Below are 72,089 nucleotides of genomic sequence, written 5' to 3' on the forward strand. Positions count from 1 at the left end.
AGAAGGGGCAGTTGAAAATACCATGGATATCAAGACATCGGCCAAGACGCCTAGGAGGGTTTTTGACCCCTAGGTGCTGAGACGCTTTTTTAACATGCACGATTTTGGCCGCTTTATTGCCTAGGTGCTGCCACCTTATGCGTAAGATTTCTGTCTAGGCACTAAAGCAATCATTTTTTGACATTTTGTACCTAGTTGTTGTTGTTGCTGTTATTATTATTAATATTATTTTATTTATTTATTTTAACATCATTAGGTGGAGAATTATTCCGAATAATGCTAAGAATTTTGTTTTTCAATTCGTACTCTTTGGTGTTTGGAAAAATTCGATGTAGAAGAGTAATTTAGTAATTACTCGAACAGTTAAATAACTATGTGTACCACTGGTACAGAATTCCATGAGAAGTCATAAATGTCTGAAAAAGTGCAGCAAAATATTCTTTCGTCACATTATCACTGCAAAGAACCTTAACCATAATCCCAAACTAGGTAAGCATTTCAGCAACATAACCATAGAAAATATTAAATAATTTGAACACGATTTCATTAGATAAAGCTAGGTGACCTTGGGATAATTGTCCAGTAACGTAAAAATATCAAAAACCTAAGGTGGATAAAATAAGACATGATCCCCAAATATAATGGACTAAAGAAAAAAGTTGACTAGATCCATTATTAAGGCGTGGGAGATAGCTCACACGGTGAGCTTCTAAATTGATAGGCTTCACAAGGTATAGTAGAAATAGAGCAAAAACCTTCATTTAGAAATTTTGTATTATCTAGTGTAGGTCCGTAGGATGTCCTAAATTACAATGAATTTGATGTGGGTTGGAGATGCCTGAATAAGCCACAGTCCCCCAAATTCTCAGTCTCTACCAAACATCTGCTTCATCAAAAGATCTTCAAATAGGCAATAGCTAGGGAAAAAGTTGGTAGAACAATTGAAAGTAGTAATAAATTTATGAACAAATAATAAGTTAAATTCTCAGTCAGGTGAATATAGAATTGATGATAATGATTAGGAGGGGGTAAGGGTGACAGTTCTTGTGCCTGTGACGTTGGCATGGGACCCATTGGCAAGGGTGACAATGCATGAAGATGGATGGAAAGAAGAGAAGGCACTGAAACTACCTGTCATACGGTTAGATATTCCTGAATCAATAACCAAAGGGCAGGTTGTGGATGAAAGACATGCAGTAGTGGCATTACCTGTTTGGACAAAAGTAGGCATGGGTGACTGTGAGTCTGTGACTGAGCTGCCTGAAACTGTGTAATCGTGGGTAGTCTGCCTTTGACATCTCAACTGTCCAATGCAGTAATTTAGCAATCTATGACAGATGGATTTCCATGCAACTTCAAACAGAAATGCTGAATGTGTCCAGGTTTTCCACAAGGATGGCAGGTTTTGGTTTGCCTTGAATTCTCAGTACTAGCATTCTTTCTTGTTCCTTGTCCTACTGAAGAACCATGACTGGGTTTAAATGTTTCAACTTGCAAGAGCAGACTTATCTTCTGGTGTTGTATCATGAGAGTAATTAAAAGAACTCTTTTTGAAATAAAAGACTAACTTATCTATCCTACTTTAAAGAAAAGGCTCCTAAGGACTCAAGAACTCAACTAACAAATCAACGAAGACTTTTAGATGAGACTGGACTCCAAGAATTAAATTCCAGCAGATACTTCGGGCTGAAATTGACCAAATTACCCCGTTTAGGGTTAGGCCAGCCCTAGATGCACCACCTTGGTGAGGCCTTGAGGCAGGGGGTCACTCTGATTCACATCCCAGCTCAACCCTAACCCTCCCTAGGCCCAACCGCAGGCTTCTCTTTTCATCATAGGGTAAGTCTAGGTATCTCTAACTATCACATGATTCTTTGTTATAACCCTAACGTCATCGATCCAATTTTATCCCCAGCCCATCTACGTCTTGTTAACTGAACTTCTGCCAAAACCATGACCATCCCAAATTTCACCCTCAAAATAAAATCTTTAATTCTCTGGTTTTTCTTTTTTAATTTGCTAGTTCATGTTAGGACAGGATCTTGAAGTGACATTAATTTTAGGGAAATAATTGCACATCTCAAAACCCTAAAATCTCTAGATTACATCATATGGTAGTTAGAAACCGTAACCAAAATAATGGTCTTCAGAGGGATTGAGGATCATGCAGAAGCAATGAAGATGTTTGAATGGATGTAAGCCCAAAACCTAAAACTAGTAACTAAGTATGTTTCAGAAAATTCTCATTAGTCTTCTTCTGATTTCTAAACTGAGGACGTATGGTAGTTCTGTGCTTAGGTTGATCATCAGAATATATACTGTCACTAGCATATTCTTTCTTTTATCTTCCATGTTAATCTCTGGTTGGATGGTGCCCCGTGATCTGATCTCTTCCCATGCCTGCACAGCTGGGTCCTAAGTTCATGAAGGAGAAGGGAGTGAAGCATGTCACTTTTTCAACTGCAGATGGAGCATTGGAAGCAGCTCCTGCGGTGAGACTTCTCTTGGATGTGCTCTATTTATGTGTTATCCTGTGATGTTATTCATTATTATGCTGCTTTTTATTTAATCATTTCGTACTAGTAGTCTAGGAACCATCTCGAAGACTTTGCAGTCACTTTTTGACATTTTGTACCTAGTTGTTGTTTTAGTTATTTATTTACTTATTTGTTTATTTTAATATCATTAGGTGGAGAATTATTCCGAATAATACTAAGAATGTTGTCTTTCAATTCAGATTCTGACATAATTATTGGTATCATTCGAAAAAATTTGACGTGGACAAATAATTCAGTAATTACTCGAACAATTAAATAACTATGTGTACTATATAGGTAAGATAAGTCGAGGTTTGAACTTTAAAATATCAGAATTGAGTATTTTATACAGTTAAGTGATTTCTGGAGACATGTTTTATGTTGGAGATGTGTATCGAATGGAGCAAAAAGACCCCTTTTTTTTGGGTATGAATGGAGCTAATACACTTGGTCATGGTAAACATAGTCATGAAAATATAAATTTAGTATAAAAACAATGAAAATAAGTAGTATATAATGTCGGTAAAGATCCCAAGCACTGAAAAGTACTGAGATTTTTTTTGTTTTGGGGGGGGGGGGTTAAAAGGGGGGGGGAAGGGAAGCCAAAGCCTTATTGAAAGTGGCTTTTCCAAACGTTCAGATCACAAACTCAGAATCGACTCGTCTTCTCAATACACTCATTCAATCGACTTTTCTTCTCGATCTACTCATTCAATGGAGCAGCTGCAACCCTTGCGATAGTAGCCCTCAGCCCTTACGATAGCAGCTGCATCTTTTTTTTACTTGCTTCCTCCAAGACCTGTGATAGCAGCAGCAACAGCTCTGTTCTACATTTGTATGAGAAAACTAAGACTCAACAGCTCCTCTTTCCTCTGTTTTGTACTCAACAACCCAAGGTATTGTTTAAGACTTTCGGTCTTCTTCCCCCCCTTCCCCTTTTTTTTTTTTTTTTTGGGGGGGGGGGTTAGGCTGGTGTTCTTTTCTACTTCCTTCTTCAAGTATTGTAATTTTAAACAATTATTCTTCTTTAATTCAAATATACACACTTTCTTCGTCTTCCTTTATGGCAAATCCAAGTAATACTTTTTCCTCTTTTCTTCTACTTCTTTATTGTCAATGTATTATTCTTGTTCTTCTTTATTGTTAATCTATTATACTCTCTCTCTCTCTCTCTCTCTCTTTCAGATTATGTTATGTTATTTTTTTTCCCATTGTGTTTTGTATTCTTAATTTTGTATATGGATTACTGTATACTGATTTTATTTATTTATTTTTGGTTACACCTCCAAGTGCTAACTACTTCGATTTTCCTTTCAATTGTTGTAGACTTAATAGTTGCAAGTACCAATGGGAGGATTGTGTTGTTAATTGCTATTGTATATGTGTGCTATTATGATATGAACTTATTATATTTGTCTTTTTATGATAATCTTTCATAATTATGGTTCTTTAAAATTTATTTAGATTATAATAAAACTATATCAATTTTTAGTATACTATCTGTGCCACACAAAGTAGTTGTATTAAAAACATGTATACAAAAAACACCTTGGTTGCCATATTGCCACCTTCTCCAACCTCTTTGGTTGCCTTATCACCTTGACAACTATGGAGAGTACTCCCCCCCAAAAAAAAAAAAATGGAAATACATGGAAATTTAACATGTGACCAGTCTAGCCATGTTTTAGATTTTCATTTTATCAAATTGCCTTACTTCCCTTCCAAGTGGCAAATCTTGGTGCTAGGCTGTAGAAACCCTCTAGGCATACTGTGTAAGGGATAATGGATGCAAAACCATGAACAGAGAAGAACGCAAGGAAAGCACATACGGGGAATTTAACATGATTTGGCAAAACCCTGCCTACGTCCACCATAGAGAAAAAGAGTTCCACTATTTCAGAAAACCTCACACCACTCTCACACCCACAAAGTATAACCCTTTGCTTGCTCCCAATCATTATCCTCAGAATGGGTTCTCTACAGGGATTGATGCCTATAGGTTATCCCACATAGACTATTTATAGGGAAACTTAAAACTCTAATCCCAATGTAATTATAGTTTTACCCAAACCCTGTTTCAATTACAAATACAATCAAAACTATAATTACATCGACCCATATAATTCAAGACACCCAAACCCTACATACTGTTTATACTTTATAGAGAAATCTTTGCCATTTTAACTATGATCGAATATTCCCCAGAGGGTGTGAAAGGGAAAAATGGTAATGAATTCAAGGCCAAAATTACATAAAAAAATTCACCCCAAGTTAAAAAGATAGTTCACCCTTTCCCTTCAGTTATCCAATTCCACACCCTAGGTAGAAGGTGATTCAATTTGGCAATACACAAGTTTGTGCATGCCTTCTTTTCGCTTCATGTTTTCTAATCCAAGAGAACGATTTGCATGATTTTTCGTTCATTTGTTATTCTTTTGGTCCTACATGGGGATAGCAGACGCTATTTTGGACCTTGTGAGTAGTGGAACAACACTGTGTGAAAATAATCTGAAAGAAATTGAAGGGGGAGTTGTTTTAGAAAGCCAGGTATATTCTTCTAATCCTTGGAACCCATGTAGTGGTAGAATCAAGCCTACAAGAAAGCAACTGAAATCTAGTATTGTATATGTTCATATTTAGTGTTGTAACAATTCACATTCACAACTAAAATGCGTACGGCTGTTCTCCAGGCTGTTCTTATTGCGAGCAAGAAATCGTCAGTTCACTGTGGGTAGCTTTTGCCACTCAAGATAATTTATTTTTCTCCATTTCAATTTTCTGTGTTTACTTATGCTTTTAATGGCAGGTAGGTGCTAACATGAGGGGAACTAGTGAAGAGGAAGTGGCTAAGAGAATTGTAAACCAGACATCATTAACTGGGTTGCGGGTGAGGTTTCAGAATTCAAGATACTAAACATGCTCCACCCCCTCCTTTCACCCCTTACCCTTCGGTCGTTCACACTTACATTCTTGGGCTAGTCTGTTTGTCCTACTTGGAGGGCAGCATTAATTATTCAGGAGATGCTTCTTTATGTGCTTTTGAATCTACTCTTATGACAAAATTGAGGACAAAAACTAATTAAGAATTGTCTAGATGTCCTTTGTCTATTATTACGAATCCATCAACTCTATGCTAAAATGAGCAAGTGCTTATTTGGGAAGCAGAAGTTGAATACTTGGGGCACCTTGTCTCAGCTCGTGGGCTAGAAATGGACCAAGAAAAAATAAAGGCAATCTTAGAGTGGCCCATTCCAAGGACCATCAAGGAAATCAGGGGTTTTTTAGTGCTGACTAGATATTATCGCCGGTTTGTGAAGTCCTATGCACAAGTGGCCGCTTCATTAACCGATTTACTAAAAAAGGGGGAGTTTTAATTGGAACCCAACAGCGGAGCAGGCATTTCAAACTCTCAAGAACCGACTAACTCAAGCTCCTGTTTTGGCACTACCAGACTTTTCCAAGGATTTTACGGTGGAGACAGATGCCTCGGGTGTGAGTGTTGGAGCCGTGCTTACCCAAGAAGGACACCCCATCGCCTTCTACAGCAAAAAGCTCTCCCCTAGGTTGCAAGCTATGCCAACTTACAATAAAGAAATGCTGGCCATCACCCTTGCTGTAGCACGATGGCGCCAGTACCTTCTCGGTCAACGATTCTATATTCTTATAGAATCAACGGGGTTTAAAGGAACTTCAATCCTAAATTATTCAGACTCCTGAGCAATAGATCTGGCTTGTCAAGTTATTAGGGTTCGATTTTGAAATCCGTTACAAACCAGGAAGGGAAAATCAAGCAGCCGATTCTCTCTCTCGAGTTCTTGAAGCCTCACTTGCCGTTCTTCTCACAGTGGCCCCATCTCCTTCATTTTTAGAAGGATTAAAGAAGGAGGTTGCTGCCTCAGTTGAGCTTCAAGAAATTATTTCGGTGATCTCCGGTGGGACTACCTGCTCTTCCGAATATAAGTTTCAAGATGGCTGTTTGCAAAATAAAATAACCGCAAGCGCACAGTATCGTGTAGCTAACGGGTCGATCTCAGGGAGATATGCCACCTAGAATTCAACTTCTTAATAGTAATGCGAGAGTGGGGTGATTCAATTTTTGTTAACTAGTTACTTAAACTAAACCAACGATCCTAATCCATACATCTAATGCAATCGAATTGAAACGAAAAAAATAAAGCAAACATAACTAATGCATAAATAAAAGACAGGAAAAAAAATGCAGATGCAACACCACCCATTTCCAGAAACAGAGGCACGACTGTAGGCTTGCTCCGGTTATGTGGTCCGAGATAATGAATGAATAGGCAGAAAGTAAATAACAGAAAGTAAATAACAAAGCAATAAAAGGAAAATGAAGCCTTAACCAAAGAGAGGCACGACTGTAGGCATCTCTGATCAAGGATCCAGGGGAAGGGAGAACAATAAATAATGCTGAAAGTAAATCCTAAATTAAGAATATGGAAGGGTAGATAGAAGCGGGAATGGAGGGGGGAGAGAAGACTATTGAAGAATCTTACTTACTTGCATCTTCTAAACAAAACTTGAATAAACAATTCGAATCTCAACCAACCCTAACAACCAGATCTAGAATAAACTAGATCTGCAATTGCTAGACCCAGAGAGAAAGCGAATCCTCTTGAAACTTGAACTTGAACTTGAACTTGAAATTGCATTGATAAAACTAAAGGAATTACATTTGCATAAAATAAAAATTACATTCAATCTTCCTAAACATTCAATCTAAAAACTAGAACTAGAACCCACAAATTAATCAAAGAACTAGAGAAAACTAGAGCAAACTAAAGAGAATAGAAAGTGCAAGACTAAAGTAAAACTAAAGAGAAAATCAAGTGTGTTAGACCTAAGAGGGAGGTAATATTTATAGAAGAATGAGAATAATTTACAAACAAGGAAAAATAATGATAATAATAATAATAAGAGAAAAATAGAAAGAGAAAAAACAAATAAAGAAGGAGCAAAAAAAATTCGTTAGAAAGAAAGAGAGAAAGAGAGAGAGAGAGAGAGAGAGAGAGAGAGAGTAAGTGGAGAAATAAAATAAAATAAAATAAAAACTTGCTTTTGAAGTTCACGTGGAGACAAGGTGGAAGAAAGAAAGAAAAGTGGAAGAAGGAAAGAGAAAGAAAATAAAATAAAACAAGAAATATATATATATATATATTTTGTTAACAAAAATATAGGTGGGTTGGTTATTAAGGAAATAAGAAAGTAAATAAAATAGAAAGTGGGAAGAAAGAGAAATAAATAAAATCTAACAAAATAAAATATTCTAAAAAAATAGAAAATCCTAGTCTTTGACTACTTGTGGGCCCCATATAATTCTCAATTACAATAAACAAAAATAAAATAAAAATCCTAATCTAATTTTACAAGATATTCTGGAGTTTGCCCATAATTACATCTCTAGCCCATCATGCTCCAAATCAGGCCCACTTTCGCACTTGAGAATTTGAACGGACCTCTTGATGTGTAAAACCGCATGTTTAATACCCAAAACTCCAGATATTCGCTAAAGTCCTAGAAATTCATAAAATCTGCAAAAACAACATAAAACCCAAGGTAGCTCCACTCAAAGTGTTAAAAATGCATGATTTATGCCCTAAGATTTCACACATAAATGTGCTCATCAATGGCCTCTTGTACCACAACCATAGGTTAGTATTGCCATCTGATTCTCATTTCAAATCTTATTTTTTTACAGCAATTCCATGACTCTTTAATTGGCGGCCATTCGGGACATCTGCGAACCTTAAAGAGAATTAGTTCCAACGTTACTTGGAAGGCCATCCACTGAGATGTCAACACATATGTCCGTGCATGCTTAGTTTGCCAACAAAACAAGGTTCAAAACACCTCCCCTGCTAGTTTGTTGCAACCCCTGCTAATTCCCCAACAAGTTTGGGAGGATATTTCAGAAAATTCCCAAGAAAATTCTCATTAGTCTTCTTTTGATTTCTAAATTGAGGATGTATGGTAGTTCTGTGCTTAGGCTGATCATCAGAATATAGACTGTCACTAACATATTTTTTTTCCTAACTACTTGAGCAGGGGAATGAAGATTTGATCATAGTTCATGATGCACTTGAGTTTGGGGAATGCCGTTTATCTGTTGCAGTGAGTAGCTTAATTGCTATTGTGGTTTACAAAAAGTGGCACTGAGTCCTACCTATGGCAATCTAGTTTCTACTGTGCAAGTCTAATATATATATTTTTAATTATTATTATTATTTTTTTTTTGTTGGGAAATGAATTTAAGTCTGTTAGTTGTTTCATCAATTTTCAGATTCCTAAGTACGGAATTTTTGAGAATATAAATTCATTGAGCGAGCTAGCCCAAATGCCTCAATGAACTCATGAGAAGCCTTTGCGAGTTGTTACGGGTTTTACTTATGTATGTTAAACTGATGGCTCTATTATTGTTTTAAATTATCTAGTTGTTGTATTTTGATTTTTAAATACACTTGCTTATTAATCTCTGGTTAGATGGTGCTCTATGATCTGATCTTTTCCCATGCCTGCTGGGTCCTAAGTTCATGAAGGAGAAGGGAGTGAAGCTTGTCACCTTTTCAAGTGCAGATGGAGCATTGGAAGCAGCGCCTGCGGTGAGACTTCTCTTGGCTTTGCTCTATTTATGTGTTATCCTGTGATGTTCTTTATTATTATGCTGCCTTTTATTTACTCATTTCATACTAGTAGTCTAGGAACCATCTCGAAGAGTTTTCATGCAGTTTTCAATTAAAAAGGTTGCAGCATTTAGTCTCCTTTTAATTTCGCTCAATAGTAGTTTTTTTTTGTCCTTTCTTTTTATATTGTTAAAATATTAAAGATCTTTTAAATATTCTGCCTTTTAGCATTTGTACCCAAAAAAAAAACTATAGTTCCTTGCTTGACCATCATAAGGACTTGCATTCTGCCTTGGTTGCTCTTTCAAGGTAGACTTCCATCTACATTATTCTGATTAGCGAGTTTTCCAGGAAAATTTTATAGTCTCCCAAGTAGGGGGTTTCTTAGACTGGCACAAATATTTGGTACACGGCATATGGGTGGGGCTGAAATTTTATTGATAGGTAGACACTGGGGTTCTATAATAGTCAAGTTATAGAGAAAGCAGGGTTTCCTAGGTGGCAAAATAAAGTTGTAGAAATCAAGTGAACAACTTAATTTTTTCTTAACAGAAGGGGCAGTTGAAAATACCATGGTTATCAAGGCATTGGCCAAGACATCTAGGCGGGTTTTGACCCCTAGGTGCTGAGACGCTTTTTTAACATGCAAGATTTTGGCTGCTTTATTGCCTAGGTGCTGCCACCTTGTGTGTATGTTGCTGCTCAGGCGTTGAATCAGTCACTTTTTGACATTTTGTGTCTAGTTGTTTTATTATTTATTTATTTATTTATTTATTTTAACATCGTTAGGTGGAGAATTATTCCGAATAATGCTAAGAATTTTGTTTTACAATTCGGACTTTGACATAATTATTGGTATCATTTGGAAAAATTCGATGTAGAAGAATAATTCAGCAATTACTCGAACAATTAAACAACTATGTGTACCATATAGGTAAAGGTAAGTCAAGGTTTGAACTTTAAAGTATCAGAATTGAGTATCGCATACGATTAAGCGATTTATGGAGACATGTTCTACTTGTGCCACACAAAGTACTTGTATTAAAAAAATGTATACGAAAAAGCCTTGGTTGCCATATTGTCACCTTCCCCAACCTCTTTGGTCGCCTTATCAGCTTTACAACCATGGAGAATACCCCAAAAAAATGGAAATACATGGAAATTTAACATCTGACCAGTCTAGCTATGCTTAGATATTCATTTTATCAAATTTCCTTACCACCCTTCCAAGTGGCAAATCTTGGTGCCAGGCTGTAGAAACCCTCTAGGCATAACTGTTTATAGAGAAATATTTGCCATTTTAACTATGATCAGAATATTTCAAGAGAGTGTTAAAGGGAAACATAATAATGAATTCAAGGCCTAAGTTACATAAAAAATTCACCCCAAGATAAAAAGATGGGTCACCCTTTCCCTTAAGTTATCCAATTCCACACCCCAAGGAGAGGGTGATTCAATTTGGCAATACGCAAGTTTGTGCATGCCTCCTTTTCACTTCATGTTTTCTTACCCAAGAGAACGATTTTCATGACTTATTGTTCATTTGTGATTCTTTTTGTACGAGATGGGGATAGCAGATGCTATTTTGGATCTTGTGAGCAGTGGAACAACACTGCGTGAAAATAATCTGAAAGAAATTGAAGGTGGAGTTGTTTTAGAAAGCCAGGTATATTCTTCTAATCCTTGGAACCCATGTAGTGGTAGAGTCAAGCATACAAGAAAGCAACTGAAATCTAGTATATATTGTATATATATTCATTTTTAGTGTTGTAACAATTCACACTCACGACTAGAATGTGTACGGCTGTTCTCCAGACTGTTCTTATTGCGAGCAAGAAATCTCTGACCCAGCGTAATGGTGTTTTAGACATTACTCATGAGGTGCTTGAAAGACTGGAGGCTCATTTGAGAGCAGCTGGTCAGTTCACTGTGGGTAGCTTTTGCCACTCAAGATAATTTAATTTTCTCCATTGCAATTTTCTCTGTTTTCTTATTGCTTTTAATGGCAGGTAGTTGCTTACATGAGGGGAACTAGTGAAGAGGAAGTGGCTAAGAGTATTGTAAACCAGACATCATTAACTGGGTTGCAGGTGAGGTTTCAGAATTGAAGATACTAAACATGCTCCACCCCCTCCTTTCTAACCTTACCCTTCAGTCGTTCACACTTACATTTTTGGTTTAGTCTGTTTGTCCTACTTGGAGGGCAGCATTAATTATTCAAGGGATGCTTCTTTATGTGCTTTTGAATCTACTTGTATGACAAAATTGAGGACAAAAACTAAGAATTGTGTAGATGGCCTTTGTCTATTATGACTTTGTTTCTCTGATGTAATACATATATGCAGGGACCTACTATAAGTCCAGTCTTCTGTAAACGTGATGGTAAAATTGTTGTAGACTATTATGCGATCGTCATTTGTGTTCCAAAGAAGGAACTCTACAAAGCCGTTCAGCAAATGAGAGCTGTAAGAGAGACTCATTTTCCTTTCAATGTATCTACTAACCATTTTTGTAGCTGTTTGTTAACCTGGATCACATAATGCAGGGAACAATATTAGTCCTTATGTCTTGTGTCATACATCAGTAATTGTGTGTCCGTGTGGTACTCGTCAGTTTAAGTTTCACATTCTTGTCTCCTTTTGAAAGAATTTTTCAAGCTTTCTTGATTCAGTTGCGTCCCCTGGCCTCACTTGTGCAGGTTGGAGGCAGTGGAGTTTTGGTTTCTCCTTTGACTTATATTTTTGACGAAGAACCTCCAAGGTGGCGTGCACTTCTTACAAAGCTTGGGCTTTGATCTCTGGGAGATGTGCAACTGCTGTAGATGCACATTCTGTTTTGGTTTTAGTGCTTAATGTTTCCAGTTGAATGCTTCGGAGGATGACCAACACTCCTCCATTAGAGACATTTTATTTATCCCATTTGTTCGGGATTGGACATTGCTACTATTGGTAGCCAGAGATTTTATACTTCTCTGCATCATATCTCTTGCTCTTAATTTCTTTTGTTTCAGAAAGGGTTTTCTTCGGGTGGGTGGGGGGCGTGAGGGGTCCGATTGGTTAAGGTTGGAGGGGACGGTTGTCTACCTTGTGCTTACTAGAGGGCTTTCATTATTGCAAAATGTGTTTGAATCTGCTTTGTTTGGTACTAGGGCTTAGCTTGAAACTTGTGATCCAAACACAAACTGTAACATTAGTTTGTCTATCATATACATAATGGGTTTTGATTTTTGGATTGAATGGCAGATGCAGTAATTCCCTGTAGCCGATTCAAGGGTTTTGATGGTGATCTTGTAAGTGTTGTGGGTAAGGTTTCCATGGCGGCATATCTCCATGTACCTGTAGACAGGTTTCCCATTTTGGAAGCTCTGAAAGAGCATTCATGCTGACCATAGAAATGGCCTCACAGGCTGGCTGTATTTTTAATTTTTCCTCGTTGAGGCATGACTTGCCACCGTTCAAGATGAGCTAACCAGAGCCTTGTTGGATACTTTGGTCAAGTGATCCCCTCATTTGTTGAACAATCATGGGTACCGTTGGGCTTTGTTCTGTCAAAAGCACATCCAAACTGTACAAAGTAATTTATATTTTTCGTAAGCCAGAGTATACAAATTAATGCCATTACTGGATTTTGACCTTAATTTTTGTAGCTTCGTTTTGACATCCTCAGCTAAACCTAGGGATCGAAAAATACTCTCTATCAGGTAAATCTTGTTTCTTTGATCAAGTTCGATCAATGATATTCTTTTTGTTTTCTTTTTCGTTTCGTTTGTTCAACGATAAACCCTAATTTCTACTGTTGCATTTGGTTTTTGAGATATTGGGGGTTTTTGGGTTTTTGTTCGTAGTGTATCATTGAGATATTGACTCCCCATCAGTTTTTGCAGATTTTTTTTGTGGTTTTTAGCTTTTAGCTTTAGCTTCAAGGATTGACAACAATGTTGGATGTATGATGGTCCTATTAGGAGTTGCAGTCCTGACTGTTGTTGTAGGGCAGGTTATAAGGATGAAGAGAAGGCGAGCAGAAGAGGTGAGAATTAAGAGTGCTTGGGGATGGGAGAAGACTTCTGATGATATATTCATCTGCAAGAGAGCCTGTACTTCGAAGAGAATGCTGAAGAAGGTTGAAGGATTCTCTAAAGACACGAGTCCTGATACGTGCATTACCTTCTGTGGTGTATCACAGATCGATGCTTACAATGATGCTTGCAAGTGCATGGTATTATGTAGCTAATGGGTTGATTAAGGAGATATGCCATTTTAGAGTTATCAACCTCTTAATGATAACGCGAGAGTATATAAATATAAAATTTTTAACTTTTTAACTAATTAATTAAATTAATTTAGTAGATCTAAATGAGTGGTCACAACACATATATTTAATGCGATCGAGTTGAGAATAAAAATAAAATAGACAACTTAACCATTCATCATCTAAAAAAATTGCATAAATAAAAAATAGGAATAAAAAAATGCGAACAATAAATAAATAAAAAATAAAAGGAAGTGATTCGAATGTTAGCCCTAGATTGAGGGAAAGGGAATATAATTAGGATGACTTTGATCGTAAATATTTTGCCGGAGCTTAATATCGGAAGAACGGATATTAAAAAAAGAGTTTTTTACGTTTGAGTTCCTTTAGTGGACCATAAATTAATGTTGGGTCCCGTTAGTGCAATATATTACATACAGGTCTCAAGCAAACTAACGTTGTTGTTAGGAGTCCGGATCAGCTCCCCCGACGGTTTCTGACCACACAAAGCAGTGGGGCCCACGGTGAAAAATACTTTTTGGAAAAATACAAAATTTTTTTTTAAAATTTTACCTGTGGGCCCCACGTTTTGTGTGGTCAGGAACCCGTCGAGGAGCACTCTATGCTACCCCGACGGGGTGAGGATCCAGATTCTGTTGTTAGTTGCTATTAAGTATATTCAAATGTCAAATATGGCGGGACCAAAGTGCTCTCACGTTATTTAATATATTGTGTTATTATATTTTTTTATAAATATTTTTGAAATAGTAAAATTATCTAAATATCCTTAGGTGGTAATGGAAGAATCCCCTGCACGGCTGCACCCATCTTCTTCTATCTCTTGCTGGAAATCACCACACCCCTTTTCTTACTGAAGAGTGAAGAGTCTGAAGACTACCACCCCATTCCTGCCGCCGGAGACTCCACGCCTACCACTGACTTTTCCCCCTGCCAGAATTCACCCACTGACAAACCTACAATTGATGGAGATGGGAAACCGAGTAGAATGTTCAAACTGAAAAGGATTGATTGATTGGCCAGTATGGTTTTGTAATAAAATCACAAGATTTTCTTTATTTGCCTATTCCCATCTATATAAGCTTCCCTGCAATTTTCTGTTTGACTTGCGTCGTTCTTGCTGATAGTCTTGTAGAAGAGGACAAAAGAGATAACTAAAATGAGAAAGTTGGAAGGCCAGATTAAGAGAGAATGAGGCAAGTCAATTGTACCTTTCAATCAAAGTGCGTTGATTTGAAAATCTCTTCTGGGCAATTTGTCAAACACCACACCTGCTCCAACACGTTTCTTCGAAAGTTCAGCCGAAACCCCAAGGACCCAAAGATTACTGAAACATTGATGGAGATTTTTTGATGACTGAGCTTCTTCGTCCTTTCCAACTACTAAAAAGAAGAGCTTCCTCTCTGGGTTTCATGGTTCAAGTTCAGAATTCATGCCGTCAACCCTCCTGTGATTATCATTTGGGTTGATTTCAAAAAATCAAAATCGGTTGTGGCTGTTCTTTGCCCCTTGTCTGGGGCATTGACACCTTCAACTCTCTCTAGATCTTTCTTTCCATATGTTTGAATTCTTCCTATGTACCCAATTTCTTCTCTCTCTAATAACGATGGAAGTTCATGTATTAGACTTGGATGACTTTAGATGAACGGTACAAAATTCCTTCACGCGTGATAGAAAAAGCTCTCTTCTGTTTTATTTGCTTCTTTTTCCAATCAAATTATGCAAATGCCGTGTAAAAAACTTTTGTTATTTCAAAAGTGGGTACCATGTAATTTAGGCTATGACAGTGCGTGGATTCTAATTTCACTTCAATAATAGTGGATATCATATAAAAAACTCAGAGATTTTATTAATGTGGTACCCATACCATTGGAGAACACAATAATTTGATAAGACAAAGCGCTTAAAGCATCTCGTCCAATTAAACGAACATCTCTCAATGTATCAAATAGCATCACTCAAATGGTTTATGATCCAGTGTTACCATTTTTCACTTAGAATTAGTTTACACGACTCTTGATGGATCTTATAATTTTGAGGTTCAACATGACTTGGATGTCTCACAATGATTAGAAACTTTTTTTCTTCTTGGATCCAATGTATGTTCGTAATTCAATTAAAAGATGTAAATACGTTTTCAATAATATATGTGGCAACGTGAAAATCTCAATTATCAATTTAATCTTGGAGAATGTTGGATTGTGTTATTCCCAGATTGACATTGAGAGGGGGGCTGAATCAGTGTCTTCAAAAATTGACTTCAATGTGAAGCTTCTTTAATCTCGAAATAAGATTAATTAGAACATTCTCGTAGCTATCAACTGCACAAGGACACGTCCACCACACACCACAATGTGGCTGGGTCTACCAGACAGTGAACCACCACTCTGCAATCAAGACACTCCAATATGTGCAACAAAGAAAAAATAAACCAAAAACGCAATGCACCAGAGTTTACGTGGTTCGGCCAAATTGCCTACATCCACGGAGTAATACCCTACCTAGGGTTTCGTATATTACTCAATACACTCCTAGATATTTTGACCGCTACAACAGTCCAGGAACACCAATCCCTGCTATAGTCTAAAATGCAATTCAGACAAGGGCACCAACCCCAACCCCCTAGACAAGCTCCAACTTGCTAGGTCACAATGTAAACCAATAATTCAAGTTCCCCAAATTACATTCATGATCTAGGTTCTTCATCATTAACCATAACCTAGAAAATAATAGACAATAACTTGTGAATACGGGTTACCTCAACTTGTGTAAGATGCATGGTAACAATACTTGTTTCTCTTGGGTTATGGGCCCACCACCCTTCCGCTGCACTTTTCAGACAGGCTAACAACAACCCTTTATCTTTCTTGAAAGTAAGTAACTACAACCATGTTCCCTTCTTTTCTTCTGCTGCTTCTTCTTCCTTCTCTTTCACTTTCTTTCTTGTTCAGCAAAACAAAAGACTTCTTATTCCCAAGCTTCAGATCTCCAAAGCCAACCAACGTCTTCTGGTTCGACCTCCATGCTCTTCCCAAGCTCCTCAAAATGTCCTCTTCTTCTGCTGGAGTTTGCTCTCCTTTTATAGATTAATTAAACTCAGAGTTTGAATCAAACTCAGAGTTCCTATCTGACTTAACCAAGGAGTGTTTTGACGTACAAATCGGACTAACTTAGAGATCTCCAATGAACAATCTCACCGTTGGATTTGAAAATCAAGAAGTCGTGAAGCTCTCCTCCAAAAATCGGCTCAATCGGACATTGGATGACCATCCGATGAAGAGGTTGATCAAAACTGGACTCAGAGTTTGAATCAAACTCAGAGTTCCTATTTGACTTAAACAAGGAGTGTTTTGACGTACAAATCGGACTAACTTAGAGATCTCCAATGAACAATCCCACCGTTGGATTTGAATATCAAAAAGTCATGATGCTCTCCTCCAAAAATCGGCTCAATCGGACACTGAATGACCATCCGATGAAGAGGTTGATCAAAACTGGACAGAGACCCTCAAAAACGGAATTCTTGAGTTTTCTTTATTTGAATTGGATTCTTTCTCTCGGAACCTTTTTGTGTGTTGCTATACCATATCAAAGCCCACTTAAGTTGCCAACAATGACAACACCTTCATTTTAGGCCAATGGAACAACAGATTGTTTTAAGTCTATTTGACTAAGTGGACCATTGGACCATTTGCATTATTCATTTGGTAGTTGGCCTTAAGGGCGAAGCCATAATTTAATATCGAGAAGGGTCAAGTATTGATATTTCACACTAAACAAAACATCTTTCTTCTCATAAAGAATCTTTCCAATCGGAGGGCTAAGCACTAACTTCACATATACGAAGAAGGTTGGAGGAAAATTTTCATAAAATGCGAAAGGGAGATACTTCAAAAAATTGCTCTACCTTTGACTGGGCTTTTGTAGTCCCATAAACCCACCCCACCCTAAGAAAGAATAAAAAGGAGAGACATGCGATTATGTATCGCATCCAAGGTTTAAAGTGATACTAGTCGATACGTATCTGTATTTGATCCAACCGATACGATACATCTCGAAACACCTTTCCATTAAATTACACTAAAATACATTAGCCAGACCGATACAAAATTCGATACAGGACGTTATGTCTCTTAAAATCACCTGACCGATGCGATACTCGATACTGATACTTTAAACCTTGATCGCATCAGTTGTATCGTATCAAATAATGGGATTCTTTAAAGTTTGCCTTCACTCCACTTGAATATTGTTGTGTGGGAGCCGGAGTCAATTTGGGAAATCTAGTTCTACTTGGAAAAAAAATAATAATAATAAAACTTTTGGAATCTTTGTTATTTATTCTGTATTTTTTATTGCCATGGTGCTGTCGGCAGCAGAAGTTTTTTGACTTTTTTGTCAATTTTCGTTTTTTATGGGGAAGAAGGTTCTAAGAAATTGCCTTGCTCATTTTATTTTGTTGATTTAGCAGCGGAGAAAGTAGCAGTAACGGGTTATATAAGGTACAAATTTGGTTGATCTTACATCGCTTCTCGTTTTCAATTCCCTTATCGGGGTAATTGATAGAAGATGAAGTAATTAAGTAGTTTGGCTGAGTAGTGGTCGATTGGTACCTTGTACAAGCATTTCTGTAGAAGGTCAGATGGAAATCATAAGCTTGGCCATCGTTCTGAATCCTCTGGTGATGTTGCTATTTCTTTTTTCATTAGTAGAAATAGCCACGGCAGTTCCACCAATAGCCTTGCCGGATTGTGACAGCAAATGTGGAGATGTAGACATACCCTACCCTTTTGGCCTCAGGGAAGGTTGCTTCAGTAGCGATATTCAGTACAAAGTCACATGTGATGCCCGGAGTGGTACCCTCAAACCCTACTTTGGAAATTTTACAGAGGTTCTTGAGATATCATTATTGGAAGCTCATTTAGTTCTGCGTTTCCCAGATGTTTCTTATGAATGCTTCAATAATACAGGAAACAAAACAGAATCGTTCTTAGTAGGATATTACTTCGAAGATTCACCGTTCAGGGTCTCAGTCACCCGCAATAAGCTCATAGGCATAGGTTGCAACACTGTTGCCATCCTAAATTCAAATTTTGGGTTTGATAGCGGAAATTTCAGTAGTGGGTGCATATCAATGTGTGATAAGTTGGATAGTGTGACCAACGGGTCTTGTTCTGGAATTGGTTGTTGCCAGACCTCAATTCCATTGGGTCTGAATGATATTGATGTGACTTTTGGAGTTTCTAGCAAAAAATCGAATCCAAAGTTCAACCCTTGCAGCTTTGCCTTCATAGGTGATTATGAATCCTTCACCTTTGACTCATCACATCTTTCAAGAAAGGAATTTAACAGTCCAGATATCCCAACTGTGGTGGACTGGGCGATTGGCAATGAAACATGCGGGCCAAACAGCTATCCCTCTAACTCAACCAATGCCCCTGGCTACAAATGTACCTGCAACGATGGTTTTGAAGGCAACCCTTATCTCCTTGATCAAGGATGCCAAGGTAAGGAGTATCTTATCTTTTCTTGAGTCCTTAGTTTGTTGTTGTCAGTCATGCATCTAGACTTCGTTACATTCGTTATAGTAGCTAACAACTTTTCGTCATTCTTGTAATGTGGTAATGCTTTGATGAAGATATAAATGAGTGTGAATCCACTAATAACTGCGATAGGAATGCTATATGCAATAATACCTACGTGGTTCTGGCTGTATTAAAGACACGAAACACATGCTAGTGATAAAAATTGTTGCAGGTAATTTTATTTATTGATAATAAATTTGCTATTTTCTTGCACAGTTCTTTTATGAAGTCCTCGTTAGGAAAGAGTATTTTTATCAGATAAGCTCAGCATATAGGCCACCCAACTGTTTGACTTACTAATTTATCTCGGATTCATTTTTCAATCTACTATGACTTGAATTGGAAAATGTAAGCGATTCAAATCGTGAAATACCAAAGGAGGAAAGAGAGCCAATCAAAAGACCTGTTATTGCATTCAATCCCAATCCAAAATGGGTACTTGTTTATAAATCCTCAAATGTTGAAGGATTACTTATACATATATATATATATATATATATATATATATATATATATATATATATATATATATATATATATATATATATATATATATCTAAATTTGACTTTATGCATGTAGGTACCGGTGCAGGTTTCATGGGTTTATTTACCTTTGTTTGGGTTTTGTATTGGGCAATTCAAAGAAAACGTAGACAAAGAGAAAAATTCTTCAATCAAAATGGAGGTCTGTTATTGCAGCAACAAATTGCTTCAAAGAAAGGGGAAAAATATATTGCCAAAATTTTCTCTAGTAAAGCATTAAAGAAGGCAACTAATAACTTCCATGACAGTCAAATAATTGGCGGAGGTGGGTTTGGTAGAGTTTACAAGGGTACCTTATCAAGTGGGAAAGTAGTTGCCATTAAGAAATCCAAAATTGTGGACAAAGGTCAGATTATACAGTTTATAAATGAGGTTGATATCCTCTCTCAAATCAATCATAGGCATGTGGTGAAGCTTTTGGGTTGTTGCTTAGAGATTGAGGTTCCATTATTAGTTTATGAATTCATTTCTAATGGAACCCTCTCTGAACATATCCATAGGAAGAATCAAACACCTAGTCTTTCATGGGGAAATCGTTTGAGAATTGTTGCAGAAACGGCCGATGCTCTAGCGTATTTGCACTCTTCTCATGCAATACCTATCATTCATAGAGATGTCAAGTCTTCAAATATATTATTGGATGATAAATATAGGGCTAAGGTATCTGATTTTGGAGCTTCGAGATTGGTTCCTTTGGATGAAACTCAAAAGATGACACAAATTCAAGGGACTCATGGATACTTAGACCCAGAATGTATTCCTACAGGCCAGCTAACTGATAAAAGTGATGTTTATAGTTTTGAAGTTGTTCTGTTGGAGCTTTTGACTGGAAAGAAACCACTTTTATTTGAAGAATCTGGGAAGTGTACAACACTAGTGTCATATTTTTTATCTTCAATGAAAGATGGGAATCTTTTTAATATTATTGATGACATAATATTAATTGATGGGAAGAGAGAACAATTATTGGCAGTCGCTGAACTTGCAAGAGACTGCCTAAAGGATAAAAGGGAAGAGAGGCCAACAATGAAGGAAGTTGCAAAAGAGCTTGATTCTTTGAAGATGTTCTACGAACAATCTTCGACACGACATAATCAAGAGACTGAACCTTTTCTAGGTGAACCATCAACAAATTCTACTGATGCAACTTTTGAAATAGAGATGAGTTATAGTGTAATTGATGATGATCTTAGCTTAGTGGCAAGGTAATCTTTTATTGACATGGTATTATACTCTATGTTTATGGATTTTCAATATCAATTTATTCGTGAATTTCTACTATGTGCAGGTGAGAGAAAGGCAAGTGCTAGTGAAATTCACCGAAGTTGTGTCATGCTTGATGGATTATTTCCGGAGGCTAGATCTATGTTGTTGTATGATAACATAACATTTCTCAATCAAATCTTAGGAGTTAGTTCATTTGGTAAAAACCAACACTTCAAAATTAAGTTGTTATAATTTTTTGTTTGATTATTTTAGATTAAATCACAATCAGATTGAAGTGTGAATATGACTATGATAATCAAATTTGTTCTAAACCTCAAATTATATATCTCTATTCAAAGTGAAAAGAAAATTGGCTTCGTTGAAACTGTCATGCTTCCCTATTTCCTCAACATCTCCATGAGTCTCTCCTTTGCTTCCTTTTATACTATACAACTTTCTCTGTTCCTAAACAAACTTTCCTTCCCCTCCTCCTCCTTTTCTTTGTAGTTAGTTCAAAGGTGGAAACATATGAACTCCTCATCAAATTGGTTGGGTCAACTATGTCTACATATGCCGGGTCCATTTCTCTCTCCCTCGTGGTGTGCTTGATAATATCAGGAAGGATTTATCTAATTTTTATTGGGTGGGCCCAATGGGGTGGGCCCAATGAAGGAATGAAATCCATTGGATTTCATGGACAAGATTGTGTAAATCTAAGGAACAAGGTGGGTTGAGCTTTTGAGACCCTCATTTGCATAATCAAGCTTTACTTGTAAAGGGGGGGGGGGGGGGAGGCTTTGGGAAATTCTTAATAGTTATTGGACCAATTTCATTAAGTCAATTTATTTCCCAACTCGGCCTCATTACTAGAATAGCCAATGTGTTCAATACTTTTTTTTTTGGGGCCAAATGTGTTCAATACTCAGACTTGGGAAAGCAAGTGGGTACTGATTTGCTCGGCCTTGGGATGAATAACTAGTGTCGTGAGTCCGAAGGATGTTATTTTTGAGTCTAATTGTCTCCGGTTGGTAAATCTCAGTGTTTGCAATCAATTACGTTTACTACCCCTGGAAAAAAATAATTACAGAGCCCCTTACTATTAAGAATTAAAAGCTATAAATGGACAGCTCTGCTAAAGCAGTAAAGAGACATTTGTAATTTAACTTTTTTTAGGGGTAATAGATGTAATTGGCTACAAACACAAGGGGTCGATATGTAATATGCTCATGAGGTGGTGGCTGTTGTGGAAGATTGTAAGGCTTTTCTTTACTATTCTTCGTGTTGCTCTGTTTCATATGTTCTAGAGAATCCAATGGCATTGTTGATTCTTTAGCTAGGTAGACCTTGTCTTTTGGCAAGTAAGATAGATTGGCCTTCTGTCACTCTGTGGCTTGTTGATGCTTGTGATTGTGTTCTCTTGCCATTCTTTCCAATAGATTTGCTTTCAACCGGAAAAAAAGAAAAAAGAAATTGTGATCATTTGTGGGCACCTCCTAATGTTAAGTCATTGATCCACCCCTATCCATAAGATTTAGTTTTCCTTTTTCTGTTTATTAAAATTAGAACATAGATCATGGAAACTAGATTCATTCAATGCAATTGTAGAGCTTAGAATTTATTGAATTGTGGATGTATTGTAGAGCCCACATCGGGAAAAAGGGAGAACTAGTTTCTATAGTAGAACTTCCTAATAAGTTCATCATACAAAATGCTGCCAATAATAATTATAAAACCCCAAAGATATTTTTGAAACAATCTATTAACTATTGCGCTGAAGACAACGGGATTACTTCATGATATTTAAGGTTCTAATTGGATGCGTGATTAGTTTTCTTCTATGGCATGTACGTTCTGGTAGCATATTCCTTCTTGATATGGTACATTACGCCTCCATGCAAGGCTGGATGTTTTTTGACATTTGTCCCACTCAATCTTTCTCTCTTACAAGTTGAGATCAAGGAATATGATTGCCACACATTCCTAAGTTCAGATTCACATGTTTACCACCCACCTGTGCCCATCAATGTTAGGGGAGCACGATCCTCTACCCCGACATATAGAGGATCCCAACTCTTTCTTAAAGGCATAATGTCACAAGTCCAAAGGGAATTTTTCTCTTTCTATTCACCCACTTCTAGTGATGAACTCAAACGCAATAACAATGTGTGCTATCTGTTCTGTGATTTGATCTTTCAAGAACTAATAGCAGCTAGCAATGAGAGCTCATGTCTCATTGGAGTGGGCTCTCTTTCTCTCTGCTTTTGAAAAACCAAGAAAGCTTCAAAGAGCTAAAAAAAGTTGGATTGGGTAGTTGGGTGAGAGAGAGGTTGAAGAGAAAGACACCCCCATCTACCATAGCTAACACCTCACTAGGCTCAAGAAGATTGCAATGTTACCTTTTATAATATTAGAGCAGGAGCCAGAGTACAACTTGGCCAATGGACTATAGAGAAGGACCAACACTTTCGGAAACACCAGAGAAATTTCACCATGAGTGGCATTGGAAAAGCAATTGACGTAAAGGAGCATGATTTTGAGCTCTTGACCTTTGGATCAAGGAGGAGGATGTGCTTTGGCTATGAGCTTGGATGGTGGACTAAGATGATTCTGTCATACTCAGCAAACCTCGTACATGGGTTCCTTTAGAACTTGCCAGGTGATATGCAACCCAAGACTTGGACATGAATGATGTTTATGGTTTCTCTACACTTAAAAAGATACCTCTTGTCACCATGGTTGAACCTCGACTTTCATGATTCCATCTCATCTCTATGGTAGTTGATATTATTTCAATTCCTATAAACTCCTGCCCATGTAAATTTAGACAACCATTGATATAAATGTTCACGCGCTATCTTTATACAATAAGGTAGTTAGTGTCATAAATTTCACCACCTTCATCCCTTCACCAACTTGGCTTCTGTGTGGGTTGATCGCAACGATGTTCTTAGTGCTGCAGTCATAGTTTGGTTATGATCTTTCATCGACAGCAGGGCCACAGGCCTTATGAGTTCTATTCGCTTTTCTTATAACAAAAACAGAGTGACATTTTCCCTTGATTTTGGGCGTATGAATATGTTGTTATTAATTTTGAGCACTTATAGATTGCCTTATCACTCTTTCCTGTAGCAAAATTGATCCTCAATAGTATCGGCCCCATCTGGATCTGTTGGTCTAGTGTACTTTTATGCTTCTATATTCTCTTAAGGTACGAGAATGTTCAAATAGACACTTCGTCTTGTTGATGTTTAATTTTGAACCAAATAAATCAGAAGGGAGATGTGATGTTCATGTGGTTAATAGATACTTTATATTTTGTTTCAATAAGAGATCACCAACTCCCTTGATGGGTACAAAAATAAATATTCATAGGTGGCAATGTCTTTGAATAGGCTCACATTTCGAAATAGAATGTGATTGGCCTAACATTATGGCATTTGGTTACTCCATACTGGCAACAAACAAATAGACTTCATAATCTCTTTCAAGATAAAAGGCTGAAGCTTAAGTTTGTTCTAGATACGTTATTGAACATGGACAGTATGTCAAATTACCCAGTTCAATTCTCTCAGCTAACTTCATGTTCTTCTATCATCTTCACAAATATATTTATGGGCAATAGATCACATCATCAAAATAAAGGAACGATTCTCATAGGAATATAATTTTTTTGATGCTCTTATTTGATTCTTAATATGAAAGTTGCAGAAGTAGACACACAAAACCTACGCACAACAATGAATGCACAAGCACTGAAAAGCTATATATGCAGCTCACTGTATTATTTAATCAAAAATTATTCTGGTTTGGGCATCACATAAACAGGGGGGGGGGATGTTAATTGGAGCGAGGAAGCAAAACAAATTTAAAAAAGCGATAGACTAAAAGAAAGAACTAGATATTGGGCAAGGAATGTGGTGGACTGGGAAGTTTCAGATCTTCGAAGCTTGCCCCATACCAAAGTCAATCCCAAAATCACCCCAACTGTTTGAGAAATCACTTCTATAGCAACAAAGGAAGAAAAATGAAATTACTTTTGCAAGAAGGGATCAAAAGATAAAGCTTGCCACTAGCCAAGGAATATGATGCATAGAGAATTTTCAGATAAAAGAAGTTAGCCCTGCACTAACAACAACATCAGGCACCCCCCACCCCCCAGTATTTGGGAAATTACTTTTTAACATCCTGGGGAGAGAGTGGGGTTGGGGCGGGTTTAGGCGTGGTTTCGAATCATTAACTTATTATGGAGAGCGCAAAATCCTCTGCCTTCACTAGATACAAAGGACATCCTTAAATGACCAAGCAGATGGCAGACAAGCAAACACAACAAAACCACGCAACACCAGTTAGTCAACTTAGACATTCGCATAACCAGTCATAATGTACCTCTAGTGCGTTGTCTGAGAAATCATAATATATCACAGCATTACATCCCAATTTTTGGAGATGCTCTTTCCCAACATGAACCTGTGACTAGGTCACAATGGAGCAACCTCAATGTTCCGCTGAGGTTTCCAACCTTACAATTTTTTCATCTTAAATACCACAAAATACCTACTGCAAATTAAACCCAGCTTTCCCCACCAAATCATGACAACAGTTGTTCCACCACATGCCTAAAACGTAGAGTAGAGAGACAATATTGCAGTGGACCTCACTAAGTAAAAATTCAGAGTGACTAGCAAAACATGGAGATTCCTCTAGTTGTAGAAATCAAGTGAAGAGCTAATTTTTTTCTCTTAAAGGAAGGGGCGTTGAAAATACCATTGTTATCAAGGCATCAGCCAAGACGCCTAGGCGGGTTTTTGACCCCTAGGTGCTATGATGCTTTTTTAACATGTAAGATTTTGGCCTCTTATTGCCTAGGTGCTGCCACCTTGTGCGTAATATTGCTACCAAGGGGCTAAAGCAGTCACTTTTTGACATTTTGTGCCTAGTTGCTGTTATTTATTTATTTTAACATCATTAGGTGGAGAATTATTCCAAATAATGCTAAGAATTTTGTTTTCCAATTCGGACTCTGACATAATAATTGGTATCATTCGGAAAAATTCGATGTAAAAGAATAATTCAGTAATTACTCAAACAATTGAATAATTATGTGTACCATATAGGTAAAGGTAAGTCAAGGTTTGAACTTTAAAATATCAGAATTGAGTATCGTATATGGTTAAGTGATTTATGGAGACATGTTGTTTTATGTAGGAGATGCGTCTCCATTGGGGTGGGAGGAAGTTACCAAAGCCTAATTGAAAGTGGCTTTTCCAAAAGTCTCCAAAAGTCCAGATCACAAACTCAGAATCAAGTCTTCTTCTCAGTACACCCATTCAATCACAATTTGATCAAAGGACGAAAGAATTGATGAACTTCCATCGTGATTAGAGGGAGAGGAAATTTATTAAGTAGATACAAAGAATTCAAACGTATAGAATGATCTAGAGAGAGTTGAAGGTGTCAATGCCCCATTTAGGGGGCGAAAAACTGCCACCACTGATTTTGACTTTTGGAATCAACCCAAAAGATAATAACCACAGGAGGGTTGATGGCATGAATTCTGAACTTGAACCATGAAAGCAAGAGAGAGAGAGAAAGCTCTTCTTAAGGTTATGGGATTGGTACCCGTCAATTTGGTTTTGGATCAGAACGAAAGAAAAATCAGCCTAGGATCTTAGAATTTGAATCTGTTGAACAATGAAAGCGATAAAGAAAGCTCTTCTTATGGTCATGGGATTGGTACCCATCAATTTCGTTCGTAACTCAATTAAAAGTGGTGAGTCAAGTCAATAGGTGCCCTTCAAATATCATATTATTTTATTTGATAATGTGCTTAGAGATGTAAATACGTTTTCCGATATTAAATCTCAATTATAAATTTAATCTTTGAGAAGGATGGATTGTTTTGAGTCTATTTGATTAAGTGGACCATTGGACCATTTGCATTGTTCATTTGGTGGTTGGCCTTAAGGTCGAAGTTAGGATTTAACATCGAGAAGGGCCAAGTATTAATATTTCAACACAAAATAAAATTACTTTTCTTCTCATAAATAATTTCTCCAACCGGAGGGCTATACACTAATTTCATGTGTAGGAAGAAGGTTGGAAAAATGCTGAAGGGAGAAACTTCAAAAAATTGCTCTGCCTTTGACTGGGCTTTTGTGGTCCCATAAACCCACTCCCTTTAGAAAGAATAAAAACAAAATCATCATCCCCCACCACCCAAAAAAAAAAAAAAAAAAAAAAAAAAAAAACCAAGAGAAAAAGGAGAAAAAACTAAAAGACTTGATGGAATGCCAAGTGATGATATGAAAGGTCTTTTGGTAGTTAGTACAAGTTATTCAACATTTTATTTTCCAACAATTATGGAAGGCCATGTGATGATAATAAAAGCTCAATAGCGCTTATTCACATCTTTCAAGATATGAAAGTTCCATTGCAATTATCTAGAAATTTTTGAATAATAAGAAAATGGCATGAGCTTGGAAAGTTTTTTAGGGGGAAGAAGGTTCAAAGAAATTGCCTTGCTCATTTATTTTTTGTTGATTTAGCAGCGGAGAAAGTAGTAGTAACGGGTTATATAAGGTACAAATTTGGTTGATCTTACATCGCTTCTGTTTTCAATTCCTTTATCGGGGTAATTGATAGAAGATGAAGTAATTAAGTAGTTTGGCTGAATAGTGGTCGATTGGTACCTTGTACAAGCATTTCGTGGAGAAGGTCAGATGGAAATCATAAGCTTGGCCATCGTTTCAAATCCTTTGGTGATGTTGCTATTTCTTTTTTCATTAGTAGAAATAGCCACGGCAGTTCCACCACCACTAGCCTCGCCGGGTTGCCGCAGCAAATGTGGAGATGTAGAGATACCCTACCCTTTTGGCCTCGGGGAAGGTTGCTTCAGTAATCCTTACTACAATATCACATGTGATGCCCCGGAATGGTAAACCCTACTATTATGGCATAGAGGTTCTTAACATATCATTATTGGAAGCTCATTTCATTCTCAGTTACCCATATGCTACTTATGAATGCTTCGATAGTACAGAAATCTAACGGAATCATCCTATACCATATATGGCGGAGACAGGTTCACCGTTCGTGTTCTCAACCACCCGCAATAAGCTCATAGGCATAGGTTGCAACACGGTTGCCTTGTTAAATTCAACTTTTGGTGATGTCGTAAATGTCACTAGTGGGTGCATATCAATGTGTGATAAGTTGGATAGTGTCATCAATGGGTCTTGTTCTGGAATTGGTTGTTGCTAGACCTCAATACCTTTGGGTATTAAAGAATTTTATGTGACTCTTGACCGTCAAGTTAGCAACAGTTGGAATTCAAAGTTCAACCCTTGCAGCTTTGCTTTCATAGGTGATTATGAATCATTCACCTTTAACTCATTATATCTTTCAAAAAAGGCGTTTGATAGATTAGAGATCCCAATTGTGTTGGACTGGGCGATTGACAATAAGACATGCGGGCCAAACAGCTATATCTCTACTTCAACCAATGCCCCTGGCTACAATTGTACCTGCAAGGATGGTTTTGAAGGCAACCCTTATCTCCTTGATCAAGGATGCCAAGGTAAGGAGTATCTTATCTTTTCTTGAGTCCTTAGTTTGTTGTTGTCAGTCGTGCATCTAGACTTCGTTACACTAGCTAACAGCTTTTTGTCATTCTTGTGATGTGGTATGGTTTTGATGAAGATATAAATGAGTGTGAAAATGCTTACATTAATCACTGCCATAAGAATGCCATATGCAATAATACCTATGGGAGCTATACTTGCCATTGTCGAGAAGGCTACCGTGGCGATGGTTTCTCGTATTTCCATCACGATGGTAGGATATTTGGTGGCTGTACTAAAGACATGAGACGCACTCTGGTGATAAAAATTTTTGCAGGTAATTTTATTTATTGATATTTGCTATTTTCTTTCACAGATCCTTTATGAAATCTTCCTTTGCAAAGGAATATTTTTATTGGATAAGCTTAGCATGTAGGCCACCCAACTGTTTGACTTACTAATTTATCAAGTAAACTTGGATATATTTTTCAATCTACTATGACTTGAATTGCAAAATGTAAGAGATTCAAATCGTAAAATACCAAGGAGGAAAGACAACAAATCAAAAGACCTGTTATTGCATTCAATCCCAGTCCAAAATGGGAAAATAATAGTTTATAAATCCTCATTTGATAAAGAATAATTATATATAAAATATATATATATATAAAATATATATATATATATATATATATATATATATATATATATATAAAAATATATATATATATATATATATATATATATATATATATATATATATCTGAATTTGACTTTATGCATGTAGGTACCGGTTCAGGTTTCCTGGGTTTGTCTGCCTTTGTTTGGGTTTTGTATTGGGCAATTCAAAGAAAACGTAGACAAAGAGAAAAATTCTTCAATCAAAATGGAGGTCAATTATTGCAGCAACAAATGGCTTCAAAGAAAGGGGAAAAAGATATTGCAAAAATTTTCTCTAGTAAAGCATTAAAGAAGGCAACTAATAACTTCCATGAGAGTCAAATAATTGGGGAAGGTGGTTTTGGTAGAGTTTATAAGGGTACCTTATCAAGTGGCAAAGTAGTTGCCATTAAGAAATCCAAAATTGTGGATAAAGGCCAGATTATACAGTTTATAAATGAGGTCGATATCCTCTCACAAATCAATCATAGGCATGTGGTGAAGCTTTTGGGTTGTTGCTTAGAGGTTGACGTTCCATTATTGGTTTATGAATTCATTTCTAATGGAACCCTCTCTGAACATATCCATAGGAAGAATCAAACACCTAGTCTTTCATGGGGTAATCGTTTAAGAATTGCTACAGAAACGGCCGATGCTCTAGCTTATTTGCACTCTTCTCATGCAGTACCTATCTTTCATAGAGATGTCAAGTCTACAAATATATTACTGGATGATAAATATAGGGCTAAAGTATCTGATTTTGGAGCTTCGAGATTGGTTCCTTTGGATGAAACTCAAAAGATGACACAGATTCAAGGGACTCATGGATACTTAGACCCAGAATGTCTTTCTACAGGCCAACTAACTGATAAAAGTGATGTTTATAGTTTTGGAGTTGTTCTGTTGGAGCTTTTGACTGGAAAGAAACCACTTTTATTTGAAGAATCTGGGGAGTGTACAACACTGGTGTCATATTTTTTATCTTCAATGAAAGATGGGAAACTTTTTAATATTATTGATGACAAAACATTAATTGATGGGAAGAAAGAACCATTATTGGCTATCGCTGAACTTACAAGAGACTGCCTAAAGGATAAAAGGGAAGATAGGCCAACAATGAAGGAAGTTGCAAAAGAGCTTGATTCTTTGAAGATGTTCTATGAACAATCTTCGACACAACATAATCAAGAGACTGAACCTTTTCTGGGTGAACCATGTACAAGTTCTACTGATGCAACTTTTGAAATAGAGATGAGTTATATTGTAACTAATGATGATCTTAGCTCAGTGGCAAGGTAATCTTTTATTGACATGGCATTATACTCTATGTTTATGGGTTTTCAATATCAATTTATTCTTGGATTTCTTCTATGTGCAGGTGAGAGAAAGGCAAGTGCTAGTGAAATTCACCGAAGGTGTGTCCTGCTTGATGGATTATTTTCGGAGGCTTGATCTATGTTGTTGTACGATTGAACATAACATTTCTCTATCATATCTTAAAGAGTTAGCTCATTTGGTAAAGACCAACACTTCATAATTAAGTTGTTATAGTTTTTAATTTTGATTATTTTAGATAAAATCACAATCAGATTGAAGTGTGAATATGACTATGATAATCAAATTTGTTCTAATCCTCAAATTATATATCCCTATTCAAAGTGAAATGAAAATTGGCTTCGCTGTTTCTTCGTTGAAACTGTCATGCTTCCCTATTTCCTCAACATCTCCATGAGTCCCTCCTTTGCTTCTTTTTATACCATAAAACTTTCTCCGTTCCAAAGCAAACTTTCCTTCTCCTCCTCCTTTTCTTCGTAGTTAGTTCAAAGGTGGAAACATATGAACTCCTTATCAAATTGGTTGTGTCAACTATATCTACATATGCCGGGTCCATTTCTCTCTCCCTTGTGATGTGCTTGATAAAATTAGGAAGGATTGATCTAATTTTATTGGGTGGGCCCAATGAAGGCATGAAATACATTGGATCCCATGGACAAGATTGTGTAAATCTACGGAACAAGGTGGGTTGAGCTTTTGAGAGCCTCATTTGCATAATCAAGCTTTACTTGTAAAGGAGGGGCTGGAGGCTTTGGGAAAATCGTAATAGTTATTGGACCAATTTCATTAAGTCAATTTATTTCCCAACTAGGCCTCATTACCAGAATAAGCAATGTGTTCAATACTTTTTCTTTTGGCCAAATGTGTTCAATACTCAGACTTGGGAAAGCAAGTGGGTACCGATTTGCTCGGCCTTGGGATGATAGTAACTAGTGTCATGAGTCCCAAGGATGTTATTTTTGAGTATGATTGTCTTCGATTGGTAAATCTCAGCATTTGCAATCAATTATATCTACTACCCCTAGAAAAAAAAATCAATTACAGAGCCCCTTACTATTAAGAATTAAAAGCTATAAGTGGACAACTCTGCTGAAGCAGTTAAGGGACATTTGTAATTGATTTTTTTCCAAGGGTAATAGATGTAATTGATTGCAAACATAGGGGGTCTATATGTAATATGCCCCTGAGGTGGTGACTGTTGTGGAATATTGTAAGGCTTTTCTTTAGTATTCTTCGTGTTGCTCAGTTTCATATGTTTCTAGAGAATCCAATGGCATTGTTGATTCTTTATCTAGGTAGACCTTGTCCTTTCGCAAGTAAGACAGATTGGCCTTCTATCACTCTGTGGCTTGTTGATGCTTGTGATTGTGTTCTCTTGCCATTATTTCCAATAGATTTGCTTTCAACCGGAAAAAGAAAAAAGAAATTGTAATAATTTTTCGGCACCTCCCGATGTTAAGTCATTGATCCACCCCTATTCATAAGATTTAGTTTTTCTTTTTCTGTTTTATTAAAATTAGAATATAGATCATCAAAACTTGATTCACTCAATGCAATTGCAGAGCTTAGAATCTATTTGAATTGTGGATTTATTGTAGAACCCACATCGGGAAAAAGGGAGAACTAGTTTCTATAGTTGAACTTCCTAATAAGTTCATCGCATGTAAATGTTGCCAATAATAATTATAAAATCCAAAAGATATTTTTGAAACAATCTATTTACTATCGCGCAGAAGACAACGGGATTACTTCATGATATTTAAGGTTCTAATTGGATGCGTGATTAATTTTCTTCTATGGTACATTCTGGTAGCATATTTCTTCTTGATATGGTACACTATGCCCCCATGCAAGGCGGGATATTTTTTGACATTTGTCCCACTCAATCTTTTTCTCTTACAAGTTGAGATCCAGACATATGATTGCCACACATTCCTAAGTTCAGATCCACATGTTTATGGGTGAGACCCACCTCTGCCCATCAATATTAGGGGAGCACAATCCTCTACCCCGACGTATAGAAGATCCCAACTCTTCTTAAAGGCATAATGTTATAAGTCCAATGGGAATTTTTCTCTTTCGATTCACCCACTTCTAGTGATGAACTTATACGCAATAACAATGTGTGCTATTTGTTCTTTGATTGGATCTTTCAAGAACTAATAGCAGCTAGCAATGAGAGCTCGTGTCTCCGTGGAGTGGGATTTCTTTCTCTCTGCTTCTAAAAAACCAAGAAAGCTTCAAAGAGCTACAAAAAAGTTGGATTGGATAGTTGAGAGAGAGAGAGAGGTTGAAGAGAAAGACATCCCCATCTACCACAGCTAACACCTCACCAAGCTCAAGAAGATTGCAATGTTACCTTTTATAATATTAGAGTAGGAGCTAGAGCACAAGTTAGCCAATGGACTATAGGGAAGGACCAACACTTTCAGAAACACTAGAGAAATTCCACCATGAGGGGCATTGGAAAAGCAATTGATGTAAAGGAACATGATTTTGAGCTCTTGACCTTTGGATCATGGAGGAGGATGTGCTTTGGCTATGAGCTTGGACGGTGGACTAAGATGTGTGAAATCTAGCCCAAACCTAGCTAGGACACCCTATTTGTTTTGGGTGAAGATAGACTTGTTTGATGTTGGACATTGATTTCAGTGTTACTATCTTTGAAAGCTTTAGGAAGTCATGTCAGACCTTTCACTTATGGTAGACCCAATGTCCCGAAGTGAAGGAAGATGTCTCTATGGGCCCTCTCTGTAGAAGACATGGTGTTTGACCTGAAACCCATGGATATTGTTGATGGTGCTCCATACTTGGAAGCATTGTCAGTGGTTGTTTTGAATCTGCAGCCTGAAGAAGGCAAGCTTAGTTGGTGGACCTAATGCACTCCCAGACATTATTTGAAGGTAATTCTCTGACCTAGACTTGTTGATTGACTTGTAGGAGAAAACCCAAGTGAATTCGAGTTGATATCGGCCCCCAATTCCCTCCCCCAAGTTGTTGTCCTTGCTTGGTCGATTGGGCCAGTCTACCAGTCAGCCGACCAAAGGATTATAAGCCCGAGAAAATCTGGTTTTTTGGTCATTTTGGGTTCTATTTATGTAGATCTTCGGGGCTTTAACCCTATTCTTCTGTTGGGACTCTCTTGGTACATGGGAAGGCTCCTCTTAGGCTCCTCCTTTGCTTGGGTGATGATCTTCTACAAGGATCATTGTTCCTCTTCTCTTATTCCATCTTCAAGGTAAGTATTTTGCTGTTCTCTCTCTATTCTACTCTCACCTCTTCTCTTTCTTGCTGTTGAAACCATGAAGACGGTGCTGCAACCTTGCAAACACCACTTCATGTGTTTTCCCCTTTCTTTTGCTTAAACCCCTCTCAACCATTGATGCTTCCCCATTTCAATTCTTGTCTATACATTACCATGATTTTCTTTTTCTCAACTTGATTTCTTCACATAAACTGATTTCTATTGCATGCTAAGTTTGATTTTAGGTTAGTATATGATTCTAATCTATTGCATATCAATTCCCCTAGCTGATTCCCAAATGTTCCTTGCATTTGCATATAGTTTCATTGATGCCTATGATTCTTGCATATAGAACCTAGGGTCTCAATTTTGGGATTCCTAATCAGACCATTGGATTGTGTTAATTACTTGCTAGATAGTGTTCTTCTACTGTTCCTAACAATCCCCCCAAGTTTCAGATCGATCCAAGCCCTGGAAGATCAGTTTTGGGCCAAAAATCACTATTCAGCCACCCATCGTTCATTTGGTCGATCGCTTGGTCGATTGAGTCAGTCTACCAGTCACCAACCAACCGAGTACAACAACCTTGTATTTGCTTGATTTTCTCCATTTGAACTCCGATTTGATTGATTCATTCTCTGATGTGCACATATGTTTGTCTAGGGTACAAGTACTAAGTTGGGGACTATTCTAAGTGATCTTTGAGATTAGTTTCGATTCGATTAAGGTAAGGACGGTTATTACCATAATTACATAGATTATGTGAATTCTGCCTCTATGTTAGAAAATTAGTAGATTTACATTCCTTGTTATATTTTAAACATCATATGACTGCTGTATGTACTTCCGCACAATAGTACCATGTTATATATCATTTTGGTTATCATGATTATTTATTTTGTTAATTACATATATGATTGATCGTGTTACATTATATCTCTTTTCGTATAATGAAATGTCATTTATGTATGATATGATGGGATTGAGAATGTGATTGAATATGTATGATTTGGGATTGGGAAATGTCCTACTGACATTTTTGTCCTTGGACATCGGAGGGAATAGTATGGGTTGTTCTCCGAAGAGGCCCATCGACGCTTTCTCGGATTATTGGATGACATACATAGGACTTGTCTAGATGTGTTGGCTAGGATGTCCTTGTTGTATCAGACCCAAATCGGAAGGGCATTGAGACCAAACGACTTAGTAGTAGTGTGATTTGATGGGCGCTCAAGACCGGTGAGTTATATCCGTGAGAGGACATAAATCACATTGCGGATACCCGAAAGGGGACATTCATTGGTAGGGTTGCAAATAGCTAGACTTGGGCTCACGGGTGCTCGAGACCAGTGAGTTATATCCTTGAGAGGACGTGAGAGCTTCCCGTCTACTATATGTGGATGACCAATAGGGTTGGTGAGTCCAGTGAGTTATATCCGTTGACTTTAGTGTGAAGGATACCGGAAAGGATCTCGGGATGGGAGGAAAGGGCGTATCTGGATCTGACACGATACGAATGAGTAGATGACTTGCATTGGGTTAGGCTTTACCGTGACATGCGCCAATACTTATACCAATGGTGATGTGAGAGAGTGGTGACTGAAACCCGCTGCATGGATTGTCCGAGATGGATGCAAGACCCAATTCCCACCAGTACTGAGTGACTGAGACTTACCCAAAGAAGTATGGTGCTATGACTTAAAACATGTCTACCATAGAGACTAGCATATGTAGAGTTAGAATCATATTTGCATCATCTGTTTCATATCATCTCGCATCATGCTATGCTTTGTATCATGTATCTGTGTTATTATGGAATAACTGCCTTGCTGAGTTCTTTTGAACTCACTCCTTTTTGCAACATATTTTGTTAGACTTATCTGTAGGTACTACTATTGTTGACTATGATGGTCAACACTATGAAGACCAAGTTGATGACTCATACACTACTGATCATGGTGACTGCGTCGGTGAAGACTATCAATACAAGATGGATACTTGTCAAGAGCGGATTCGTCCTTGTCTAGTTTCATATGTTTATGTTAATGAGGAAACATTGTATAAGTTAGAAGAAACTGTAACTTAGTTGCTTACCTTTTTCTTTCCCTTTTTTTGAGAACTGGTTGTAACCTTTACTTCATTTCGATCTACCTTCCGCTGTTGTTGTAGAATGGGTTTCCCCCTACATTTCGTACTTTGATTATTTATCCTATTGGCATCATTTCCGTACTCGATGTTCTTTTGTGATCCTTCCGTGATCATTTCTTGACTTTTATTATTAACTTACTTGAAAACAATGATTTGTTCTTTGCTTTTAATTATATTATTGTGCTAAGTGGATATGATCGTTCTTAAACTGGATCGTTGGGACCGTAGATCACTTCCCTGGGTAATCCAGATAGGGTACCCCCTAGGTGGATTTTGCAGGATGTGACAAGATGATTTAGTCATACTTGGTGAACCTCGTACATGGGTTCCTTTAGAACTTGCCGGGTGATATGCAACCCAGGACTTGGACATGAATGATGTTTATAGTCTCTCTCTAAAATTAAAAAGATACCTCTTGTCACCATGGTTGAACCTCGACTTTCATGATTTCATCTCATCTCTATGGTAGTTGATGTTATTTCAATTCCTATAAACTCCTACCCATGTAAATTTAGACAACCACTGATATAAATGTTCACGCACTATCTATATACAATAAGGTAGTTAGTGTCATAAACTTCACCACCTTCATCCCTTCACCAACTTGGCTTCGTGGTGGGTTGATCGCAACAATGTTCTTGGTGCTGCAGTCATAGTTTGGTTATGATCTTTCATCACCTCGTGAGTCTAGATTGATAATTTTCCCACACCAAATTTCACTGTTCAATTAGGATTTGAGAACTACGTAATAGAACCAATGGATGAGGAGACGATTGACTATAGTCACTGAGAACAAAAGTGAAGACGAACTCTTTGACCTTCTCCTTGGTTTTCAACTTTCTTCATATCCATCATCTTCTCAATGAAGGAGATGGAACACTACATCGGCACTTCAAGCCATTTTAGACATATATTAGTTTTTATTGGCTTCCTTTAATCAGAATCAGATTGCTCCTCCAAACACATACGTCTATAAGCCTCTGTTTCACATTGCAGAGCCACCTCAAACAACATTCTCAATTAGAATACACCCACATCTGCAGTACCAAATTAAAGTTTTCTTATACCTTTGTAAGCTCACAATGATAGGTGATTTCCTTCTGCATCTGTCATATGGGGCTGCAATTAGGGTAAGGTTGGGTTCCAGCTTTTAAACACCCTAACCTTGATCCTAAGTACAGTAGCATTCCCCTAAGCCTAACTAGGCCAACACAAAATCAAGCACTCAACCCTAACCACTCATGCTCTGATCCAAGACCACCCTCAATCAACCTTGACCCATCCTTAGGCCATTTTTTTTTTGTCCAAAACTTGTTCAAGCTTAAGATAGGCCAATGTGGGTTTAGGCCATAAGGCCAAACTTATACTCCTAATATCAACAGTGTGCGTTAGATCAATGTAAAACTCTTGCAGGTTTCACGTCGCACGACTAAGCAAACCAACAAGAACTCTGTAAAGGCTAGCAGCAAAATTTAAAAAAATAATTTTAAACCCACCTCAGTAGCTACAAAATAAGAGGGAGCAGAAAGTTATAATACTACCAATAAAAACTAGTGTGATCAAACTTCATAAAATTCTCTGGTGAGTAGCCCCCAATGTGTCTTTATTGTAACAAAGGCACTTTATATATAGGGAAATTGGGGATGGGGATATTACATATGCTGCCAGTAAGGGTTGAACCCACAACCTCTCCACTAACCCTCCATTGTCTTGTTTTTCTAAAAGAAAGAGAATTCATTCTCGAGGGAGTGTCTGCCTTGGTCCTATCCACCCTGGGACCTTGCATTATCATTGCCCCTGTGGCTGCCCTTGCATGACCGTAATGAAGGTTTGTTGAATGAAAGCCATGGGAAAAGATCTTTTTAGTACTACTGATTTGATTGAGTTATGAATTATTTATGTTGGGCATTTCAGGAAATCTCTGAGATATCTAATGCCAAGCGACTTATAATGGAAACTTCCTTGTCCTTCTCTTTGTCGACGATGATGGGAAAAAGTAAGTGTCAACAATAAATGGGGGTCTGGGAAGGGGACGGAAGGTTTTGTGTCTCAAGAGGGCTGCTGTCCTACAAGGAAGTGCAGATTTGTGCACAAAGGTGTGAACTTGCAGTGATGATGGATTACAGGCAGGGCAACAGAGCCTTGAAGCAGGGAATTAGGGGTAGGGACGGAGGAGAGATGAGTTCTACTCATTCTTCTTATAACAAAAACAAAGTGACATTTTCCCTCGATTTTTGGTTTTATGAATATGTGCTTATTAATTTTGAGCACTTATAGATTGCCTTATTACTCTTTCCTTTAGCAATAGTATCGGCCTCATCTGGATTTGTTGGTCCAGTGTACTTTTATGCCCGTACATTCTCTTAAGGTATGAGAATGTTCAAATAGACACTTTGTCTTGTTGCTGTTTAATTTTGAACCAAATAAATCGAAAGGGAGATGCGATGTTCATGAGGTTAGTAGATACTTTATATTTTGTTTCAATAAGAGATCACCAACTCCCATGATGGGTACAAAAATAAATATTCGTAGGTGGCAATGTCCTCTCATTTCGAGATAGAATGTGATTGGCTCAACAGTATGGCATTTCGTTACTCCATACTGGCAACAAACAAATAGACTAGCTCTGTTCATAATCTCTTTCTAGATAAAAGGCTGAAGCTTAAGTTTGTTTTAGATATGTTATTGAACATGGACAGTATGTCAAATTACCCAGTTCTCTCAGCTAATTTCATGTTCTTCCATCATCTTCAAGAATATATTTCTGGGGAATAGATCACATCATTCAAATAAAGCAACGATTCTCATAGGAATATAATTTTTTGATGCTCCTCTTTGATTCTTAATATGAAAGTTGCAGAAGTAGACACACAAAATCTAAGCACAACAATGGATGTACAAGCGCTGAAAAGCTATGCAGCTCATTGTATTATTTAATCAAGAACCTATTCTGGTTTGGGCATCACATAAAAGGGGGGGGGGGGATGTAGGAGTGAGGAAGCAAAACAAATTTAAAAAAGCGATAGACTAAGGCTCTTTTTGGTATCAATTATCATTCTCAATTATGACATTTTTTTCATTATTTTAAAAAGTTTGGCATCTATTATCAGTTTTATTTTTGTTTAAAATAAGAAAAACCTCTAACATCCATAATAGATTTTTTGTCTATTATGAATTATGTTGAGAATTTCATTCTCTTCATTTATGTGCAAGTTCACTTGAAACTTTATAGTTAAAATGAGGGTAAAATAGTCAATACACATTCTTTTATAAAAAAAACTTACTTTTTTTCTTCTTTTCTCACTTGCTCACTATCATTTTCTAATAATTTTTTATTTTGATACCAAACATATTTTTCATTTCATAATTTATTTTCGATAAAATTCACCAAACCATTTTTCATTCTTGACCAATAATGAATTCTTGTACTGATTTATTTTTCTTTTTTTTTGGTTGCCAACCCTGGTTTCCAAGGCTTTGTCCTGAATAATCTGGTGTTCGACCCGGTCACACACCGTCGTGATGGGTGAGTCTCTCAATGGGATTTTTTTGCATCCACAAGGTTTCGATACGGAAATTTGCTTAAGGTGACCAAGTGCTTGCCATGTGGACCAACCCCGTTGGTTTGTACTTGATTCATTTTAAATAGGCATAATAGAGAATGAGAACGATACCAAAAAGAGCCTAAGACTGCGTTTGTTTGCTTTGGAATAAAAGGGGGTGGGAAAATTCTTGAAAAAAGTGTAGATTTCTTACTTTTCCTTAAATCCCAAAATTGTTGATTGTTTGGTTGCTTGGGGTGGGTAAGTGAGAGATAAGCTTTCTTGAATCAAGAAACTTGTCTGTGATGTGGCAACCCAACTTTCCCACCCCAAGCCATTTTAAAATCCCACAAATTTTTATAGGATTTTGTGGAAAAGTAAAAAGTGGGACCCACCACCATCACTTTTTCACAAAACCCTTTTTTTTCATTTTCTTATCTATTACCCCACTACACATGGGGCCCACATGTTTTTTTTTCCCCCACCCCACCTTTGTAAACAAACGCAGCCTAAAAGAAAGAGCTAGACATTGGGCAAGGAAGATGGGTCGACAGGGAAGTTTCAGATCTTAGAAGCTAGTCCCATACCAAAGTCAATCTTAGAACCACCCCAACTGGTTGAGAAATCAATTCCATGGCAACAAAGGAAGAAAAATGAAATTACTTTTGCAAGAATTAGGGATTAAAAGATAGAGTTTGCCAATGGCCAAGGAATATGATGCTTAAAGAAATTTCAGATAAAAGAAGCTAACCTTGCACCCACAACAACATCAATCACACCCCAGTATTTGGAAATTACTTTTTAACATCCTGGGAAGAGAGTGGGGTTGGGGTGGGTTTAGGGGTGGTTTCGAATCATTAACTTATGGAGAGCCCGAGATCCTTTGCCCTCACCAAATAGATATAAAGGATATCCTTAAATGACCAAGCAGATGACAGACAAGCAAACACAACACCGGTTAGTAATCTTAGACATTTGCTTAACCCACCACCAAAAAACACATTTTTCCCTACAGCCAAAGCTCGTTTATAGCCACATTAATTTTTGCCGTAACAAAAAATAAATAGGCGACAAACCAAGTCCATAGCGTGACAATAACCCCGTTGAGAACTTCTCCCTACAAATACCTAGTGTCGTAGATTTAAATGTTTTTCCCTACGGAGCCAGCGCGTTCCATAGGCAAATACATATAACTATAGACTATATCCATTGGACCAGGCATGCATTTCTTCCTACGGGTTGTGGGTGTTGTAGGGTTAAACATTTTCGGCTACGACACCATGCATTCCATAGGAAATATGCATACGTAGCTATGCATTCTTTACCATGGCTTACTTGCCTTCTGTAGAAAAGTACATATAGAAAACTAAGATTTTTTGCAACGGCTCACTTGCTTACCTTAGGAAAAGATACGGCAGTGCATTTTTGCCTACGGTCTAGTACGTCCGTAGGCAATATAATTTTTTTTCTAAAAAAATGCTGCAATATAGCTTGTAATTGCATACTACACATCTGCTTTGAAAATTCATAACATATAATGGGGAAGCACACACAAACATAACCAAAATACTAAGACTTCCATATTCAAGATTTTGAAAGTCACAAATTCATTTACAAAGTTTGTAAGTCTCCATGACATTGTTGAAATATATAAAAAACAAAAAGTTTCGAATAGAAAATCTTCCTTGCTCTCAAACTATTTTATCCAACCAAATCTTCAATTTTGAACTATTTATCTCAATGTTCTCAAGCTAACACATCTGTAAGGAAACCAAATAATGAGAATATGAAACTCCACAAACTAGGAAAGACAACTAAGCCTATGCATCTCATAGGCATCTTATAAGTAGCAAGCAAATGCTCAAGACTTTTATAGTGAGTACAGACAAAGCAAGAATTAAGGGAAGAGCCTTTTGATATTATATGGAAATTCTACCAGAAGAAGTGGATGGCATTTTAAAAGTTTTAGCTTTAAGAAAGGGAGGACCATCTAAGAGAGGTGGGGGATTATCAGAATCAGTAGTTGGTACAAAAGCACAAAACTGTAACAAGAGCAAGGGAATTTTTAGACAAGACCCCTACATCACGCAGCAAGTGTGGATACCTCCCCCTTTGGTCATTTGAAATTGAATATTAATCAAAATAAGCAAAACAGAACTGATGGGTCCACTGAGATTCTTAATTGGGCCTTCCTAGAATAAGCAAAGCTAATAACAAAACAGGGCTGTGTATCCTGCTGCGGAACAGTGAAGGTCTGCCACTTCTTGCAAAATCTATTACTTACAACAGCACCCAGTTCCTAACGTAAGAGTGCTTCCTACAGCAATTTCTTCATTTGTTTTCTGTTCTTTTCCCCTCTGCCATGCTTCTTGCTTTGTATCTCTTCCCAGCTTCAAATAATGAAAATGGACAAGGTAAATTCATAGCTTGGTTGAAGCCAACCATTGATTCCTAAATCCAGGTAAGGTCTCTACGCTGTCAACCTGTTAAAGAAGTAATTTCACTGTAGAATTCTACATTGGTTTGTTTTTATTGTCTAAGAATTCAATGTATAAATACACAAGTGATTAGAGGGAGAGGAAATTGGGTATATACAAAGAATATCAAATGCATAGAATGATCTGGAGAGAGTTGAAGGTGTTAATGCCGCAAATAGGTGGCAAAGAACGGCCATTTTTCAATTAGAATTAGTTTACATGACTCTTGATGGATCTTATATTTTGAGGTTCGACGTGACTTGGATGTCTCACAATGATTAAAACTTGGGTGGTTTCCAGTGAAGTATATGTAAAAGATGGGTGAATCCCTTCACCCACCTAAGGGTTAGGTATGGAAGAGCTTAAATGGGTAATTAGGTCATTTTATTTTAATGAGGGCAAATATGTTTATTTGCCATGTCACTTAACTTTATTCAAGCCCTAATAATGTGCAACCTGTAATTTTGTAAGTGTGCAAACTTATAAGTTAGGCCACTAAAGTAAAGTACCCGAGTTTAACCTCCACTAAAGTGTGCAACTTGTAAAAAAGTTTAAATTTTTTTATTAAGCGATGAGTAAAATAACCTAAATGCCCTTACTCACCTTTCACCCATTTAGAATTTAAAATACAAATTACTCAAATGCTCTTTGAATAGTAAAATGACATTATTGTCCCCATCTTCTGCTTACCTCTTGCTGGAAACCACTCACCACCTTCTCCAATCACCTACCAGCGACCCCCACCCCACCTTCCCCGTCCCAATTTAATAAATAAGGTCAAGAGAGAAAGCTCTTCTTATGGAATAAACCCAAAAGATAATCACAGGAGGGTTGACTGTGTGAATTCTGAACTTGAAACCATGAAAGCAAGAGAGAAAGCTCTTCTTAAGGTTATGGGATTGGTACCCGTCAATTTGGTTTTGAATCAGAATGAAACAAAAATCAGCCTAGGATCTTAGAATTTGAATATGTTGAACAATGAAAGAGAGAGAGAAAGCTCTTCTTATGGTCATGGGATTGGTACCCATCAATTTCGTTCGTAACTCAATTAAAAGTGGTGAGTCAAGCCCATGGGTGCCCTTCAAATATTGTATTATTTTATTTGATAATGTGCTTAGAGATGTAAATAGGTTTTTCGATAATAAATGTGGAAACGTGAAAGTCTCAATTATCAATTTAATCACGGAGAAGGATGGATTGTTTTCAGTCTATTTGACTAAGCAAACCATTGGACCATTTGGCTTATTCATTTGGTGGTTGGCCTTAAGGGCGAAGCTAGGATTTAATATCAAGAAGGGCCACGTATTAATATTTCACTCAAAACAAAATAACTTTTCTTCTCATAAAGAATCTCTCAAATCGGAGGGCTAAGCACTAACTTCACTTATAGGAAGAAGGCTCGAGGAGAATTTTCAGAAAATGGGACAGGAAGAAACTTCAAAAAATTGCTCTGCCTTTGACTGTGCTTTTGTGGTCTCATAAACCCACTCCCTTTAGAAAGAATAAAAGCAAAATCATCAGGCCCCCTCCCTCCGACTAAAAAAAAAAAAAAAAAACGGGGGAATAAGAAGAAAGAAACTAAGAGAAAAAGGAGAAGTGAAAGGGGGAAAACTAGAGAGACCTGACGCCAAGTCTCTTATTTGGCTTCTTGTTTTTCTCTATCTCAAGGTTTAGTATTTTGTATTGAGTATGTTATGATACTCTCAACACATTTTGGTGCAATCAATATGTGCCTTCAAAAGAGGGGAAAAAATGAAAAAGAGAGGCATTCGATTATGCATCGCATTAATTGTATCGTATCAGATAACGGGATTCTTTAAAGTTTGCCTTTCACTCCACTTGAATTATCGTTGTGTGTGAGAGCCGGAGTCAATTTGGGAAATCTAGTTCTACCAGAATAGGAAGTAAAAAAATAAGGATAAAAGTGTTGGAATCTTTGTCGCTTATTCTGTCTTTTTATTGCCATGGTGCCTTTGGCAACCAAAGTTCTTTGATTTTTTTTTTTTCTTTCAATTTTTTCCCCCAATAGTAAGATGGAAAGCTAAGTGATGATATGAAAGGTGTTTAGTACTAGTTATTCAACCTTTTATTTTCCAACAATAATGGATGATAATGAAAGCTCATTAGAGTGGTTATGCACATTTTTCAAGATATGAAAGTTCCATTGTAATTACCTAGAAATTTTTGAATAAGAAAATGGAAATGAGCTTGGAAATTGTTTTTTTTTAAGGGGAAGAAGGTTCTAAGAAATTGCCTTGCTCATTTTTGTTGATTTAGCAGCAGAGGAAGTACTAGTAGCGGGATATGTAACCAAATATTCAGGTACAAATTTGGTTTATCTTACATCGCTTCTCGAGCTAATTGATAGAAGATGAAGTAATTAGTAGTTTGGCCGAGTAGTGGTGGATTGGTACCTTGTACAAGCATTTCTGTAGAAGATCAGATGGAAATCATAAGCTTAGCCATCTTTTTGAATCTTCTGGTGGTGTTGCAATTTCTTTTTTCATTAGTAGAAATAGCCACGGCAGTTCCACCACTAGCCTTGCCGGGTTGTGACAGCAAATGTGGAGATGTAGACATACCCTACCCTTTTGGCCTCAAGGAAGGTTGCTTCAGTGATCCTAACTACGACATCACATGTGACGACCGGAGTGGCACCCTCAAACCCTACTATGCAAACCTCACTGAGGTTCTTGAGATTTCATTATTGGAAGCTCATTTTGTTCTGCGTCACTTAGATGCTGCTTATGAATGCTTTGATAATACAGGAAACCTAACAGAATCATTCGATGACATATATAGCGTGGCAGATTCACCATTCAGGTTCTCAGACACCCGCAATAACCTCACAGGCATAGGTTGCAACACTATTGCCTCTTTAGATTCAAATTATGATGGAGTCGACGAAAATATCAATAGCGCATGTGTAGCATTGTGTAATAACTCGAAGAGTGTGATCAATGGGTCTTGCTCTGGAATTGGTTGTTGCCAGACCTCAATACCTTCGGGTCTCAAATATTTTGGTGTGACTGTTGGTGGTCAAGCTTTCTACGACAAATTGAATTGGATTTTTAACCCTTGCAGCTTTGCCTTCATAGGTGATTATAAAAACTTCACCTTTGAATCATCACATATTTCAAGAAAGAAACTTGACAGATCAAAGATCCCAGTTGTGTTGGACTGGGCAATTGGCAATAAGACATGCGGGCCAAACAGCTATCCCTCTAATTCAACCAATGCCCCTGGCTACAAATGTATGTGCAAGGATGGTTTTGAAGGCAACCCTTATCTCCCTGATCAAGGATGCCAAGGTAAGTAGTATCTTATCTTTTCTTGAGTCCTAATTAGTTTGTTGTTGTTAGTTGTGCATCTAGACTTCGTTACAGTAGTTATCAGCTTTTTGTCATTCTTGTGATGTGGTATGGTTTTGATGAAGACATAAATGAGTGTAAATCCCATGATATCTGCGATACGAATGCCATATGCAATAATACCTATGGGAGCTATATCTGCCAATGTCGAGAAGGCTACCAAAGCGATGGTTTCTTTTATGTCCGTGACCATGGTACGACATATGGTGGGTGTACTAAATACATGAAACGCATGCTGGTGATAAAAATTGTTGCAGGTAATTTTATTTATTGATAATATTTTTCTATTTTCTTGCATGGTTCTCTTATGAAATCCTCCTTTGCGAAGGACTATTTTTATCAGATAAGCCATGTAGGCCTTGCGAAGGAATATTTTTATTAGATAAGCCATGTAGGCCATCCAACTGTTTTGACTTACTAATTTATCGACTAAACTTGGATTTATTTTTCAATCTACTTTTTACTTGAATTGGAAAATGTAAGAGATTGAAATCGTAAAATACCAAAGGAGGAAACAGAACCGATAAAAAGACCTGTTATTACTTGCATTCAATCCCAATCCAAAATGGGTAATTATTTGTTTATAAATCCTCAAATGTTAAAGATTACTTTTGTTTATGCATGTAGGTACCGGTGCAGGTTTCATGGGTTTATCTACCTTTGTTTGGGTTTTGTATCGGGCAATTCAAAGAAAACGTAGACAAAGAGAAAAATTCTTCAATCAAAATGGAGGTCTGCTATTGCAGCAACAAATTGCTTCAAAGAAAGGGGAAAAATATATTGCCAAAATTTTCTCTAGTAAAGCATTAAAGAAGGCAACTAATAACTTCCATGAGAGTCAAATAATTGGCGAAGGTGGGTTTGGTAGAGTTTACAAGGGTACCTTATCAAATGAGAAAGTAGTTGCTATTAAGAATTCCAAAATTTTGGACAAAGGCCAGATTATACAGTTTATAAATGAGGTTGATATCCTATCTCAAATCAATCATAGGCATGTGGTGAAGCTTTTGGGTTGTTGCTTAGAGATTGAGGTTCCCTTATTAGTTTATGAATTCATTTCTAATGGAACCCTCTCTGAACATATCCATAGGAAGAATCAAACACCTAGTCTTTCATGGGGAAATCGTTTAAGAATTGCTGCAGAAACGGCCGATGCTCTAGTGTATTTGCACTCTTCTCATGCAGTACCTATCATTCATAGAGATGTCAAGTCTTCAAATATATTGTTGGATGATAAATATAGGGCTAAGGTATCTGATTTTGGAGCTTCAAGATTGGTTCCTTTGGATGAAACTCAAAAGATGACACAGATTCAAGGGACTCATGGATACTTAGACCCAGAATGTATTCCTACAGGCCAGCTAACTGATAAAAGTGATGTTTATAGTTTTGGAGTTGTTCTGTTGGAGCTTTTGACTGGAAAGAAACCACTTTTATTTGAAGAATCTGGGGAGTGTACAACACTGGTGTCATATTTTTTATCTTCAATGAAAGATGGGAATCTTTTTAATATTATTGATGACAAAATATTAATTGATGGGAAGAGAGAACCATTATTGGCTATCGCTGAACTTACAAGAGACTGCCTAAAGGATAAAAGGGAAGATAGGCCAACAATGAAGGAAGTTGCAAAAGAGCTTGATTCTTTGAAGATGTTCTACGAACAATCTTCGACACAACATAATCAAGAGACTGAACCTTTTCTGGGTGAACCATATACAAGTTCTACTGATGCAACTTTTGAAATAGAGATGAGTTATATTGTAACTAATGATGATCTTAGCTCAGTGGCAAGGTAATCTTTTATTGACATGGCATTATACTCTATGTTTATGGGTTTTCAATATCAATTTATTCTTGGATTTCTTCTATGTGCAGGTGAAAGAAAGGCAAGTGCTAGTGAAATTCACCAAAGGTGTGTCCTGCTTGATGGATTATTTTCGGAGGCTTGATATATGTTGTTGTACGATTGAACATAACATTTCTCTATCATATCTTAAAGAGTTAGTTCATTTGGTAAAGACCAACACTTCATAATTAAGTTGTTATAATTTTTAATTTTGATTATTTTAGATAAAATCACAATCAGATTGAAGTGTGAATATGACTATGATAATCAAATTTGTTCTAATCCTCAAATTATATATCCCTATTCAAAGTGAAAAGAAAATTGGCTTCGTTGTTTCTTCGTTGAAACTGTCATGCTTCCCTATTTCCTCAACATCTCCATGAGTCCCTCCTTTGCTTCTTTTTATACCATTCAACTTTCTCCGTTCCTAAGCAAACTTTCCTTCCCCTCCTCCTTTTCTTCGTAGTTAGTTCAAAGGTGGAAACATATGAACTCCTTATCAAATTGGTTGTGTCAACTATATCTACATATGCCGGGTCCATTTCTCTCTCCCTTGTGATGTGCTTGATAAAATTAGGAAGGATTGATCTAATTTTATTGGGTAGGCCCAATGAAGGCATGAAATCCATTGGATCCCATGGACAAGATTGTGTAAATCCAAGGAACAAGGTGGGTTGAGCTTTTGAGAGCCTCATTTGCATAATCAAGTTTTACTTGTAAAGGAGGGGCTGGAGGCTTTGGGAAAATCCTAATAGTTATTGGACCAATTTCATTAAGTCAATTTATTTCCCAACTCGGCCTCATTACCAGAATAGCCAATGTGTTCAATACTTCTTCTTTTGGCCAAATGTGTTCAATGCTCAGACTTGGGAAAGCAAGTGGGTACTGATTTGCTCGGCCTTGGGATGATAGTAACTAGTGTTGTGAGTCCGAAGGATGTTATTTTTGAGTATGATTGTCTTCGATTGGTAAATCTTAGCATTTGCAATCAATTATATCTACTACCCCTGGGAAAAAAATCAATTACAGAGCCCCTTACTATTAAGAATTAAAAGCTATAACTGGACAACTCTGCTGAAGCAGTTAAGGGACATTTGTAATTGATTTTTTTCTAGGGGTAATAGATGTAATTGATTGCAAACATAGGGGGTCTATATGTAATATGCCCCTGAGGTGGTGACTGTTGTGGAATATTGTAAGGCTTTTCTTTAGTATTCTTCGTGTTGCTCAGTTTCATATGTTTCTAGAGAATCCAATGGCATTGTTGATTCTTTATCTAGGTAGACCTTGTCCTTTTGCAAGTAAGACAGATTGGCCTTCTATCACTCTATGGCTTGTTGATGCTTGTGATTGTGTTCTCTTGCCGTTCTTTCCAATAGATTTGCTTTCAACCGGAAAAAGAAAAAAGAAATTGTAATAATTTTTCGGCACCTCCCGATGTTAAGTCATTGATCCACCCCTATCCATAAGATTTAGTTTTTCTTTTTCTGTTTTATTAAAATTAGAATATAGATCATCAAAACTTGATTCACTCAATGCAACTGCAGAGCTTAGAATATATTTGAATTGTGGATGTATTGTAGAACCCACATCGGGAAAAAGGGAGAACTAGTTTCTATAGTTGAACTTCCTAATAAGTTCGTCGTACGAAATGTTGCCAATAATAATTATAAAACCCAAAAAGATATTTTTGAAACAATCTATTTACTATCGCGCAGAAGACAACGGGATTACTTCATGATATTTAAGGTTCTAATTGGATGCGTGATTAGTTTTCTTCTATGGTACATTCTGGTAGCATATTTCTTCTTGATGTGGTACACTATGCCCCCATGCAAGGCTGGATATTTTTTGACATTTGTCCCACTCAATCTTTCTCTCTTACAAGTTGAGACCCAGGCATATGATTGCCACACATTCCTAAGTTCAGATCCACATGTTTATGGGTGAGACCCACCTCTGCCCATCAATATTAGGGGAGCACAATCCTCTACCCCGACGTATAGAAGATCCCAACTCTTCTTAAAGGCATAATGTTATAAGTCCAATGGGAATTTTTCTCTTTCTATTCACCCACTTCTAGTGATGAACTTATACGCAATAACAATGTGTGCTATTTGTTCTTTGATTGGATCTTTCAAGAACTAATAGCAGCTAGCAATGGGAGCTCGTGTCTCAGTGGAGTGGGCTTTCTTTCTCTCTGCTACTAAAAAACCAAGAAAGCTTCAAAGAGCTACAAAAAAGTTGGATTGGATAGTTGAGAGAGAGAGAGGTTGAAGAGAAAGACATCCCCATCTACCACAACTAACACCTCACCAAGCTCAAGAAGATTGCAATGTTACCTTTTATAATATTAGAGTACGAGCTAGAGCACAAGTTAGCCAATGGACTATAGGGAAGGACCAACACTTTCGGAAACACTAGAGAAATTCCACCATGAGGGGCATTGGAAAAGCAATTGATGTAAAGGAACATGATTTTGAGCTCTTGACCTTTGGATCAGGGAGGAGGATGTGCTTTGGCTATGAGCTTGGACGGTGGACTAAGTAATATGTGTGAAATCTTGCCCAAACCTAGCTAGGACACCCTATTTGTTTTGGGTGAAGAAAGACTTGTTTGATGCTAGACCTTGATGTTGGACCTTGATTTCAGTGTTACTATCTTTGAAAGCTTTAGGAAGTCATGTCAGACCTTTCCCTTATGGTAGACCCAATGTCCCGAAGTGAAGGAAGATGTCTCTATGGGCCCTCTCTGTAGAAGACATGGTGTTTGACCTGAAACCCATGGATATTGTTGATGGTGCTCCATACTTGGAAGCATTGTCAGTGATTATTTTGAATCTGCAGCCTGAAGAAGGTAAGCTTAGTTGGTGGACCTAATGCACTTCCGGACATTATTTGAAGGTAATTCTCTGACCTAGACTTGTTGATTGACTTTTAGGAGAAAACCCAAGTGAATTCGAGTTGATATCGGCCTCCAATTCCCTCCCCCAAGTTGCTGTCCTTGCTTGGTCGATTGGGCCAGTCTACCAGTCAGTCGACCAAAGGATTATAAGCCCGAGAAAATCTGGTTTTTTGGTCATTTTGGGTTCTATTTATGTAGATCTTCGGGGCTTTAACCCTATTCTTCTGTTGGGACTCTCTTGGTACGTGAGAAGGCTCCTCTTAGGCTCCTCCTTGAAATATTGTTTTTTGGTCATTTAATTGCATTAATATTATATCAAATCCTTTATATTTTAATGAGACTAATTGGTTGTTTTATTTGGATATAAACAGATTTTAGCATTTGGATATCAAATCTATAAAAAGAATGGTTAGAACCATATTGGCACATTTTTAAATTAAATCAAAGAATCACACCCAAATGAAGATGGAAGATTTGATTATGTCCAAAGCTAGAGGTTTGATCTTGCCCAAATCAGAAGGATTTTCGTAAAAAGACTTAATTCAACAAGCAAATATTTCGTTCTCTCTTGCGATCAGACATCTAAAGGAAGAAGCTGAATTGGAAAGTGACTAAATTGGAAACTATTGCATTGGCAAAGATGAAGAAAGGAAACAACTGAATTGGAAGAATTGCATTGCCAAAGCGAACGATGGAAATAACAGAATTGGAAAGAATGCAGAATTGGCAGGAATCCTCTATAAGAAGGAACGCATTTTCAGAGATTGAATGAGACACACACACTACAACAAGAGGAAGCCACAGTTCTGAGGAAGAACGGCAAAAAATTTTTTTTTTTTTTTTTTTTTTTTTTTTTTTCTATCTCCACCCCCTCCCTATCTCTACATTTAAATATAGTTTTTTTTTTTTTCCTATTGGGGGGCCCGGGTTTTTTTTTTTTTTTTTTTTTCGGGTATTTATGTGTTTTCAATTGTTGGAATTTATTAATTTGATTAATAAATTAAATGCCCAAGGGCAATATTGGAAACTCACTATTAGGGCGGTTACAAAATAGGTTATATATTTTAGTAACCACCGCATTAGTGAGTGAGTAACTGAGTGATTCATTCGAACGAGCGAATCTCTGAGAAACGGCGGCTCCATCTCTCTCTCCCTCTCTCTTAGAATCGCAGGCTTAGAAATTCTTCTTTCCTAGTATTTGATCTTCATTCCATTAATCCACGGCATTTGGGTTGTGGATATTATTCCATTTCCCTGTGATTGTGGAATCTCGCCGGTAAATCTTTGGTGGTGGAACGAGAACGTGGATCTAGACTTCCGCTGCGAATACTTCAAGTAAGGGAAAGCGAATCCGTAAGGAATTTTTTCCCCATCAATTAATTGAATTGAATTACTTTTGATGTATTACCTACATTGGCATCGAGCCATTGGTTCCCACGTTTATTGTTCCTCCCCATTGTTTAATTTTATTGTATGGATCCAATGGGAGGATCAAGGGTTTAATACGAAACCCATGGGAGAATTGATAGGGTTTTGGAAACCTTTAATTTTGATTCGGATCCGAGTGGGAGGATCCCCGTGAATTTTCCTAATGAAGATTTGCATGAATTGATAATCCATGATGATAATTTTTGTTAATAATTATTGTTGGATTTTTTTTCATGTGTTTTTGGATGAATTTTTGTAAGAAAAAAAAACGTGATTTTCCGCTTTTTTTGAAAAAAAATTTCGTTCAAAGAAAAAAAAAATCGTTAAATGGGGAATTGACGTCTGTGTACCAGACGGATGCTGAGAAGGTGAGCCATCTCAGAATCCGTTTGGTCACAGAAGCCAGACGGACTCTCAGATGGTGCGCCATCTCAGAATCCGTTTGGTCACAGAAGCCGACGGACTCTCGGACGGTGCGCCGTCTCGTAATCCGTCTGGTCACGTGCACGAATGCCGCCGAACCGCTGGCGAATGCCGTGTCCGTCCGGTGAGACGGCAGTCCATCTGGGCTGATGGACTCCGACGGAGAGCCGTCTTAGAATCTGTCTCAGACGGATTGTCAGACGGTGATCCGTCTCAGAATCCGTCTGAATTTTTTGTCCAATTTTGAATGTGTTTCTATTTATTGGACATCTATGGCTCACAATCTATGTGATGTTTGAGCATTAAGGGCCTAATGGGGCCTAGTGGGAGCTAATGAGGTAGAAGTGTTCTGTGTGAACCACCTCATAGCTTGAACATGATTGAATGTTTTATTTTAATAAAACTATTTTTTATTTATGGGTCTATCAATCATGTTTCTTGCACAGAATGAAGCTAGTGTATAAGTCTATGTGGGTTTGCATGAGAATTTGATTGAATGTTTTTTTAGCATCTCTTTTGGTTTAAGTGCTTATCCCATAGGTTGACTATGCTAGTGTGATTTTTTGTTGCATGAGTTGTGTTTTATGCTAGATTTATTGAACTCATTCTTGTATGTAATATCTCTAGAAAAATGGCTGCTACCAAGAGCATTGTTGCTGACCTCACTAAAGGAGATAAGCTGAATGAGAGGAATTATGACCTCTGGCACCGAAAGGTGCAATATCTCCCGGAAGAGCAGATATATGCTAGAGACCATAAACCAGACCATGAACCCACCCGAGGAAGGTACCACCGCACAAAGATCGCAGTGGACCTTGATATATACAATGCTTGGAAGAGGAAAGACCGGGTAGCCAGGATTACAATCCCGAGCTCCATGAGGGATGACCCGATGCTTCGCTATGAGAAGCATAGGACTGCAAAGTCTTTGTGGGAGGCCGTGAAGTTCCAAAGATGGAGGGACTTCCACCACAAGAGGCCGCCAGCTCGGACTCACTTTTGACGGTTATAAGATGCGCCAGGGTCACACCATGAGGCAAGCATATAACCATCATGTCTAACATGATTAGTGAGTTGAGCGCATGTGGGCGCCGAAGACCGATGAGGAGCAAGTCTCCGCAGTCATCAGGTCATTGCCAAAGACTTGGGAGCATATGAAGATCTTCTTGACTCATGCCGATGAGGTCAAGACTTTCGATCAAGCCGCCAAGCACCTTGAGCTTGATGAGGATCGGATGTTGGCCGATACCCTCAAATCGATGTATTTGCTGCTGAAGCTAGCACTAGTAAGGGTGCAGGCTTCAAGCGCAAGAGAGAGAAAGCTCAACCTCAGCGGTCCAAGCAAAGTAACCAGGGTGGGAACAAAAACAAGAGTGGGCCCAAGCGTTCAAGGGGGACTAGTGCCGGCAAGAAGAAATCAGCTTTGATTTGCTTCAAGTGCCGAAAGCCTGGTCATTTTGCTCGTGATTGCACTGAGCAAGAGGTATGTACTGTGTGTTATACCTCATCTTGTTATGTAACAAGTTCTACTATGCTTGCTGAACTAAATCCTTTGTGGATTGTTGATTCAGGTGCGATGTAACACATAACAAGGGAACGCTCGAGCTTCGTGGAATACCGTCGTATTCCAAGAGGAAGCAAAAGGATAACGATGGGGAACAGCTCAAGCGTGGAGGTTCATGGCATAGGCACATGCAAATTAGTTTTGCGAGGTGGCCGTACGTCGTTACTCCATGATGTGTCAGTATGCTCCGTACATTCGGCGAAATCTTGTTTCGTTATTTATCTTTTAAGACATGGTTTTAGAATTGTATTTGAAAACAATTCTTTGGTTTTGTATCTCGGGTGATACAGCTTTATGGTTATGGTTTTCTTGATAATGGTTTCATTGTATTGGATACAATTGATTATTCATTTAATTCTAGTAATGCTTTTGTTTGCCAAAATACCGTGTGTATTGATTCTAATTTGTGGCATGCTAGACTAGGACATATTGGCTTAGATAGGATGAACAAAGTTGGCAAGAGAAGGTCTCTTAGGCCAAGGTTCACTATCCGATTTGCCAACCTCGTGAGTCATGTCTAGCAGAAAAGCAACTAGAAAACCATTTAAAAAGGCTTTGAGAGCCTCTCTTCCTTTAGAACTTATCCATTCGGATGTGTGTGGACCCATGAATGTGCATACTAGAAAAGGACAATCATATTTCATCACATTCATAGATGACTATACAAGGTATGGTCACATTTATCTAATTTCTCATAAGTCAGAAGCTCTGGAATGTTTTAAGAAATTCATGAGCTTGGTTGAGAATCAGCTAGATAAAAGGATTAAAACTCTTAGAACGGATAGAGGTAGAGAGTATCTCTCCGATATGTTCAAAGGGTTATGTGATGAAAAGGGGATATCTAGACAACTTACTATTCCAGGGACTCCACAAAGAAATGGGGTTGCCGAGAGGAGGAATAGAACCTTGCTAGACATGGTGAGATCCATGATGGCGCAGTGCAAATCTACCCATCTCTTATTGGGGAGATGCTTTGCCGATCATGCGGCCTATATCCTCAACAGAGTTCCAACCAAATCGGTTCCTTCCACACCATATGAGTTGTGGACCGGAAGGAAGCCAGATTTGAGTTACTTGCGCGCATGGGGATGTGCAGCATATGTTCACTCTACTTCTCACCAATATGGAAAGCTTGGACCCAGAGGAAGAAAGTGTATCTTTGTGAGATATTCTGAACCCTCAAAGGGCCATGTCTTCATTGGACTAGATGAGAGTGAGAGGAGAACGGAACTTGAGTCTAGGGATGCAACATTCTTGGAGAATGATTTTCCATCTCTTTTCAGGAGTTAACAAAGAATCATCGGAATTCTTTGAGATACAAGATAGTGGTCTTGTCACTCCAGGGATTCAGATTCTGGATAATGAACCTGGGGTTCATCCAGAAGATCCTAGTGGGAGTGGGAGTGCAGATGTGATAGCTACCTTAGACGGTGAGCAATCTGACATGCACTTGCGCCGTAGTGGGCGCGGGCTAGTTCCTCGTCGACGTTTCGACATAGAGGATGAAGCCTACATGGTAACTCCCGAAGAGATCGACTGTGAGATGATTTCAGTCGATGAGCATGAACCAAAGAGCGTGCAGGAAGCTCTTGCGGGGTCAAGCTCAAAGGAATGGTTAAAAGCAATAAAGGAAGAGTTGGAGTCGATGAAAGTTAATCATGTCTGGGACTTGGTTGACTTGCTGCCAGGCCGAAAGGCGATTGGGAACAAGTGGGTTCTCAAGATCAAAAGAAAGGCGGATGGATCTATTGAGAGATTCAAGGCTCGTTTAGTGGCTAAGGGCTACACCCAACGAGAGGGCGTTGATTATGAGGAAACTTTTTCCCCTGTGGTTAGGTTTGCCTCAATTCGCCTCATACTAGCCATTGTTGCTCAGCTTGGACTTGGAGCTTTATCGTATGGATGTAAAAACTGCTTTTCTCAATGGAGAACTTGAGGAAGAGATCTATATGGATCAACCTCAAGGCTTTGAAGCACATGGACTTGAGCGCAAAGTGTGCAAGCTTAAGAAGTCCATATATGGCTTAAAGCAAGCATCTAGACAAGGAATGTGCGCTTCCACCAAGCTATGATGGAAAATGGTTTTTCCATGCTTGAGGAAGACCACCGTGTTTACACCAAGAGATCTGATAATAATTATGTCATTCTGACACTGTACGTAGATGACATACTTATGGCTAGCAATAGCAAGGAGCTATTGGAAACCATTAAGAAATGGTTGTCCTCCGTATTTGATATGAAGGACATGGGTGAAGCAAGCTATGTGCTTGGTGTCAAGATTGTCGTAAATAGGCAAAAGAGATTACCGGGTTTATCTCAAGAGACCTATATTGACAATGTCTTGACGAGATACTGATGCACAACCGCAAACCAATTGATACTCCAAAGGAGAAGGGTTTGCATTTGAGCCTTGATATGGGTCCTAAGACTCCAGAGGAGAAAACCAAGATGGAAAGAGTTCCATATTCCAAGCAGCAAGGGTAGCCTTATGTACGCTATGATGTGTACTAGGCCGGATATTTGTTATGCAAAGGGTTTGGTTAGTCGATACCAATCAAACCTGGCATAGAGCACTGGAAAGCAGCCAAGAGGATATTGAGATATCTCGTAGGAACGAGTAACTACATGTTGTGTTACCAAGGATCGGATTTGCGGTTAGTTGGCTATAGTGATGCCGACTGGGGCTGGAGACATCGATGAGCGCAAATCAACCTCTCGGATATGCTTTCTTGCTGAATGGCGGGGCCATTTCGTGGTGTAGCAAGAAGCAGTGCTTGTATATCCCTCTCGACCATGGAAGCAGAGTATGTGGCATGCTCAGCATGCGGTTCAAGAGGCTGTTTGGTTGAGGAGATTCCTTCGACATACTGGGATTGTGATGACATCCAAAGAGGCTGCCCTTGTCTACCGTGGATAGTACGGCAGCTCTTAGCTATGTCAAGGACCCCAAGTATCATGGGAAGACCAAACATATACAGTTGAGATATCACTTTGTTAGAGACATTACATCAAGAAAGAAAGTTGTACTTAAGCACATATCTACTAGTTTGATGGTAGCTGACCCTCTTACCAAACCTATAGCCAAGGATGTTTTTATTTCTCATGTAAAATCCTTGGGCTTGCGAGATTGTGACTTATTTTTGTACCGAGACTTTCTTATTAATGAGTAATATGAGTTCATTCCAGCATTTTTTTTTATTCACTTTCTCGTGTGATTGTGTTTCTTCTAGCATAAAACAAGATATGTCAATAGGCAAGAGAATGGCTCACTCACACGAGCATTCGCCTCTCGGCGCCTTGGAGGCGAGCAGAGATGAGACGGATTGTGAATGACTTTGTGTAGGTCAATTCATAATCATGATGTCGCCTTGATTTGGAATCAAGATGAGTTTCTCTATTGTGAAGAGAATCGACATGAATGTTCCCACTATTCATGTTGCCTATAGGAGCCAAAGCGAGTACTTTATGTGGCGCTAGGGTGGCGACAATAAAGAAACTCGGGTTAGGCGCAAGAGGTTGCGACTAGACTAAGACCCGTATGGTGTTGAGATGGACATACGTTCTATTGTATATAGAATGCTCCACCATAGCACATATATCATACTATGTGTGCTTAGCGATCATTGGAAATAAGAGGATGGATCCCCGCTCCTCTCATTGTGTGAGTCCTGGACCTTATGGTCCATTAGTGTTCTTAGTGACTTTCGACGACATCATGAAACGAAGGGTTGATGTGGCTACTTTGGGGTGTTACCTATGGTCATGATTGATTCGACCTAAAGGGGCACTACCGGGAAAGGAGTCAATCCTAAGTGTAGTGATGGTCTCTGGGCGAAAAGGAAAGGTTTGATTCAACCGCACCCTAAAAAGTGTTTGCTGGCGCCAACCGTATGTGTTACAAAGAGTGAACATTTTAAGGACAAGAAGGTGATCTCTCGAGGGATCGAGATACCTTTAGTCCGGTGAGTTTGAATAAACCTAGGACACCGTGTTATACTAATGCTTATTTGATTTGTTTCTATGAGTGATGTGCCATTCTCGCCTTCTCGGGAAGGTTTCTAGTTTGGGGCTCACGCGTGCAGGTATATCACCGGTCGCACAACCCATTTTGCCGCATGACTTGTGGATATTAGTGTCCTGGGACACAGGTGGTCTATGTATCTCGGGATACATAGTGAAGAGATCAATATATATGTATATCTCGGATATGCATGTGTGTCCTGGGACACAAGAGGTCTATGTATCTGGGATACATAGCAGAGAGATTGAATGTGTATATCTGGGATATACAAGTGTGTCTGGGACACATTGAAAGATTAACACTTGCCCTTGTGCAAGTGGGAGCTGTTGGAATTTATTAATTTGATTAATAAATTAAATGCCCAAGGGCAATATTGGAAACTCACTATTAGGGCGGTTACAAAATAGGGTTATATATTTTGGTAACCACCGCATTAGTGAGTAAGTAACTGAGTGATTCATTCGCACGAGCGAATCTCTGAGAAACGGCGGCTCCATCTCTCTCTCCCTCTCTCTTAGAATCGCAGCTTTAGAAATTCTTCTTTCCTAGTATTTGATCTTCATTCCATTAATCCACGGCATTTGGGTTGTGGATATTATTCCCTTTCCCTGTGATTGTGGAATCTCGCCGGTAAATCTTTGGTGGTGGAACGAGAACGTGGATCTAGACTTCCGCTGCGAATACTTCAAGTAAGGGAAAGCGAATCCAGGTAAGGAATTTTTTCCCCATCAATTAATTGAATTGAATTACTTTTGATAAATAAAAAAAAAAAAAAATTTTTTTTTTTTTTTTTTTTTTATTATAAAAAAACGGAGAGGTTTTTTTTTTTTTATAAATAAAATAATTAATTAAATTTATTTTTTTTTTTTTTTTTTATTATAAATAAAAGTCACCTCACTTATGTGTATAAATGGCCGCGGGGGTTTTGTTTTGGGTTTTTTTCTTGTTTTTAAAAAAAAAGGGTTTTCCCATTTTTTTTGGTGGGGTTTTGCTTTTAATTTTTTTATGCAATTAATAGACATAACTCAAAGGACAGATCCAAAGGTTATGTTTATTGATTAGGGAAATAACTCAAAGGACAAATTCAAAGGTTATCAAGAAAAATATGGAAACATTAGTTGTTAGATGGACTGATCCTCAATGACCATAACCAATCTACTCGAAATTAAAGTTTTTGTCTTTGAGTCAATGATCAATTGAGGAAATCAATACTGAAGTTAATTCTTGATTGAAAGTTTGGTTATTCTGGTTTTCTTGTTAATTACTTCATCCCGTTGTTTGTTTTATTTATTCTTTAGTTTTTCAATTCAACCCCCCCCCCCCCAAAAAAAACTTTTATCAAGGAATAAATCTTCACCAATCTCTGTAGATTCAACCCTATTCACTACTATTATAGATTTAGTTGAGAGAAGGATTAACGTTGATGGATTCGACACCCATCAAATTTTGGAGCCATTGTCAGGGATTGTTTCTTTTAGATTTATTCATTTTTCTTTATTTATTTATCTATTTATTCTTTTCTTTATTTATTTTATAGATTTTTTCCCCTTAATCTCTTGGTTGTTTGTTTTGTGCCTCAATCCACTCGTACAGGTGAACTTCAATTTGGTCTTGAGATTGAGAAGACAACTCGTAGATTGAGGAAAAAAACTAAACAACATTCTCAAGGAGTATCATCTTCTTCATCTCCTAGTATAGATTTAATTGAATTATTTGAGCTTGAAAAAGAAACCATGGATATTAATAACGTTAACGAAAGGACCTTAAAAGATTTAGCCATGCCATATTTGAACCAACAACCATTATGTATTGAAAATCCAAATATTAAGCTTACTTTTGAATTAAAATCTGGTTTGATTCATTAACTACCCACTTTTTGTGGTCTTGCAGGTGAAGATCCTCATAAACATCTCAAGGAGTTCTATGTGGTGTGCTCAACAATGAGGCCACAATGTGTGACTGATGAACAAATCAAGTTACGAGCCTTTCCATTTTCTTTGTTTGAAAAAACTTAGGATTGGTTGTACTACTTGCCTTTTGGTCCAATAACCACCTAGATTGAGATGAAAAAGCAGTTTCTTGAAAAGTTTTCTCCTGCCTCGTGGGCTATAACTATAAGGAAGACATATGTGGGATCCGACAATATCATGGAGAAACTCTCCATGAGTACTGGGAAAGATTCAAGCAATTGTGTGCTAGTTGTCCCCAACATCAAATTTTTGACTAACTTCTAATTCAATATTTTTACAAAGGGCTATCTAACATGGATAGGAATATGATTGATGCTACTAGTGGAGGTGCATTGGTGCATAAAACCCCTACAGAGGCAAGAAATTTAATCTTTAATATAGCTGCCAACACTCAATACTTTGGGACTAGGCAGGATGATCCACCAAGAAAAGTTAATGAAGTAAATGTCTCTTCCATTGACCAACATTTGGATAATCTAACTGCTTTTATATAAAAATTGGTCTTAGGAAATATCCAACAAGTGAAGGCTTGTGGTCTTTGCTTCAAAACAAATCATTCCACAGATGCATGCCCAACACTTCAAGATGAGACTCATGAACATGCCAATGTTATTGGAAGATTCCCAAGGTGATCCATACTAAAACACCTACAATCCATAATGGAAAGGCCATCCAAATTTGAATATGGGCCTGAAGTTAACAATTTACAACAATACCAGCCTAAGTAGTCCGATCAACAATATCAACAAGCTCTTAAGTAAGGTAAGTCTCTTGAACAATTAGTTGAATCCCTTGCTTTTAGTTCTCATCAATTCCAACAGGATACAAGAGAAGTATTCAGAACTTGGAGAATCAAATGAGTCAACTCACATTTTCAATAAGTAAGCTTGAGAATCAAGGAAAATTTCCCTCCCAAACAGTTATCAATCCAAAGCAAAATGTGAGTGCAATGACATTGAGAAGTAGAAAAGAGAGAGAAGGTCCCATTGCTTATCATTCATATTTAAAAGAGGAGAAAGAAAAAGAAGTATCATCTTCTATACAACTTGTAAGCCCAAAGATAACACCCCCTCCTTTCCCAACAAGACTTTCTCAATTAAGAAAACTTGAAGAGGAAAAATAAATTCTTGAAACATTTTGCAATGTTGAGGTAAATATTTCTTTAATTGATGCTATCAAACAAATCTCTTGCTATGCAAGTTTTTTTAAAGAATTATGTACTAATAAGATAAAGTTGCAAGGCAATGAGAAAATAAATGTCGAGGAGAATGTCTCAGCTATGTTACAAAATAAATTACCTTCAAATATAAGGATCCAGGTATGTTTGTCATTCTTGTAAGATAGGTAATATAAGAACTGAAAAAGCCATGTGTGATTTCAGTGCTTCTATTAATGTCATGCCTTTATCAGTTTATAAATCTTTGAATGTCGAACCTTTAAAAAATATTGGTGTGATCAAATGTTTATCTTGAAGGGGGTGTTAGAAGATGTTTTAGTTCAAGTAAATGGATTAGTTTTTCTTGCAAATTTTTTTATACTTGATATGGAGGAAGACTACTCTCCTAACTTATATTTGATTTTATTGGGGATACTTTCCTTAAAAACATCTAGAACTAAAATCGATGTGCATGATGGTACATAAAAAATGGAGTTTGATGACAAGATCATTAAGTTTGATATCTATACTTCCATGAAATATCCTATTGATGTATATGTTGTTTATGCTTTTGATGCTATTAACACTCTAGCTCAAAAAACATTTAATTTTTGTAATGAAGATAAGTTGAAAATTGCACTTAGTCATGGCTTAACTCTTGAAGAAGTGCAAATTGTAAAAGAAGAGTTTGCAATAGATGATGAATTATAAAATACTATTTTTGAATTAGAGTCACTTAGACTAATGAGGTTTGATGTTCTTTTTGCAAACCTTCCTATTTCTGACATAAAACTTTTACCCCCTATTGTACAAGCGCCCAAGTTGGAACTCAAAATATTGTCGGATCATTTGAAATATACATTCTTGGGTGATAGTGAAAGTCTCCTTGTAATAATATTAAATAAGCTCAATGCATTGGAAGAAGAAAGATTGCTTAGAGTGCTTCGGAAACATAAGGAGGCTATGGAATGGACCATAGCGAACATAAAAGGATTAAGTCCCTCAACATGTATGCACAAAATCCTGCTTGAAGAAAATTGTAAATCTTCTAAGAAAGCTCAACTCCCTTTGAACCCGCCTATAATGTAGGGGGTGTAAAAGAAAATTCTAAAACTCATTGACACATGTATAATCCATCCAATCTCAGATAGAAAATGGATAAGTCCAGTTCAGGTAGTTCCAAAGAAAACTAGCATCACTGTGATTCAAAATGAGAATGGTGAGTTGGTGCCCACTTGAATCCAAAATGGATGGAGAGGTGTAAATTATTGTAAATTGAATGTATCGACTAGGAATGATCATTTTCTTCTCCCATTTATTGATCAAATGTTTGAAAGTTTAGCGGGTAAATCTCATTATTGTTGTTTGGATGACTTTTTAGATTTTCATCCAATTCTGGTTGCACCAGAGGATCAAGAGAAAACCACCTTCACATGCCTTTTTGGTACTTTTGCTTACCCTTTGCAATGCCCCTACTACATTAGAGCGATGTATGGTTAGTATTTTTTCTAATTATATTGAGAACATCATAGAAGTGTTTATGGATGATTTTACAGTCTATGGTGATTATTTTGATATATGTCTAACTAACCTAACAAAAGTACTGTAGAGATGTATAAAAGCTAATATTGTTTTGAAATATGAAAAAATGTCATTTTATGATAGATCAATGACTTATTCTTGGACATATTGTTTCAGCAAAAGGTGTAGAGGTTGATAAGTCTAAAATGGATATTATAAAATCATTGTCTTACCCTATAATTATACGGGAGATTCGTTCTTTTTGGGGGCATACAAGATTTTATCATAGCTTTATCAAGGAATTCTCCAAAATCACACAACCTTTGTGTAGGCTATTGCAAAAGGATGTGGCATTTGAGTTTGATAAAGCATGTAAGGTAACTATGCAGTAGGAGCTATTCTAGGACAAAAAATTAGAAGAGGTTCTCATGTCATTTATTATGCTTCAAGAACTCATGACAATGCACAGTGCAATTACTCAACAACGGAAAAAGAACTTTTAGCTATTATATTTGCTTTAGAAAATTTTTGATCTTATCTATTGGGCACTAAAATTGTTATTTACTCTAATCATGCAACACTAAAATATTTGATTTTGAAGAAAGAAGCGAAACCAAGGGTGATCCATTGGATACTCTTGTTACAAGAATTTGACTTGGAAATACATGACAAGAAATGTGCTAAAAATCTAGTTGTCGACCACTTGAGTAGGTTGACTTCAAGTGAAGACCCATCTCCACTACAAGACAACTTCCTAGATTAGCATTTCTTTCTTTTATGATTTTTGTAGATGTAGTTAATTATTTAGTTAGTAGAACTCTACCTACGGATTTATCTAGAGCTCAAAAAGATAAAATAGAAAGTGATGCCAAATATTGTGTGTGGGACGATCCCTACCTTTGGAAGCATTGTTTAGATTTAATTATTCACAGATGTTTCCATCAATGAGAAATTTCATCAATCTTACAATTTTGTCATTCATAAGCGTATGGTGGACATTTTGATCCTAAAAGAACAGGTCAGAAAGTTTTAGAATGTGGGTTATATTGGCCAACTTTGTTTCATGATGCATATAGGTTTTGTAAATCATGTGAACGTTACTAAAAAATTAGAAACTTAGGACATAGAAATCTATTACCCCTTATCCCTATACTTATTTATGAAATTTCAAATGTTTGGGATATAGATTTTATGGGTTATTTTCCTAATTATTTTGATAATTTTTCTATAATTCTTGTTGTGGATTATGTCTCAAAATGTGTGGAAGCTAAAGCTACCCGAAATAATGATTCTAAAGTGGTTGTGGATTTTATTTAGTCTCAAATTTTTGTCAACTTCGGCACGCCCAAGGCAATGATCAGTGATAGAGGCACCCATTTATGCAATAAAGTTATTGAAGCATTGTTCCAAAAATATAATGTCATTAATCGTGTTTCCACTACATACCATCCACAAACAAGTGGGCAAATTGAGGTGTTAAATCGAGAAGTCAAGTCCATTTTTGAGAAAACAATACATCCAAATCAAAAAAAAATAATTAGAGTTTAAGACTTAATGAAACATTATGGGCCTACCAAACTGCCTACAAAACACCTATAGGGATGTCCCCTTACAGCTTAGTTTTTGGGAAAGCTTGTTCTTCTTGTAGAGATAGAGCATAGGGCATTTTAGATTGTGAAGCAATGCAATATAGAGATGGACAAAGTTGGATAGCAACGAAAGCTTCAGTTACAAGAGTTTGAAGAAATCCACAATGATACCTATGAGAATTCAAGGATTTACAAAGATAAGACAAAGGCTTTCCAAGATCAGCAATTGCAAGGTAAGCATTTTACAATTAGTCAAAAAAAAAATTCTCTATCAATCTAGATTAAAATTGTTTCCAGGAAAACTGCGTTCTAGATGGTTAGGACCTTTTGTCGTTATTAATGTCTTCTCTCATGGTGCAGTTGAAATCCAAAGTTTTAAGACTAATAAAATTTTCAAGGTTAATGGTCATCGGTTAAAACCTTTTTATGAAGGTTTTCGAGTGCATAATGTTGAAATTGAGCTTGGTATTCCAGAATACAAGGAATGAAAAGGCACCAGGTCTAGCCAAAGACGTTAAATGAAGTTATTTTTTAACTCTCCGCCTTCCACTTGATTGCTCAGCTTCAGTCCACTGTTCTATATATGAGGGGAGTATTCCTAAATTCTCTTATTTCTATGACAATGGGGACATTGTTAAATTTAAGTGTGGGGGAAGGGATCACATATTTATACTTTTTGTAGGTGAAATTTTCTGAAATTCTTTTTAATGATGTTTCATTTTCTATGAGTTCAATGGAATTCATGACCAATATTTACAGGTTGAATTCAATTTTAATGAATCATGATCAATTAAATTCTTTGAAATCACATGCTAATGAAAGGTTGTTTTAATTTCTGATTTAGAGGAAAAGATGCTATAGATTCATATATACAAACAATTTTTGTGAGATTTTGAGCCTAAGAGCATATATCATTAGTTTTGCTTTGATTTTCTTGATTGAGTGATAATCTTTTATGGTTGGATACTTCTAGAACTTGTTTAGTTTTACATGCTGAAATCACATAATTGGATTAAATGCATACAAATGACAAGGGCACCTAGGATTTACCACTTTTTAGCTTTTTTTTGATAGTCTATCCTTGATTATTACCTCTAGGACCCCACTTTGAGCCTTGACCTTTTCTTTTGATAATATACCACTGTATAAATCTCATTAACTTTTTATGTTCATTTCATTCTATTGAACCTAAATCGAAGGATGGTTGAGTTACTGATATGCAATATCAATTAATAGTGAGAAGAAAAGGCAAGTACTGTCAAACTTAATCCATCTTTTACTTAAAGTGCATCACCAAAAAAAAAAAAAAAAAATTGGTGTGGCTGCATTTAGAGAAGAAAAAAAAAAGTGAAAAGAATCAGTTGCTCCGGAAAAAAAAAAGGAAGAAGAAGAATCAGTTGTTTGGAAAATAATATCAGCGAAATACTTTATTTTTCCAGTGCATACTATTTTGCCATTTTGCTTTATGGCTTCTATAAGATTTTGAGAACCTGTAAAAAAAAATGATTATGACATATTATTGTGATTCAACTCATTCCTTTGGTTTCATTTTACCCCAGTTTCCTTGTTTTTCCATACCCTACCTAAAGCCTCATTACAACCTATTAAAGACCTTTGGATGTATGTGTTTAATTCAATGCTTAGTGGTGGAGGTGTGATTTCTTTACAAGCATATGGTAATTATTCTTCTGTGATTGATTTGAGTGACTTTGTTACCCTTAAACACTGAGTGTATAGAGTGAATCCAAATGAGAGGGTATTGGATTTTGATGCATCTTGAATCTGATTATTTATTGAAACTACTTCATTCATGTCGATTGATGAAGTTTAGTTGAAATTGTTGAGTCTTAGTTGAAATTCAATATATTTTTGAAATCTTAGAAGAAAAGATTTTTTAAAATAATGCTTGAAGACAGACAAGCAATGGTTTAAGTCTGGGGGAATTTGATAGGTCATTTAATTGCATTAATATTATATCAAATCCTTTATATTTTAATGAGACTAATTGGTTGTTTTATTTGGATATAAACAGATTATAGCATTTGGATATCAAATCTATAAAAAGAATGGTTAGAACCATATTGGCACATTTTTAAATCAAATCAAAGAATCACACCCAAATTAAGATGGAAGATTTGATTATGTCTAAAGCTAGAGGTTTGATCTTGCCCAAATCAGAAGGATTTTCATAAAAAGTCTAAGGAAGAAGCTGAATTGGAAAGTGACTAAATTGGAAACTATTGCATTGGCAAAGATGAAGAAAGGAAACAACTGAATTGGAAGAATTGCATTGCCAAAGCGAACGATGGAAATAACAGAATTGGAAAGAATGCAGAATTGGTAGGAATCCTCTATAAGAAGGAACGCATTTTCAGAGATTGAAGGAGACACACAAGCTACAACAAGAGGAAGCCACAGCTCTGAGGAAGAACGGCACAATGTTTTCTATTTTCATTTCTTTGTTTTTCTTTTCCATGTCTAACTAATTCCAATCTTTCGATCAAGATTAATGGAAGTTTGATTTTCGCCAATTGTGAGACTTCGGATTATTAGTTTTCTTTAATTCTAAGGTATTTATGCGTTTTCAATGTTTATTATTTTATTGTATTAATCCTTAGACAAGAGGCCTGTTGTTTTATGATTGATACAATACCTAGTCAATTAGAATAATCATTTATTACTCTTATATAAGTGACAAATAGCATTCTCGAATGGGTAATCAATGCTCTGGAGAGTTTGCTATGAGAATGTATATCCTAGTTTAAATAAATAAGGCTTTTCCGGGTTTATTGACTAGGGATTGGGTCTTTCAATCTTTTTATGCAATTAATAGACATAACTCAAAGGACAGATCCGAAGGTTATGTTTATTAATTAGGGAATAACTCAAAGGACGGATCCGAAGGTTATTGATAAAGTAGGGAAAGATTGGTTGTTAGAGGACTGATCCTCAATGACCATAACCAATCTACCCGAAATTAAAGTTTTTATTTTTTAAGTCAATGATCAATTGAGAGAATCAATACAGAAGTTAAATCTTGATTGAAAGTTTTATTATTCTGATTTTCTTGTTAACTACTGCATTCGTTTATTTTTATTTAATTTGTTGATTCAAAATCCCCCAATTTTTATCAATGGATAAATCTTCACCAATCTCTGCGGATTCGACCCTACTCACTACTAATACAAATTCAGTTGAAAGAAGGATTATCTTTGGTGCATTCGACACCCATCAGGAAAAGATACGGCCTTTTTTACCATGGCTTACTTGCCTACGGTCTAGTACGTCCATAGGCAATATAAATTTTTTTCTAAAAAAATACTGCAATATAGCTTGTAATTGCATACATGTCTGCTTTGAAAATTCATAACATATATTGGGGAAGCACACACAAACATAACCAAAATACTAAGACTTCCATATTCAAGATTTTAAAAGTCACAAATTCATTTACAAAGTTTGTAAGTTTCCATGACATTGTTGAAATATATAAAAAACAAAAAGTTTCGAACAGAAAATCTTCCTTGCTCTCAAACTATTTTATCCAACCAAATCTTCATTTTTGAACTCTTTATCTCAATGTTCTCAAGCTAACACATCTGCAAGAAAACCAAAGAATGAGTAATATGAGACTCCACAAACTAGGAAAGACAACTAAGCCTATGCATCTCATAGGTATCTTATAAGTAGCAAGCAAATGCTCAAGACTTTTGTAGTGGGTACAGACAAAGCAAGAATTAAGTAAGAAATAAGGGAAGAGCCTTTTGATATTACATAGAAATTCTACCAGAAGAAGTGGATGGCATTTTAAAAGTTTTAGCTTTAAGAAAGGGAGGACCATCTAAGAGAGGTGGGGGATTATCAGAATCAGTAGTTGGTACAAAGCACAAAACTGTAACAAGAGCAAGGGAATTTTTAGACAAGACCCCTACACCACGCAGCAAGTGTGGATACCTCCCCCTTTGGTCATTTGAAATTGAATATTAATCAAAATAAGCAAAGCAGAACTGATGGGTCCACTGAGATTTTTAATTGGGCCTTCCTAGAATAAGCAAAGCTAATGGCAAAACAAGGCTGTGTATCCTGTTGCGGAACAGTGAAGGTCTGCCACTTCTTGCAAAATCTATTACTTACAACAGCACCCAGTTCCTAACATAAGAGTGCTTCCTACAGCAATTTCTTCATTTGTTTTCTGTTCGTTTCCCCTCTGCCATGCTTCTTGCTTTGTATCTCTTCCTAGCTTCAAATAGTGAAAATGGACAAGGAAAATTCATAGCTTGGTTGAAGCCAACCATTGATTCCTAAATCAAGGTAAGGTCTCTACGCTGTCAACCTGTTAAAGAAGTAATTTCACTGTAGAATTCTACATTGGTTTGTTTTTATTGTCTAAGAATTCAATGTATAGATACACAAGTGATTCCCCCACATACGCCCACTAAAATATTTAAGAAACACGAACCATTTCATCAAAACTGAAATTGCACTAAATTAAAAATCAGCTCTAAACCTGAAATTAACAAAACTGGAACCTACCACTGATTGGAATTTCAAGATTAACAATCAGAATGACTAGTGTAAGAAAACATTGCAGGTAAGGTAAGAATTCTTATTTACAGTTAGATTACATAAAAAATGAGCACTCACCCTATATCTACTTTTTTAATGGAAGATAAATTATGTTAATATGTTAGAGATCATAGCCTAGGATGCATGTTTTTTACTGGTAATATTATTCAATATATGCACGAAGAATAAGAAGTCCTGATTCAATTATATCTTAATTCTTTTTAACTCAAAAAGATTCTATTTCAGAAAGGAAAAAAAAATCAGATGTGCAAGAAGAAGGTAAACCAGTGGAGATGTTTTCTAGATGTATTTTATTGTTGGGAATGGATGTACAACCATGAAAAAAAACACGAACAAAACACACTCAAGGATTTTACTGTGATTCAGCATGACCTAAGCAAACACCACCAAACAAAGAAGAGGAAAGAAGCTAACATATCAGCCCTTCCTCAAAAATCAGAAGAGTCTACCCATACAAAAATCAATTCCTACAGGCCCAGCTGGACCAAATTTATGTAGAAGAAAAAACAGAAAATAAAGAAAGATGGAGAGATGGAAGGAAAGGAGTTTATGGTTATACCTGCATCTGGGTCACCCTAAAGCCTTCAACCAGCAAGGAACAGTCTCGCTACATGCAAGAACAATGGCAACTGTTCTATTGAAAGACCCTTTGATCCTACTGAACTTTACATTGCTTACTTGAACAGCCGATGTCTTTGCATTTTTGACAACCAATTTGTCAAAGATCATCAACACAGCCAACCACATACAAGTTGTTGAAGAAAAATAATCCTTCAGACATTAAAATGCAAGTAATATTCATATCATCAGCTTAAAGGAAAATGGGGGGAGGGATATGAAGTAGTACTTACCTGATTCTTGCAATTTTGTACATTGCGATCATCGTAGTACTGATCAATGACTATTGGATGATCAACTGGGTGATATCCTCAAATGATATTCCTCTAGCAATACCAGATCCACCCTACACAATCCAACCCAACTCAGAAAGATCATGCGTGCACTTAAAAGTGTAAAAGTTCAAGAACCCAAAAGCAAAGCACATCAGAGTGTTAGTGATGAACATTACTGCTAGCTTATCACAGTATAGCAAAACATGGATAAGCATGCAAGTCTCTATTTTGTTACCTGCCATGTCTTAATCCTTGCCCCATTCATCGTTCCCTCGAATTGACAATTTGAAACATGAACATCTCTTACTTGAGTTCTGAAGAATCATCCCCTAAGCTTCCAATACTAGTCAATACAACAAAAAGATGATTAGGATCTGATCCTGGAAAAACCCTGTTTCCAAATCACATAAAATTTCAAGAACTCGTTGTCATACTGAAGTTTGTTTAAACAATTTGAAAATAAAGCTCAGATGAAACACCTCATTCCATGTCAGGGCCACATTTAATTCCAGTGATAACCACGTGAGAGCTTCCGTAATCAATTGAAATACGGTCATCGCATAAAAAACCAGATTGATCATAAGTATATAGATATTTGATACATGGAAGTTAATAGTCAAGTTATAGAGAAAGCAGGGTTTCCTAGGTGGCAAAATAAAGTTGTAGAAATCAAGTGAACAACTAATTTTTTTCTTAACAGAAGGGGCAGTCGAAAATACCATGGTTATCAAGGCATTAGCCAAGACGTCTAGGCGGGTTTTGACCCCTAGGTGCTGAGACGCTTTTTTAACATGCAAGATTTTGGCTGCTTTATTGCCTAGGTGCTGCCACCTTGTGTGTATGTTGCTGCTCAGGCGTTGAATCAGTCACTTTTTGACATTTTGTGTCTAGTTGTTTTATTATTTATTTATTTATTTATTTGTTTTAACATCGTTAGGTGGAGAATTATTCCGAATAATGCTAAGAATTTTGTTTTACAATTCGGACTTTGATATAATTATTGGTATCATTTGGAAAAATTCGATGTAGAAGAATAATTCAGTAATTACTCAAACAATTAAACAATTATGTGTACCATATAGGTAAAGGTAAGTCAAGGTTTGAACTTTAAAGTATCAGAATTGAGTATCGCATACGATTAAGCGATTTATGGAGACATGTTCTACTTGTGCCATACAAAGTACTTGTATAAAAAAAATGTATACGAAAAAGCCTTGGTTGCCATATTGTCACCTTCCCCAACCTCTTTGGTCGCCTTATCAGCTTTACAACCATGGAGAATACCCCAAAAAAATGGAAATACATGGAAATTTAACATCTGACCAGTCTAGCCATGCTTAGATATTCATTTTATCAAATTTCCTTACCACCCTTCCAAGTGGCAAATCTTGGTGCCAGGCTGTAGAAACCCTCTAGGCATAACTGTTTATAGAGAAATATTTGCCATTTTAACTATGATCAGAATATTTCAAGAGAGTGTTAAAGGGAAACATAATAATGAATTCAAGGCCTAAGTTACATAAAAAATTCACCCCAAGATAAAAAGATGGGTCACCCTTTCCCTTAAGTTATCCAATTCCACACCCCAAGGAGAGGGTGATTCAATTTGGCAATACGCAAGTTCGTGCATGCCTCCTTTTCACTTCATGTTTTCTTACCCAAGAGAACGATTTTCATGACTTATTGTTCATTTGTGATTCTTTTTGTACTAGATGGGGATAGCAGATGCTATTTTGGATCTTGTGAGCAGTGGAACAACACTGCGTGAAAATAATCTGAAAGAAATTGAAGGTGGAGTTGTTTTAGAAAGCCAGGTATATTCTTCTAATCCTTGGAACCCATGTAGTGGTAGAGTCAAGCATACAAGAAAGCAACTGAAATCTAGTATTGTATATATATATATTCATTTTTAGTGTTGTAACAATTCACACTCACGACTAGAATGTGTACGGCTGTTCTCCAGGCTGTTCTTATTGCGAGCAAGAAATCTCTGACCCAGCGTAAAGGTGTTTTAGACATTACTCATGAGGTGCTTGAAAGACTGGAGGCTCATTTGAGAGCAGCTGGTCAGTTCACTGTGGGTAGCTTTTGCCAAACAAGATAATTTAATTTTCTCCATTACAAATTTCTCTGTTTTCTTATGCTTTTAATGGCAGGTAGTTGCTAACATGAGGGGAACTAGTGAAGAGGAAGTGGCTAAGAGTATTGTAAACCAGACATCATTAACTGGGTTGCAGGTGAGGTTTCAGAATTGAAGATACTAAACATGCTCCACCCCCTCCTTTCTCACCTTACCCTTCAGTCGTTCACACTTACATTTTTGGTCTAGTCTGTTTGTCCTACTTGGAGGGCAGCATTAATTATTCAAGGGATGCTTCTTTATGTGCTTTTGAATCTACTTGTATGACAAAATTGAGGACAAAAACTAAGAATTGTCTAGATGTCCTTTGTCTATTATGACTTTGTTTCTCTGATGTAATACATATATGCAGGGACCTACTATAAGTCCAGTCTTCTGTAAACGTGATGGTAAAGTTGTTGCAGACTATTATGCGATCGTCATTTGTGTTCCAAAGAAGGAACTCTACAAAGCCGTTCAGCAGTCGAGAGCGATAAGAGAGACTCATTTTCCTTTCAATGTATCTACTAACCATTTTTGTAGCTGTTTGTTAACCTGGATCACAAAATGGGGGGGAACAATATTTGTCCGTATGTCTTGTGTCATACATCAGTAATTGTGTCCGTGTTGGAGTCATCAGTTTAGGTTTCACATTCTTGTCTCCTTTTGAAAGAATTTTTCGAGCTTCATGATTCAGTTGCATCCCCCGGCCTCACTTGTGCAGGTTGGAGGCGATGGAGTTTTGGTTTCTCCTTTGACGTTTATTTTTGTTAGGTTTTTTATTAAAATCTATATTATCTATATATTAAGTTTCAAAATTAGTTTTTGCATTTCTTTTATTTAATTGTTTTGTTTGTGTGTGGGACCCTTGAGGTAAGGGTGGTAATGAGGCACCATGAGGTAAGGGTGGTAATGAGGCACCATGAGTAAAGGAGGCCCTTTATGACTTTG

General features: G+C 37.1%; 2 protein-coding genes and 2 pseudogenes across 2 annotated transcripts in view; all 4 read left to right on the forward strand.

Annotated features, from left to right (window-relative positions):
- Positions 1 to 4,982: 4,982 nt before the first annotated feature.
- LOC149028790 (ATP phosphoribosyltransferase 2, chloroplastic-like) lies at positions 4,983 to 12,004 on the forward strand (annotated as a pseudogene).
- A 6,018-nt stretch (positions 12,005 to 18,022) lies between these two features.
- On the forward strand, positions 18,023 to 30,455 carry LOC149028791 (uncharacterized; annotated as a pseudogene).
- Positions 30,456 to 44,183: 13,728 nt separating this feature from the next.
- Positions 44,184 to 46,996, forward strand: LOC149028792 (wall-associated receptor kinase 2-like). The gene is made up of 4 exons (XM_089162689.1): positions 44,184 to 45,054; positions 45,180 to 45,371; positions 45,742 to 46,909; positions 46,993 to 46,996. The coding sequence occupies exons 1-4, from the start codon at positions 44,187 to 44,189 to the stop codon at positions 46,994 to 46,996; spliced, it is 2,232 nt and encodes a 743-aa protein (XP_089018815.1). The 5' UTR covers positions 44,184 to 44,186.
- A 23,735-nt stretch (positions 46,997 to 70,731) lies between these two features.
- Positions 70,732 to 72,089, forward strand: part of LOC149028793 (ATP phosphoribosyltransferase 2, chloroplastic-like) — a 2,138-nt gene continuing 780 nt past the window's right edge. Inside the window, exons 1-5 of the mRNA XM_089139017.1 lie at positions 70,732 to 70,833; positions 70,983 to 71,096; positions 71,176 to 71,256; positions 71,512 to 71,658; positions 71,863 to 71,908. Coding sequence (XP_088995143.1) covers positions 70,732 to 70,833; positions 70,983 to 71,096; positions 71,176 to 71,256; positions 71,512 to 71,658; positions 71,863 to 71,908 — 490 coding nt within the window. The remainder of the gene's footprint in view (positions 70,834 to 70,982; positions 71,097 to 71,175; positions 71,257 to 71,511; positions 71,659 to 71,862; positions 71,909 to 72,089) is intronic.

This window comes from Hakea prostrata, chromosome 1, assembly GCF_041222555.1.
Source record: "Hakea prostrata isolate BN-2017 chromosome 1, UWA_Hpros_2, whole genome shotgun sequence".
NCBI lineage: Eukaryota > Viridiplantae > Streptophyta > Magnoliopsida > Proteales > Proteaceae > Hakea > Hakea prostrata.

Coding starts and splice junctions, on each gene's coding strand:
- LOC149028792 (XM_089162689.1), top strand. CDS start 44,187: ATGGAAATCATAAGCTTAGCCATCTTTTTGAATCTTCTGGTGGTGTTG. Junction 45,055..45,179: donor CCCTGATCAAGGATGCCAAG/GTAAGTAGTATC, acceptor GTTTTGATGAAG/ACATAAATGAGTGTAAATCC. Junction 45,372..45,741: donor GGTGATAAAAATTGTTGCAG/GTAATTTTATTT, acceptor TTATGCATGTAG/GTACCGGTGCAGGTTTCATG.